At 43.1% G+C, this 72,089-nt stretch overlaps 2 protein-coding genes across 4 annotated transcripts; one reads left to right on the forward strand and one right to left on the reverse strand.

Annotated features, from left to right (window-relative positions):
- Positions 1-26,209: 26,209 nt before the first annotated feature.
- Positions 26,210-47,571, reverse strand: LOC121544921 (RAS guanyl-releasing protein 1). Of its 2 annotated transcripts, none has more exons than XM_041855172.2 (17): positions 47,343-47,571; positions 46,012-46,178; positions 41,360-41,465; positions 39,679-39,741; positions 38,196-38,327; positions 37,874-38,027; positions 37,526-37,699; positions 31,535-31,651; positions 31,123-31,398; positions 30,950-31,030; positions 30,524-30,628; positions 30,163-30,272; positions 29,562-29,706; positions 29,253-29,289; positions 28,586-28,708; positions 27,355-27,734; positions 26,210-27,207 (listed from the first exon to the last, which is right to left on the reverse strand). In XM_041855172.2, exons 1-17 carry the CDS (start codon positions 47,483-47,485, stop codon positions 27,067-27,069), a joined length of 2,454 nt encoding a protein of 817 aa, XP_041711106.2. In that variant the 5' UTR covers positions 47,486-47,571; the 3' UTR covers positions 26,210-27,066. The 2 variants fall into 2 exon arrangements, with proteins under 2 accessions (XP_041711106.2, XP_041711105.2); XM_041855171.2 differs by having other exon boundaries at positions 28,574-28,708.
- Positions 47,572-64,902: 17,331 nt separating this feature from the next.
- On the forward strand, positions 64,903-71,387 carry exd1 (exonuclease 3'-5' domain containing 1). 2 transcript variants are annotated; one of them, XM_041855174.2, is made up of 11 exons: positions 64,903-65,223; positions 68,073-68,141; positions 68,271-68,301; positions 68,485-68,564; positions 68,699-68,766; positions 68,983-69,069; positions 69,189-69,293; positions 69,387-69,437; positions 69,603-69,746; positions 69,915-70,106; positions 70,364-71,387. In XM_041855174.2, the coding sequence occupies exons 1-11, from the start codon at positions 65,094-65,096 to the stop codon at positions 71,054-71,056; spliced, it is 1,650 nt and encodes a 549-aa protein (XP_041711108.1). In that variant the 5' UTR covers positions 64,903-65,093; the 3' UTR covers positions 71,057-71,387. The 2 variants fall into 2 exon arrangements, with proteins under 2 accessions (XP_041711108.1, XP_041711107.1); XM_041855173.2 differs by having other exon boundaries at positions 64,904-65,223; positions 69,387-69,467.
- Positions 71,388-72,089: the final 702 nt, after the last annotated feature.

Consider the following 72,089-nt stretch of genomic DNA (forward strand, 5'->3'; position numbering starts at 1 on the left):
GGCACAAAAGTAATACTGCAAAAAAACACGGCAAAGGAATACACTTTTTGGCCTCAATGCAAAGCCTTAACTTTGGGGCAAATCCAATACACCACATCTCTGAGTAACTGCCTTCATATTTTCAAGCATGGTGGTGGCTGCATCATGGTATGGGTGTGCTTGACATCGGCAAAGACAGGAGTTTTTCAGGATGAAAAGAAACAGGATGGAGCAAGGCACAGGCAAAATCCTAGAGCAAAACTTGCTTCAGTCTGCTTTACACCAGACACTGGGAGAAGAATTCACCTTTCAGCTGGACAATAACCTACAACACAAAGCCAAATCTACACTGGAGTTGCTTACCAAGAAGATAGTGGCCAAGTTGCAGTTTTGACTTAAATCTGCATGAAAATCTATGGCAATACTTTAAATTGCTGTCTAGCCATGATGCCCAACACCTTGACAGAGATTGAAGAATTTTAAAAAGAATAATAGGCAAATATTGCACAATACAGGTGTGCAAAGCGATTATGAGACTTACCCAAGAAGACTGACAGCTGTAATCACTGCCAAATGTGTTTTTAACATGTATTGACTCAGGGGAGTGAATGCTTATCTAATCAAGGTATATTAGTGTTTTATTTTTCATTCATCTTTAGAAAATGTTAGAATTTTTGTTCAACTTTGACATTACAGAGTACTTCGTGTAAATCGTTGACAACAAATTTCAATTGAATCAATTTTAGTCCCACTTTGTAAGACAATACAATGTGAAGAGATCCAAGGGGGGTGTAGACTTTCTATAGGCACTGTATATCTAAACATCTAAAGGGATATTATGTAGGAACTAAAGTTCCACCAATGGAGATATAATTTAAGATAATATGCAACATTTCACCTACTGTATTCAATTACATCCCATTTCCTTTCTTTAAACTCCAGAATTCATTTTGGTGCACGTACTACAGTTACAACAGATGATTCATTTTGGTGCACGTACTACAGTTACACAGATGATTCATTTTGGTGCACGTACTACAGTTACACAGATGATTCATTTTGGTGCACGTACTACAGTTACAAAAGATGATTCATTTTGGTGCACGTACTACAGTTACAACAGATGATTCATTTTGGTGCACGTACTACAGTTACAACAGATGATTCATTTTGGTGCACGTACTACAGTTACAACAGATGATTCATTTTGGTGGACGTACTACAGTTACAACAGATTATTCATTTTGGTGCACGTACTACAGTTACAACAGATTATTCATTTTGGTGCACGTACTACAGTTACAACAGATGATTCATTTTGGTGGACGTACTACAGTTACAACAGATTATTCATTTTGGTGCACGTACTACAGTTACAACAGATTATTCATTTTGTGTGGAAGCACATTCAAATAATGTATCCATATAAACACAGTCAGGTATTTAATGAGTCTCATGATCTACAACATTCGGAGAGTACGACCCTGCCTTACACAGGAAGCGGCACAGGTCCTAATCCAGGCACTTGTCATCTCCCGTCTGGATTACTGCAACTCGCTGTTGGCTGGGCTCCCTGCCTGTGCCATTAAACCCCTACAACTCATCCAGAATGCCGCAGCCCGTCTGGTGTTCAACCTTCCCAAGTTCTCTCACGTCACCCCGCTCCTCCGCACACTCCACTGGCTTCCAGTTGAAGCTCGCATCTGTTACAAGACCATGGTGCTTGCCTATGGAGCTGTGAGGGGATCGGCACAAGATATTGTAAAATCCCACTGGCTATAGGGTGAATGCACCTATTTGTAAGTCGCTCTGGATAAGAGCGTCTGCTAAATGACGTAAATGTAAATGTAAATGTCTTTTGAGTTTATGGAGCAGTGAGGGGAACGGCACCTCCGTACCTTCGGGCTCTGATCAGTCCCTACACCCAAACGAGGGCATTGCGTTCATCCACCTCTGGCCTGCTGGCTCCCCTTCCTCTGCGGAAGCATAGTTCCCGCTCAGCCCAGTCAAAACTGTTCGCTGCTCTGGCACCCCAATGGTGGAACAAGCTCCCTCACGACGCCAGGACAGCGGAGTCACTCACCACCTTCCGGAGACATTTGAAACCCCACCTCTTTAAGGAATACCTGGGATAGGATAAAGTAATCCTTCTACCCCCCCCCACCAAAAAAAAAATTAAGAAAAAAAAAAGTGTAAAGTGGTTTTCCCACTGGCTATAGGGTGAATGCACCAATTTGTAAGTCGCTCTGGATAAGAGCGTCTGCTAAATGACGTAAATGTGCCCTTGAGCAAGGCACTTAACCCTTATTGCTCCTGTAAGTCGCTCTGGATAAGAGCGTCTGCTAAATGACTAAAATGTAAATGTAAATGAGTTCTACTTTTTATTCACTTCTAAGGGACAAGGAGGCAATAAGAGTGTGAGGGGGCTCTCTTGCTATGGGAAACATGCTGATTTGGCCAAATTACAGTCACTGAGATACACCATATTCATATTTGAAATGTATGCTATGTATGTCAATTTGGTTCAGCTACTCAAGCACAATTGGTCGTAAGCAGCTGAACAAACCATGTACAGTAAATGTGCTGACATGATATATCCATGCAGAATACCCATTTGAAGCCCACAGTCTCTGTTTTTATAAGACATTTGGACAGCAAGCCCCGTTTCAAGCATGGAATGTTACGGAATTACCTCTGTTTTGATAAACTGATCCAAATATGACCAAGAAGCCACCAAGCCAAGACTAACACAGACCAATAACAATGCTCCTGGAGAGGTGATTGCTGGCAGAACCCTTTCATCGATCACTGGGATCATAGTATATTCAGCCACATACTTCTGACAGATACACTGATTGTGTGGCTTTACAACCTCTGACACTCTGGGGCCAGAGCTCAGAGTGCAACAATCCAGTGATTTCACATGGATTTATTGAGCCTCAATCCCTTTCAATCCTCCACTATCCATTTTGCTCTCTTATTACATAATTTCTGGTGTTATTAATGGTAACGCCCCTGAGTCCAGTAAGAATTTGTTTGTTATTTATGCCTCAGACAGGGACAATCTCCAATTGCAACTGGAATCAAGGCAGTGGTAAAAGGGATGGCTTCAGGATCAGATTAACATCTGTTCCCATTGGCCCCAGCTCTCATGTGAACTGGGTGAGCTGAGTTTACAGACTCAAGCACAGGCCTGTGCTGTAGAGCTCTGCTATTTGTAGAGTTGCTCTGCTGTCAGAACACCAGCTCCTAGCAAAGCCCTCTGTGTATGGAGTCACTCTCAGGGACTGTCTGTATGCGAGGGAATGTATGAAAGACAGGAAGAGATATCCAGCGCTGACACCCCACTGAAACATCTGATCTTTGGTTTTTATACAAGTAAAATATCTGGTTGTTACCGTAGTCACACATAAATGTTGATATTCTATCTAACAGCAGTACGAACACAAACATATACACATGATTTACCTCCCATTCCATTTGGGAGCATTCTGATGTGTCTAGTGGAGGCATGAGAGTGTGAAATAGAAAATTGACAGAAATAATCAAATCAAATCAAATTTGCGCCGAATACAACAGGTGTAGACCTTACAGTGAAATGCTTACTTACAAGCCCTTAACTAACAATGTAGTTTTAAGAGAAATAAGTGTTAAGTAAAAATAAAAAAATAGAAAAATAACAAATAATTAAAGAGCAGCAGTAAAATAACAGTAGAGTGGATATCTACATTTTACATTTTAGTCGTTTAGCAGACGCTCTTATCCAGAGCGACTTACAGTTAGTGAGTGCATACATTCTTTTGACATTTTTTTTTTCATACTGGCCCCCCGTGGGAAACGAACCCACAACCCTGGCATTGCAAACGCCATGCTCTACCCTGCTGGCCATTCCTTCCCCTACCCTGGGCCAATTGTGCGCCGCCCCATGGGTCTCCCGGTCGCGGCCGGCTACGACAGAGCCTGGATTCGAACCAGGATCTCTAGTGGCACAGCTAGCACTGCGATGCAGTGCCTTAGACCACTGCGCCACTCGGTAGATACAGGGGGTACCAGTACAGAGTCAATGTGCGGGGGCACAGGTTAGTCGAGGTAATTGAGGTAATATGTACATGTGGGTAGAGGTAAAGTGACTATGATAATAAATAGAGAGTAGCAGCAGCGTAAAAAGAGGGGGTAGCCATTTGATTAGCTGTTCAGGAGTGTTATGGCTTGGGGGTAGAAGCTGTTAAGAAGCCTTTTGGACCTAGATTTGACGCTCCGGTACCGCTTGCCATGCAGTAGCAGAGAGAATAGTCTAAGACTAGGGTGGCTGGAGTCTTTGGCAATTTTTAGGGCCTTCCTCTGACACCGCCTGGTATAGAGGTCCTGGATGGCAAGAAGCTTGGACCCAGTGATGTACTGGGCCGTCCGCACTACCCTCTGTAGTGCCTTGCGGTCGGAGGCCGAGCAGTTGCAGGATGCTCTCGATGGAGCAGCTGTAGAACTTTTTGAGGATCTGAGGACCCATGGCAAATCTTTTCAGTCTCCTGAAGGGGAATAGGCTTCGTCGTGGACCATGATAGTTTGTTGGTGGTGTGGACACCAAGGAACTTGAAGCTCTCAACCTGCTCCACTACAGCCCTGTCGATGAGAATGGAGGGGTGCTCGGTCCTCCTTTTCCTGGAGTCCACAATCATCTCCTTTGAATTGATCGTTGAGGGAGAGGTTGTTATCCTGGCACCCCACTGCCAGGTCTCTGACTTCCTCCCTATAGGCTGTCTCATTGTTGTCGGTGATCAGGCCTGCCACTGTTGTGTCGTCGGCAACTTTATGATGGTGTTGGAGTCGTGCTTGGCCATGCAGTCATGGGTGAACAGGGAGTACAGCAGGGACTGAGCACGCACCCCTGAGGGGCCCCCGTGTTGAGGATCAGTGTGGCAGATGTGTTGTTACCTACCCTTACCACCTGGGGGCGGCCCATCAGGAAGTCCAGGATCCAGTTGCAGAGGGAGGTGTTTAGTCCCAGGGTCCTTAGCTTAGTAATGAGCTTTGAGGGCACTATGGTGTTGAACGCTGAGCTGTAGTCAATGAATATCAATCTCACGTAGGTGTTCCTTTTGTCCAGGTGGGAAAGGGCAGTGTGGAGTGCAATAGAGATTGCATCATCTTTGGATCTGTTGGGGCGGTATGCAAATTGGAGTGGGTCTAGGGTTTCTGGGATAATGGTGTTGATGTGAGCCATGACCAGCCTTTCAAAGCACTTCATGGCTACAGACGTGAGTGCTACGGGTCGGTAGTCATTTAGGTAGGTTACCTTAGTGTTCTTGGGCACAGGGACTATGGTGGTCTGCTTGAAACATGTTGGTATTACAGACTCAGTCAGGGACAGGTTGAAAATGTCAGTGAAGACACTTGCCAGTTGGTCAGCGCATGCTCGGAGTACACGTCCTGGTAATCCGCCTTGTGAATGTTGACCTGTTTAAAGGTCTTACTCACATCGGCTACGGAGAGCGTGATCACACAGTCGTCCGGAACAGCTGGTGCTCTCATGCATGCTTCAGTGTTGCTTGCCTCGAAGCGTGTGTAGAAGTAATTTAGCTCCTTTGGTAGGCTCGTGTCACTGGGCAGCTCGCGGCTGTGCTTCCCTTTGTAGTCCGTAATAGTTTGCAAACCCTGCCACATCCGACAAGCGTCGGAGCCGGTGTAGTACGATTTAATCTTAGTCCTGTATTGACGTTTTGCCTGTTTGATGGTTCATTGGAGGGCATAGTGGAATTTCTTATAAGCGTCCGGGTTAGAGTCCCGCTCCTTGAAAGCGGCAGCTCTACCCTTTAGCTCAGTGCGGATGTTGACTGTAATCCATGGCTTCTGGTTGAGGTATGTACGTACGGTCACCGTGGGGACGACGTCATCAATGCACTTATTGATGAAGCCAATGACTGATGTGATGTACTCCTTAATGCCATCGGAAGAATCCCGGAACATATTACAGTCTGTTCTAGCAAAAGTCCTGTAGCTTAGCATCTGCATCATCTGACCACTTCTGTATTGAGCGAGTCATTGGTTCTTCCTGCTTGAGTTTTTGCTTGTAAGCAATGTGTGTAGCAGTGAGGAGAATGTCAAACTGATGTTTATAGCATGGTCTGGGGCAGGACTCTCCAACCCTGTTCCTGGAGAGCTACCGTCCTGTAGGTTTCCACTCCAACCCTAATTTAGCACACTTGATTCTAATAATTAGCTGGTTGATAAGCTGAATTAGGTAAGTTACAACTGGGGTTGGATCGAAAACCTACAGGACGGTAACTCTCCAGGAACAGGGTTGGAGAGCCCTGGTCTGGGGGGATACATCCAATCTCCATGGCTTCATGCAGGCAAATACAGTACCACAGAGCCACGCTATCAATCTAGTGAACCAGTTGGTCTTTAGGTAGTGCTTGAATCTTATCAACTTTCTTACACCTTGACTTTAGATCTGGACTGTCACGATCGTCGGTAAGAGATGAGGACCAAGGCGCAGCGTTGCAGACGAACATACTCTTTATTTAGCGAACACGACCAAAACGATAACGTGACAGTCTACGGTCAAACACAAACCAACTTGAACAAGATCCCACAAACACGAATGGAAAACAGACTGTTTAAATATGGCTCCCAATCAGAGACAACCAGCAACAACTGACACTCGTTGCCTCTGATTGGGAGCCACTCTGGCCAACATAGAAATAGCACCCATAGAATTTACACCATAGAAACAAAACACATAGATCTACACACCCTGGCTCAACATAACAGTGTCCCCAGAGCCAGGGCGTGACATGGACATCATGGATATTATGGACATTTGACAATCCTTTTCTGTTCAATGCAGATACACTTACAATGCATTACTGGCCTGGTTAACAACAACTGAGGAAAAAAGAGGCTAAGGGCTCTATTCAATCCGTAACGCTGAAGATCCGCTTTATAGCGCTATAGACAATTAAAGGCAAAGTTCCCGCGGTTGCGGAGACTGCATTCACAGTAAACGCTGCATATGTCGGCTCAATCGGAAATTACCTTTTTAAAGCAGATCTTCCTCGATACTTCGGCGATATGGATTGAATCCAGCCCTAAATTCAAGTAGATTGTGTAAAAGGGCTTGGTACTGACATTAGGACATGAGAGGGAAAGGTCAGAAAGAACAGGGGAATGATGAGGTTTCTGCTCACTAACACCCACACATCCCAATCTTCCCTTAAACTTCTTCAAGATTAATTAGAAAGACCTAGGGGGCTGAGATTACTTCTCAGACCACTCCAGAAAAATGAAAAATGTATTTCCACATGCTTCAACTCTCTGCTACTGCACAGAGTTCCTTGGCCATCATTATAACTTAATGAACTCATTTGAATAATTTAGGGAATGTACTTCCCTAAATCAGAGCAATTTGAGTAAGGTATATCCTAAGGACATTGCGGCATCCATCATGAAACACCATTGGTGACACCAAGGAAATAATAATCAAGAACTGTCAGAAAAGCAAATAAACCTTTTTGCCTGTCAAGACCTGAACCCAGACAGCTGTCAGTACAGGGTCTGCTAGGATCATTTCATCACTGGTAAGTCAAGTCTGATCGATTTTGAGTTTAGTTTAGCTGTTATGCTAACCAGGTGTTAACAACAACACTTAGCCAAAATTAGCTAGCTAGCTACATAGCTTGTAGTCTAGCTATTAGCATGTATCACATGAGTTTCAAGTTTTGGGGAAGCTATTTTTTCACCATAAAAATTCACCTTTATAACAAAGGATGACATGCATCTATCATCTCATTTGTAGACTAATGTAATCCTACTATTCCTAATGTGATGAGTAGATTGGATAGTTATAATTTAGGCTATTAATGAGCACATAGTGGCATCGGCCTATAGGCTATATGAGAGATGTTTACTTCCTTTGCACAGGAAAAATGTGGTCTTTGATAAACATTTTATACACTTCTACTACACTTTATATGAGTGGAGACATTAGCAGAATCTTTTTTAATACGATGTTAGCCTAGGCCTATTCTGCTGAAACTGACAACAGATCAATAAAAACGACATTGTCTTGAATGTAACCATGTAATCTAGGCCTATGAAAAGGGTCATGGCTAGAAATACACCCGTTTATGTCAAATTAACTTCAAAAGTTAATATTTGGGTATTTTAGCTAACCCTAACTATTTTCCTTACCTTAACCTAATTATCCTAACCTGCTATGTTAATTCTCCTAGCCTGCAGAGTAAATTCTTCTAATCTACTACAAAAAGGCAAATGACAAAAACTGGATCCCTTCTAGCCATGATTATGAAAAGGGGAGACATAAATTGTACAATAGGTTCATATAGCCTGGAGGAGGACATTGTCCAAAAATTCTCCAGTGGCACTGACCCAATGATCATTTGTTGAGAACTTTAATCATAAGAGGGAAAATGTATTGACATTACAGCATAGGACAAATGCCTCAATGGGATAGGACAACCTGATGTGTTGACTATTGGTTGTTCCATCCCAACAATAGATGTAATATTTATATGACACTAAAACACCTGAATGAATAAACACAACCAAACACTAAAGAGCCCTGGTGGTTTAGGTGACCTAAAGAAGTGATATTCTAACATCAGGCGTGCTTTTTATTTGTTTATGTACTGTAAGTTCACCAGCTGACCTCTATGAAGACCCCCATGTCGACTGGATTCCCCCTATTCTAGATCGTCCTTTTCCAGGTATGAAAGGAGACATCCCTCAGTTATACAAGATGGTTGTGAAATGCTGTGCTTTGGTCAATCTGAATGATTCTGTTGTGCCATTTGAGTAGAGAGCACCTTCACCTTGTTGTCATGACAAAAGAAACCGTATGAATATATGAAATGTAATTTGGACAACATGTAAAAGACTGTTTATGATATTGTAAACATACAATACTTTAATAATAGGCTATATTGTTGTATGGTTGAAATGAAAAGTATTTTGTGTAATTATGTGTCAACTCTGCTTTGACTTGCCCCATTGAATAACATGTATTTCTTATAGCCTAACTATGTATTTTACAATTTAAACATATTTAGTATAGACTATGTAATTGTTGTGGTAGTCTTAGTCAAACCATCTTCATTATCACATTGGCACCTCCAAGTGCCACTCAGACCTTCTGGGAGAAAAAGTATCTGGCATTGAACATAGTGATAGTGGTAGTAGTAGTAGTAGTAGTAGTAGTAGTCTGTAGTAGTTGTGTGCATGTTTTAACCTAAGGATCCCATCATCACCTGCTTCCAGACATTTCACCACCTGGAATACAAGGGTTGGATTTGCACTAAACAATGTCATGTCAGCACAAGGCATGTACAACATCTAGTATAATGATTAGCCTCATATACTTTGTCTACTGGTATCGTTTTTAAATTGAGAACCTATACACTACATGACCAAAAGTATGTGGACACCTGCTTGTCGAACATCTCATTCCAAAATCACGGGCATTAATATGGAGTTGGTCCCCCCTTTGCTGCTATAACAGCCTCCACACTTCAGGGAAGGCTTTCCACTAGATGTTGGAACATTTCTGCGAGGACTTGCTTCTATTCATCTACAAGAGCATTAGTGAGGTCAGGCACTGATGTTGGGCGATTAGGCCTGGCTCGCAGTCGGCGTTCCAATTCATCCCAAAGGTGTTCGATGGGGTTGAGGTCAGGGCTCTGTGCAGGGCAGTCAAGTTCTTCCACACTGATCTCGACAAGCCATTTCTGTATGGACCTTGCTTTGTGCAAGTGGGCTTTGTCATGTTGAAACTTCCCCAAACTGTTGCCACAAAGTTGGAAGCACAGAATAGTCTAGAAAGTCATTGTATGTTGTAGCGTTAAGATTTCACTTCACTGGAACAAGGGGCCTAGCCCAAACCATGAAAAACAGCCCCAGACCATTATTCCTCCTGCACCAAACTTTACAGTTGGAACTATGCATTGGGGCAGGTAGCGTTCTCCTGGCATCCGCCAACCCAGATTTGTCCGTCGGACTGCCAGATGGTGAAGCATGGTTAATCACTCCAGAGAATGCGTTTCCACTGCTCCATAGTCCAATGGTGGCGAGCTTTACACCGCTCCAGCCAACGCTTGGCATTGCGCATGGTGATCTTAGGTTTGTTTGCGGCTGCTTAGCCATGGAAACCAATTTCTTGAAGCTCCCGACGAACAGTTCTTGTGCTGATGTTGCTTCCAGAGGCAGTTTGGAACTCGGTAGTGCAACCGAGGACAGACGATTTTTAAACGCTACGCGCTTCAGCACTCGGCGATCCGGTTCTGTGAGGTTCTGTAGCCTACCACTTCGCGGCTGAGCCGTTGTTGCTCCTAGACGTTTCCACTTCATAATAACAGCATTTACAGTTGACCGGGACAGCTCTAGCAGGGAAGAAATTTGACGAACTGACTTGTTGGAAAGGTGGCATCCTATGACAGAGCCACGTTGAAAGTCACTGAGCTCTTCAGTGAGGCCATTCTACTGCAATTGTTTGTCTATGGAGATTGCATGGCTGTGTGCTCGATTTTATACACCTGTCAGCAACAGGTGTGGCTGAAATAGTCTAATCCACTAATTTGAAGGGGTGTCCACATACTTTTGTATATATAGTGTAGCTCAACAATATGTAAACAACGTGTGAGTTAAGCTATTCTCTGCTTCAGATGTACAATGTCAAGGGGTGCATTGCAAATGCCCATAAGGCTAATGCCTTCATACTGTAGGTACTGTAGGCCTATGGCTGCATTGGCGTTGCATGCCATTATCAGCTGCAAAATGGGTTCACATGGCTGATATCCTGAAAAAATTGTGACAATTAAATAAAACGAATTGGATAGCTTACACCTGAACAAAAAGTAGGTAATGTAATGTTCATTTTAGAATACAATACAGAAAAATGATATATTCCCTTACCCTCTTTATTGCAGGATTGTGAGCTGTGATTAATCAACAATGACACTAGTTCATCTTGAATAATAGTTTTATGTTATTAAAACAAGTTTAAACACTTTACTTAAAAGAATCAACACTTTATTTAATATAATTTCAAAGTGTGCAAGTAAGATAACTCATATGTACAGGTTAGACATATTAGTAACAAGTAGGCTATCATTACTAAAGCATAATTTCAGATGAACAAAAAAAAGCCAATACCAGAGGTGGCCAACCTCGCTCCACTGATCCCTGATCTACTGGGTGAGCAGACTTCTGTTCCAGCCCAGCAATAGCACACCTGATTATCAACTAATTAGGTTTGATAAATTGAATCAGGTGTGTTAGTGCTGGGCTGGAACAGAAGCCGGCACACCCAGCAGGGTTGGCCTGCTCTAGTTGTAATAGGTTTATGCATTGTGTGTGACTTTTAAAATGTATTTTTGTTTAGAAAATTTGCTAACAAAGGTACACATATAATCCATGGTATACATGGATTTACCCTTATTCTCTTGGGACATTCATTCGGACCTCTTCATCTGCAGACAGGGTTTCCGAGGACAGAAAACATCTCAAAGAAACAGGCTGCATTATTAGACAGCACTGAATATTATATTGCTATATCTCTCTGTCCTCATACAATAGTTCTTCTCGCTAAGGACTGGAACTGGATAATATTTTCAAAATGTCCTCCCACAAAGGTACCTGCCCTATCCAGAGTAGCTTACTCTCCCTTCTCTGACAGCTGGAACTGCTAGATAATCATTTCTCCCTCTTCCATGGCTGTTAGCTAGCTAGCTACAAATGCATTTCGTGTTACAACAATGAATACAGTTGAAGTCGTAAGTTTACATACACCTTAGCCAAATACATTTAAACTCAGTTTTTCACAATTCCTGACATTTAATCCTAGTAAAAGTTCCCTGACTTAGGTCAGTTAGGATCACCACTTTATTTTAAGAATGTGAAATGTCAGAATTATAGTAGAGAGAATTATTTATTTCAGCTATTATTTCTTTCATCACATTCCCAGTGGGTCAGAAGTTTACATACACTCAATTAGTATTTGGAAACATTGCCTTTAAATTGTTTAACTTGGGTCAAATGTTTCGGGTAGCCTTCCACAAGCTTCCCACAATAAGTTGGGTGAATTTAGGTCCATTCCTCCTGACAGAGCTGGTGTAACTGAGTCAGGTTTGTTGGCCTCCTTGCTCGTACATGCTTTTTCAGTTCTGGCCACAAATTTTCTATAGGATTGAGGTCAGGGCTTTGTGATGGCCACTCCAATACCTTGACTTTGTTGTCCTTAAGCCATTTTGCAACAACTTTTGGAAGTATGCTTGGGGTCATTGTCCATTTGGAAGACCCATTTGCGACCAAGCTTTAACTTCCTGACTGATGTCTTGAGATGTTGCTTCAATATATCCACATAATTTTCCTTCCTCATGATGCCATCTATTTTGTGAAGTGCACCAATCCCTCCTGCAGCAAAGCACCCCCACAGCATGATGCTGCCACCCCCGTGCTTCACGTTTGGGATGGTGTTCTTCGGCTTGCAAGCGACCCCCTTTTTCCTCCAAACATAACGATGGTCATTATGGCCAAACAGTTCTATTTTTGTTTCGTCAGACAAGAGGACATTTCTCCAACAAGTACGATCTTTGTCCCCATGTGCAGTTGCAAACCGTAGTCTGGCTATTTTATGGCAGTTTTGGATCAGTGGCTTCTTCCTTGCTGAGTGGCCTTTCAGGTTATGTCAATATAGGACTCGTTTTACTGTGGATATAGATACTTTTGTATCTGTTTCCTCCAGCATCTTCACAAGGTCCTTTGCTGTTGTTCTGGGATTGATTTGCACTTTTCACACAAAAGTACGTTAATCTCTAGGAGACAGAACGCGTCTCCTTCCTGAGCAGTATGACGGCTGCGTGGTCCCATGGTGTTTATACTTGCGTACTATTGTTTGTACAGATGAATGTGGTACCTTCAGGCATTTGGAAATTACTCCCAAGGATGAACCAGACTTGTGGAGGTCTACCATTTTTATTCTGAGGTCTTGGCTCATTTCTTTTGATTTTCCCATGATGTCAAGCAAAGAGGCACTGAGTTTGAAGGTAGGCCTTGAAATACATCCACAGGTACACCTCCAATTGACTCAAATGATGTCAAATAGCCTATCAGAAGCTTCTAAAGCCATGACATCATTTTCTGGAATTTCCCAAGCTGTTTAAAGGCACAGTCAACTTAGTGTATGTAAACTTCTGACCCACTGGAATTGTGATACAGTGAATTATAAGTGAAATAATCTGTTTGTAAACAATTGTTGGAAAAATGACTTGTGTCATGCACAAAGTAGATGTCCTAACCGACTTGCCAAAACTATAGTTTGTTAACAAGAAATTTGTGGAGTGGTTGAAAAACGAGTTTTAATGACTCCAACCTAAGTGTATGTAAACTTCCGACTTCAACTGTAAAGATAGGTAGCTAACTAGCTAATATGAAGTTAGCTAGCTGGTGATTTTTAATCCACTTGGCTAGTTATATAGTATGTAAATGAAAATTTGAGTTAGCCTGCACACAAAGTTCCTGTAGCTATCATTTTCAAAATGTATTTACTTCATTGAATAGGTTCTCCCACTGCCTCAGTTTACTGGGACCTTAGAAAAACGAAATAATGGGCAATCTTTCCGAAGTTTCCTGTGATAGCAAAATGCAGCCAGCCATGTGGATGATTGAAGGACTTCCACCAGACTGACTGATCTTCCACCAGACTGAACATGGCACCTGGTGTGGTTGCTAGGTGATTTGTGATGCAACTGCAAGCCCTCTATAGGGACCATAATGGGATATTCCCACATCTTGTCCTAATTAATTTGAGCGTCTGTTCATTAAACTGAGCTGATCCAGTTAACTTGAGATCTCCCATGGATCAATCCTCTGTAGTACACTGATGCCGGGGCCATAAATGATCTCTGTCTCCTCGCCTGCCTGCCATGCCTCAACATATATAGCCTACCTCCTCTGTAGTTCAACTCTCATGCTTCTCTGCTTTTTGACTATACCATCTCATGGATGGATGGATCTTAATGTGTGTGAATGATGATTTATAATTCATTTTCAGTCTGAAGGAGGTGGACGACACCAGAATAATCAACTACCCATTTTCCTTTTTTTGCAGATTCTGTTGTTATGGCCATCTTTGGGTTCCAACATTTCAATGTAATCATAGATTCCTTAGAAGGTTACTTAAGGGAAAAACTAAAGTAGTGTGGTTGGTTGGGGTGAATGGGTAGGCGTATAACGCAAATGTCTAGCAACCAAAAGGTTGCGTGTTTAGCTAATTAGCAACTTTTCAACTACTTACTACTTTTTAGCTACATTGCAACTTCTTAGCATGTTATCTAACCCTTTAACCTAACTCCTAACCCTAACCCCTAACCTAGCTAACGTTAGCCATCTAACTAACGTTAGCGTTAGCCACAACAAATTTGAATTCCTAACATGTCATACGTTTTGCAAATTCATAACATATTGTACGAATAATAATTTGTAACATATCAAATAAATCACAATTTCATACATACCATACAAAATGTAACATATCATACTAATCGGAGTGTCCCAGGTTTACGTTTACTATGTCTACCCCGGAGTCCAGGTTGCATTACATTAAAAATATCCAATTTCCAGACACGCTGTCACCTGGGTTTAATGAACTGTTCGTTCACTCTGTCCTTCTTTGTCTCACTCAGCCATGTTATTGGAAATGATCCTGTGAGAAGGCTGGCTGGGAGACTGGCTGTGACTTTCCCTGAGCTAGGTGTCACATTAAAATAGAAGTAAATCAACTGTCAGCAATGTTAAGCCTGCAGGCTACACCGTCTCAGAGTGCTCTGCTCAGAGCAGCTGTAGTCATGATTGGAACTCCTCTGCATGGGCTATGTTAGGCTTCCACTGGGGCACAGTGAAACTGAGACTGGGGGGATAGAATACATCCCCTTTTATATGGAGTGAATGAAGATGTCCAAAGTCATCTCAGAGAAATAGACCTCCTATTTGCTATGAACTGATTGGAGATACAGTACCAGTCAAAGGTTTGGACACACCTACTCATTCAAGGGTTTTTCTTCATTTGTACTATTATTCTACATTGTAGAATAATAATGAAGACATCAAAACTATGAAATAACACATATGGAATCATGTAGTAACCAAAAAAGTGTTAAACAAATCAAAATATATTTTATATTTGAGATTCTTCAAAGTAGCCACCCTTTGCCTTGATGACAGCTTTGCACACTCTTGGCATTCTCTCAACCAGCTTCATGAGGTAGTCACCTGGAATGCATTTCAATTAACAGGCGTGCCTTGTTAAAAGTTACTTTGTGGAATTTCTTTCCTTCTTAATGCGTTTGAGCCAATCAGTTGTGTTGTGAGGGTAGGGGTGGCATACAGAAGATAGCCCTATTTGGTAAAAGACCAAGTCCATATTATGGCAAGAACAGCTAAAATAAGCAAAGAAAAACGACAGTCCATTACTTTAAGACATGAAGGTCAGTCAATCCGGAAAATTTCAAGAACTTGTAAAGTTTCTTCAAGTGCAGTCGCAAAAATTCTCAGTTCTAAGTTCTACCGGAAGTTGATGCTGTTGCTATGCAACCTCTTGCTAGCTTGTTAGCATAACAAATTACTAGCTAGACATTTTACAACTTCGGGTGTGTTCTTAAATTCAATCTGGAGTGCCAGAGTGCACTCAGAGTGCACTCTGGGCGTTCGTAAATTCAGAGCGTTGTCAGATTGTCCGTTTGTAAATTCAGAGTGTTTCGCTCTGGGAGTGTTCAGAGCGCACACTGGACACTCTGGCCGAGGAGTAGGGTTGGTTTGAGCGTTCTGACCTTACAACGGCAGTCAAGTAGTCAAGCTAACTGGCTAACTTGCTAGCTACTTCCAGAAAACAAATGAGAGGACACCTTACTCTGACAATTTTACTCACCCTAAAACGTTGGGTAGTTATTTAGATAGCATATAGTTAATATACTGGTAAGTTTGATGTATTAGTAGCCAACTAACGTTAGGTAGCTAGCTAACATACCGGTACATATTGCTGTAATGATATGCTATGTGGTTCGTAAGGATAGCGTAGCTAACAAATTGTCAGCCAACATAACGTGTAAGGTAACTTATTTGAAAACTCATTACTTTATTACATTGCTCAACATTTGTCATAATTAGTTAAAGCAATTAATTTGAATCCGCTCTCGTTGGACTTTGGCTACATATTTTCCGCCATTTTCTTCAAATCTGACAACGATGTGAAGCCACGGCCATTTTCTGAAGAATTGCATTATGGGCCCTAAAAGCACGGAAATTGTGTCCACTGATTGTATAGTAGTACGGCGAATGTAATACGGCATCCAGGAACTTTTGGCATACTAACTATATCCATACTATGACCAATAAGCATATTATATACTCAATTTACGTCACAAATAGTGTGGTTAGTATGAGTATTCGAACACAACTCAAGTGTAATGTTTAATTTTACACGAGAATGAAATATCAGGAGGATCAGGTAAGTGTGCAAATCAGACACATTTCAGCATGAAATATAACGTCAAGGTAGGTATTCAGATAAGAATCATGTAAGTAATAAATCATCAAACAGTGCAGATATCTGCTACTACTTGCTGTTTATTATCTAGGCATAGTCACTTTATCCCTACCTACCTACAGAACATATACATATTACCTCAATTACCTCGACTAACCTGTACCCCCTCACATTGACTTGGTACCGGTACCCCCTGTATACAGCCTCGTTATTGTTATTTTATTGTGTTCCTTTTTTTTACTTTAGTTTATTTAGTAAATATTTTCTTAACTCTTATTTTCTTAAAACTGCATTGTTGGTTAAGGGCTTGTAATTAAGCATTTCATGTATTCGGCGCATGATATACAGTGGGGAAAAAAAGTATTTAGTCAGCCACCAATTGTGCAAGTTCTCCCACTTAAAAAGATGAGAGAGACCTGTAATTTTCATCATAGGTACACGTCAACTATGACAGACAAAATGAGGAAAAAAAATCCAGAAAATCACATTGTAGGATTTTTATTGAATTTATTTGCAAATTATGGTGGAAAATAAGTATTTGGTCAATAACAAAAGTTTCTCAATACTTTGTTATATACCTGTCACGAGTTACAAAGCCAGAACCCAGAAGCAGACCAGGACAAGGTAAGTTGAAACGAAGGTGAGTGTTTATTTACAAATTCAAGAGTGATGCTGAATAATCCAGGGAACAGAGCGGGCGGCGTTGATTAGTTGTTGGGGGTGCAGTGGTTGATCCCATCATGGCTCGGCAGCCGCCGACCACCAGGCAGAGGTTGGATGAAGGTTCCGGACGAGTGACTGCAGATGGAACAAAACGGAGGTAAGTAAACAACAAACCAACAAGGTGCAAAAACAACAAAACTAACGCTAGAAGCTCTAAGACTGATACTCTGGTAAACCTACTGTTCATGGCTAACGATCCGGCAGGGAATGGATGTTAGGCCAGAGCCTAAGAAGGGTGATGATCAGGACCAGGTGTGCAGATTGCTGATGGGATGCAGGTGCGGAAATCAAGAGAGCTCCCCGGAGCGTTCCAGAACCCTCGGGAAACTGGAGATCACGAGCCGAAAAACTAGTCCACAGACAGGACCCGACTCAGACTGCCGGGATCGTTACAATACCCTTTGTTGGCAATGACACAGGTCAAACGTTTTCTGTAAGTCTTCACAAGGTTTTCACACACTGTTGCTGGTATTTTGGCCCATTCCTCCATGCAGATCTCCTCTAGAGCAGTGATGTTTTGGGGCTGTCGCTGGGCAACACGGACTTTCAACTCCCTCCAAAGATTTTCTATGGGGTTGAGATCTGGAGACTGGCTAGGCCACTCCAGGACCATGAAATGCTTCTTACGAAGCCACTCCTCCGTTGCCCGGGCGGTGTGTTTGGGATCATTGTCATGCTGAAAGACCCAGCCACGTTTAATCTTCAATGCCCTTGCTGATGGAAGGAGGTTTTCACTCAAAATCTCACGATACATGGCCCCATTCATTCTTTCCTTTACACGGATCAGTCGTCCTGGTCCCTTTGCAGAAAAACAGCCCCAAAGCATGATGTTTCCACCCCCATGCTTCACAGTAGGTATGGTGTTCTTTGGATGCAACTCAGCATTCTTTGTCCTAACACGACGAGTTGAGTTTTTACCAAAAAGTTATATTTTGGTTTCATCTGACCATATGACATTCTCCCAATCCTCTTCTGGATCATCCAAATGCACTCTAGCAAACTTCAGACGAGCCTGGACATGTACTGGCTTAAGCAGGGGGACACGTCTGGCACTGCAGGATTTGAGTCCCTGGCGGCGTAGTGTGTTACTGATGGTAGGCTTTGTTACTTTGGTCCCAGCTCTCTGCAGGTCATTCACTAGGTCCCCCCGTGTGGTTCTGGGATTTTTGCTCACCGTTCTTGTGATCATTTTGACCCCACGGGGTGAGATCTTGCGTGGAGCCCCAGATCGAGGGAGATTATCAGTGGTCTTGTATGTCTTCCATTTCCTAATAATTGTTCCCATAGTTGATTTCTTCAAACCAAGCTGCTTACCTATTGCAGATTCAGTCTTCCCAGCCTGGTGCAGGTCTACAATTTTGTTTCTGGTCTTGGCCATAGTGGAGTTTGGAGTGTGACTGTTTGAGGTTGTGGACAGGTGTCTTTTATACTGATAACAAGTTCAAACAGGTGCCATTAATACAGGTAACGAGTGGAGGACAGAGGAGCCTCTTAAAGAAGAAGTTACAGGTCTGTGAGAGCCAGTAATCTTGCTTGTTTGTAGGTGACCAAATACTTATTTTCCACCATAATTTGCAAATAAATTCATTAAAAATCCTACAATGTGATTTTCTGGATTATTTTTTCTCAATTTGTCTGTCATAGTTGACGTGTACCTATGATGAAAATTTCAGGCCTCTCTCATCTTTTTAAGTGGAAGAACTTGCACAATTGGTGGCTGACTAAATACTTTTTTTCCCCACTGTACATTTCCATAGTCAACTCAATCATCTTTTTCCTACTAAGGTAGGATTTACCCTCCATCCGCCTTCTCTTCCGAACCTCTCCTTTCCACTTTGAAGGGTATTTTCTTTTTTTGTCTGGCCCATTCTCCTCCCCCTCCGTTGTGTCGCTACAAGCTGTTAATTTTAAAAAAGACACACACACACACACATCATTTTTATTTTTAGTACATGGCACAAAAAGCTTACTGAGATGATACACTGTATGACATGTGCTTATAGGCCTTGTCATAAAAACAGAATGACATTTACACACACACACACACACACACACACACACACAGAGAGAGAGAGAGTGAGAGGATGCTGGAGTGGAAGGATGCTGCACTGGACTGACCAGTTGATCATCTAGCTAATGTTAGCTAACAGTAGCTACATGGTTGACACTGCAGCTAGCTAGCTAGCTTAACCAGCTTATCTAGTGGCAACCTAACGTGATAGCTAGTTAGCTATTGCCACACATATCTGATTAATCTGTTCACTCTTTAAGCCAATGACAAGGTGACTAGTTAGCCAACAAGCAGAGATCATATGTGGAGCTAAAAATAGGAGATTAAACTTTGTCTGTCAGATTCAGGGTTAGTCAAAGCTAGTTAGCTACCTAGCCATTTGATTTGCACTCTCCCTAAAAGCAGAATTATATCTGAGAAATACTTATCTTACTCCAGAAATATAAAATAATACAAAGGCAGAAGGTAATTAAAATGCAATTTACCTCTGATCGTATCTGGCTAAGAATCCAGAAACAGTAGTAGGTGAGTAGTTGACGCAAAGAGAGAAAGACAATAATTTCTTCCAAAATGAATGAGAAGCAAAAGAGAGAGAATGAGATGTGTTGCGCATTGAAAGCCACAAGTGAGAGGAGGAGAGTGCATAGATGCGAGAATGAATACAATGTGGCTGATATGAAAGTGAACTGTGTTTATGCGTGATCAGGGGTGTATTAATTCAGCCGATTCTGTTGAAAAACATTTCTTAAATGGAAACAAAAGGAACAAAACGGGGATAAACATACCTGAATTTGTCCAATAGAAACGCTCGTTGGCAACTGTTGGCGGGAGGTAAGCTTGGCTTATATGGCTTATATGGTGTCGAGTAAAGCTTAAACCATGTATTTAGATTGTAGTTAGATATTGTAGGTAGTTATCGTAGGTTATTGTAGTTATCGTAGGTTATTGTATGTAATTATTGTAGGTAAGTATTGTATTCGACTGATCCCGGTGAAGCACGAGGCTAGCTAACCCACTACCTGGACTAGCTAGCGGGTAGCTACTGGTAACTATTAGCAACTGTGGATAGTTTATTTCATTCCGATCTCCTTTGCATTATTGTAGCCATTTTCTGTAGCCTGTCAACTATGCATCTGTCTATCCCTGTTCTATCCTCTCCTCTCCGCACAGGCTATACAAACGCCTCACACCGCGTGGCTGCTGCCACTCTAACCTGGTAGTCCCTGCACGCACGACCCACGTGGAGTTCCAGGTCTCCGGCAGCCTCTGGAACTGCCGTTCTGCGGCCAACAAGGCAGAGTTCATCTCAGCCTATGCTACCCTCCAGTCCCTCGACTTCTTGGCGCTGACGGAAACATGGATTACCACTGAAAACACTGCTACTCCTACTGCTCTCTCCTCGTCTGACCATGTGTTCTCGCATACCCTGAGAGCATCTGGTCAGCGGGGTGGTGGCACAGGAATCCTCATCTCTCCCAAGTGGACATTCGCTCTTTCTCCCCTGACCCATCTGTCTATCTCCTCATTTGAATTCCATGCTGTCACAGTCACTAGCCCATTCAAGCTTAACATCATTTATCGCCCTCCAGGTTCCCTTTGGAGAGTTCATCAATGAGCTTGACAAGTTCCTTTCCTGAGGATGGTTCACCCCTCACAGTTCTGGGTGACTTTAACCTCCCTACGTCTACCTTTGACTCATTTCTCTCTGCCTCCTTCTTTCCACTCCTCTCCTCTTTTGACCTCACCCTCTCACCATCCCCCCCCTACTCACAAGGCAGGCAATACGCTTGACCTCATCTTTACTAGATGCTGTTCTTCTACTAATCTCACTGCAACTCCCCTCCAAGTCTCCGACCACTACTTTGTATCCTTTTCTCTCTCGCTCTCCTCCAACACTACTCACTCTGCCCCTACTCAGATGGTAATGCGCTGTAGCAACCTTCGCTCTCTCTCTCCCGCTACTCTCTCCTCTTCCATCCTATCATCTCTTCCCTCTGCTCAATCCTTCTCCCTCCAATCTCCTGATTCTGCCTCCTCAACCCTCCTCTCCTCCCTTTCTGCATCCTTTGACTCTCTATGTCCCCTATCCTCCCGGCCGGCTCGGTCCTCCCTTCCTGCTCCGTGGCTTGACGACTCATTGCGAGCTCACAGAACAGGGCTCCGGGCAGCCGAGCGGAAATGGAGGAATACTAGACTCCCTGCGGACCTGGCATCTTTTCACTCCCTCCTCTCTACATTTTCTTCCTCTGTTTCTGCTGCTAAAGCCACTTTCTACCACTCTAAATTCCAAGCATCTGCCTCTAACCCTAGGAAGCTCTTTGCCACCTTCTCCTCCCTGCTGAATCCCTCCCCCCCTCCCTCCCTCTCTCTCTGTGGATGACTTCGTCAACCATTTTGAAAAGAAGGTTGACGACATCCGATCCTCGTTTGTTAAGTCAAATGACACCGCTGGTCCTGCTCACACTGCCCTACCCTATGCTTTGACTTCTTTCTCCCCTCTCTCTCCAGATGAAATCTTGCGACTTGTGACGGCCGGCCACCCAACAACCTGCCCGCTTGACCCTATCCCCTCCTCTCTTCTCCAGACCATTTCCGGAGACCTTCTCCCTCACCTCACCTCGCTCATCAACTCATCCTTGACCATTGGCTATGTCCCTTCTGTCTTCAAGAGAGCAAGAGTTGCACCCCTTCTCAAAAAACCTACACTCGATCCCTCCGATGTCAACAACTACAGACCAGTATCCCTTCTTTATTTTCTCTCCAAAACTCTTGAGCGTGGCGTCTTTAGCCAACTCTCTTGCTATCTCTCTCAGAATGACCTTCTTGATCCAAACCAGTCAGGTTTCAAGACTGGTCATTCAACTGAGACTGCTCTTCTCTGTGTCACGGAGGCTCTCCGCACTGCTAAAGCTAACTCTCTCTCCTCTGCTCTCGTCCTTCTAGACCTATCTGCTGCCTTTGATACTGTGAACCATCAGATCCTCCTCTCCACCCTCTCCGAGTTGGGCATCTCCGGCGCGGCTCACTCTTGGATTGCGTCCTACCTGACAGTTCGCTCCTACCAGGTGGCGTGGCGAGAATCTGTCTCCGCACCACGTGCTCTCACCACTGGTGTCCCCCAGGGCTCAGTTCTAGGTCCTCTCCTATTCTCGCTATACACCAAGTCACTTGGCTCTGTCATATCCTCACATGGCCTCTCCTATCATTGCTACGCAGACGACACACAACTAATCTTCTCCTTTCACCCTTCTGATAACCAGGTGGCGAATCGCATCTCTGCATGTCTGGCAGACATATCAGTGTGGATGACGGATCACCACCTCAAGCTGAACCTCGGCAAGACGGAGCTGCTCTTCCTCCCGGGGAAGGACTGCCCGTTCCATGATCTCGCCATCACGGTTGACAACTCCGTTGTTAGTTGGTTATACCTGGAGTACTTCTCCTGTCTTATCCAGTGTCCTGTGTGAATTTAAGTATGCTCTCTCTAATTCTCTCGTTCTCTCTTTCTCTCTGAGAACCTGAGCCCTAGGACCATACGTCAGGACTACCGGGCATGATGACACCTTGCTGTCCCCAGTCCGCCTGGCCTTGCTGCTATTCCAGTTTCAACTGTTCTGCCTGCGGCTACGAAACCCCCTACCTGTCCCAGACCTGCTGTTTTCAACTCTAAATGATCGGCTATGAAAAGCCAACTGAGAGACCTGAGCCCTAGGACCATACGTCGGGACTACCGGCCGTGGTGACTCCTTGCTGTCCCCAGTCCGCCTGGCCTTGCTGCTATTCCAGTTTAAACTGTTCTGCCTGCGGTTATGGAACCCCTACCTGTCCCAGACCTGCTGTTTTAAACTCTAATGATCGGCTATGAAAAGCCAACTGAGATTTATTCCTGATTATTATTTGACCATGCTTGTCACTAATGAACATTTTTGAACATCTTGGCATGGTTCTGTTATAACCTCCACCCGGCACAGCCAGAAGAGGACTGGCCACCCCTCATAGCCTGGTTCCTCTCTAGGTTTCTTCCCTAGGTTTTGCCTTTCTAGGGAGTTTTTCCTAGCCACCGTGCTTCTACACCTGCATTACTAGCTGTTTGGGGTTTTAGGCTGGGTTTCTGTACAGCACTTCGAGATATTAGCTGATGTAAGAAGGGCTATATAAAATAAAATTGATTGATTGATTGATTGATTGATCGTTGTGTCCTCCTCACAGAGTGCAAAGAGCCTTGGCGTGACCCTGGACAACACCCTGTCGTTCTCCGCTAACATCAAGGCGGTGACCCGATCCTGTAGGTTCATGCTCTACAACATTCGGAGAGTACGACCCTGCCTTACACAGGAAGCGGCACAGGTCCTAATCCAGGCACTTGTCATCTCCCGTCTGGATTACTGCAACTCGCTGTTGGCTGGGCTCCCTGCCTGTGCCATTAAACTCCTACAACTCATCCAGAATGCTGCAGCCCGTCTGGTGTTCAACCTTCCCAAGTTCTCTCACGTCACCCCGCTCCTCCGCACACTCCACTGGCTTCCAGTTGAAGCTCGCATCTGCTACAAGACCATGGTGCTTGCCTATGGAGCTGTGAGGGGAACGGCACCTCCGTACCTTCAGGCTCTGATCCGACCCTACACCCAAACGAGGGCATTGCGTTCATCCACCTCTGGCCTGCTGGCCCCCATACCTCAGCGGAAGCACAGTTCCCGCTCAGCCCAGTCAAAACTGTTTGCTGCTCTGGCACCCCAATGGTGGAACAAACTCCCTCACGACGCCAGGACAGCGGAGTCACTCACCACCTTCCGGAGACACTTGAAACCCCACCTCTTTAAGGAATACCTGGGATAGGATAAAGTAATCCTTCTACCCCCCCTTACCCCACCCCCCCCCCCAAAAAAAAGGTGAATGCACCAATTTATAAGTCGCTCTGGATAAGAGCGTCTGCTAAATGACGTAAATGTAATGTAAATGTATGATTACACCCTAGATCAGCTAGATACAGGCAAGAGTGTGCAAGGCGGTATTGAATGTGTCACTATCTGTCCATGTGTCACTGTCTGTCGTCTCATTTTTCTCTCGACCTGTTTGCACCTATGTTGTAAACTTTAATTCAAAGGCTAGGTTGTAGCAAACTCATGATGGGTCTAGGGAAAATGTGACTATCATGTAGTAGCCTAAACCTATCGCTGTTACATTGAACTGGGTGAATGGAATATGAATGACTGTCATCCAATATGCTGTAATAGAAATAAGGCCATGCTCATGAAAAAAAAAATTGTCCACCCTCATCTTAAACACCACCAATCGCCACTGATATCTACGTATCTAATATCTATGTAACTGAAGTGATTTGGTAAAATGTAAAGCAGTGGAAAGTAAGTTACTTCCTTCAGAAATTACTCGAGTAGGAGTACAAATACAGCCCACACAGAGTAAGTAGAAAAGTACTAGTTCCTCCAAAAATTCAAATGGCAGTAGGCTGGGTTCAAACCCTTGACAACTCTGGTATATGTGTGACGGGGTCAGCAGCTGTAACCACTGGACTACACAGGCACTGAGGTAGCTGCTAATTTATTCAGCCTATTGGTTGCCTTGAACATATAATAAAACAATTGATAAAAAAACGTACAGCCCTAACGACAAATATGTAACTGTATTAACAATTTATAAGAATTCACGAGATGCGCCATAGCCTGCACGTAGCCTACATGGAGCCCCTCAGTGGAGGTGTCATAATACCCATAAAACCTAGCAGTCAAACAGGAAAATGGTTCCAATAGTTTTTACACCATTCATTTTAGAAACAATTAAAATAAGGGCTGTGTTTCATGTAGGCTTACCCTGGCGTGACGTTATGATAACCACATAAATCTATCTTGGACAAGGTGACTTTTATCAATATATTCGTCTCTATTTACTCTCGGGTTCGAAAATGCTAATTAGCATCAAAGACTACATCATGCATGACTACATGCAAGCCCTGTGTAGCTCAGTTGGTCGAGCATGGCGCTTGCAACGCCAGGCTTGTGGGTACGTTTCCCACGGGGGGCCAGTATGAAAATGTATGCACTCACTAACTGCAAGTCGCTCTGGATAAGAGTGTCTGATAAATGACTAAAATGTAAAAAATCTACAAATCCCTGCAAGCTCCTGCACTCCATCTCTAGCTGACAACTTTGCTAACAGGTATTGTGTCAATTTAAAACTTGCACAAGACAGTTCACAGAATTGTTCATTAAAGAAATGTTGCCAATTTATTCTTTCCTTTGCCTCGATTCGGCAGTCTTGTCCAGATCATGGCATTTGTAGTTCATTATGATAGCCACATTAGCAGCTAATTAGCATTTCATTTTCTGGGGGTAAATACAGGCGGTCACAATCTCACCTGTTGACTGTGGAGGCGGAGCTTAATTGTTCCATTTACCTCATTTACATTTTAGTCATTTAGCAGACGCTCTTATCCAGAGCGACTTACAGTCGTGAGTGCATATCCCTTTAAGAGTCTATCCCTTTAAGAACAGAACCCCCTGTCCAGGCTGATTGCTGCTCCTATCAACTACCCTGCTCATGTTCTCTAACATTATGGAAGGACTTTCTTATTTTCCTATTAGACTTCCCATTAACCGCCAACTGACGAGGTAATGGCACTGTTTCCACTGGTTCACAGCTATTCTGATGAGGTTGAATAGAGAAAAGTTGAATACATTGGCATTTATACAGCAAATAGCATAGTCACTATGAGTGGTACTTTCTATTATTTTAGCAAAGTTGATGAAAACAAAATAAAACTTAGCAAAAACCATCAAATCATTATGAAAGCAGGCAGAGTGGTAGGCTATGCCGATCTTCTAGAGGGTTTAGTGACCCCTAGTGGAACTTATTTCACAGCTACTGTCAGTTCCATACTGTGAATGTTTTGACACCCACCAAGTTACAAATCTCACCGAACATGATTTATAGAGAATATTTCTTTATTATAACATTCATTATGACAGCAATACTGAGAGAGGACATCTTGAGAGAAACTACTGGTATGATGGCACCACAATATATCATATGCTTAGGGTATTTACATGGTATGTCATTGGTGAAACATCTAATAGTTTGCTAATTTCTACTATGGACCACACTGAGTTGATGAAATATACATGAGAACACTGTGGTTGAATGTAGTCTTTTTATAAAATGTTTTCTTGCACCTACATACATAAAGGCTAAAACAATGATTTGTCTATATCTACCTGTATTGTAGTGTTTTAACAATCAATATTGACAGTGACATTGAAATCACATGGATTTACATGTTGCATACAATATGCAACCTTGTTATTACTTAAAACAGGACAATAACTACATAGCACACCTGAATGAACTTGGCCAGTGTTCTGGCCTTTCTGCCATACTGTGTGGTATTCTAATTGTCAGAGTCCCAAACCCAATGGCACACTGATTGGCTTTGTTTTGGCTATGTTCCATAATGGCTGGTACTGTGCTTTGACTGGCTGTGTCCTATTCAGGACGGTACTTTCATTGGCTATGCTTCATAACCCCATATTGGCTGTGATTGGCTGCAACTGGTAATTAGAGTGGCTGTGTGTACCGTACTGTGAGGTACTCATGGCATAACACAATATGAGTAACAGTGTCTCCTCACAGGGAGTTTTAGGTCCCTCTGTGTATCTTCTTTACTGTGTGGCGCTGTGGTCCTTTAAGACATACAGTACTGCCAGTGGCTCTGGAGAAAGAGGGCTGAGCATCACCTGTGATGTCATAGAGTGGGTGTGTCTGACCTGGTGTGGGGCATTCCTGGCTAGGAGGAGGAGGAGGAGTCCTCCACCACAGGGTGCAGGGCGTGCCTCTTCAGGAGTGTCTGCAGTATCTCTACCTCGCGCTGCGTCTCCCTCAGCTTCTTACGCAGCATCTCGTTGTTCTTCTGAAGCTTCTGGTTCTCCTGAGAACAACATCATTCACCATTGTTGTTTATGTTTTGGAATGGTTAACCTAGCGTTCAAAACTCTAGAAATTAGAATGTAGTACATACAATGTACACAATTGAACACATATCAGTAACCCAGAGGTAGTTGTGTCTGAATCTCACAGTTTCCAGAGCATCATAGTTGGGTTTGATGTATTCGTCTGGCTCCCTGGGCTTTAGCACTGTAGAGGTTCTATTCTCCCACTTGGCGTAGGCCCGTTGTTTGCGTTGGGGCACCGGACTGGGGCATGGGGTGAGGGAGGGGGGTACGGGGGCCAAGAGAGAGGAGGGTACAGGGGCCAGGAGAGAGGGCTGTACTGGCTGTAGCCGACTGGGCTCTGGAGGGGGGGCAGGGGCGGGGGGCCCCTCTGTCTGGGTGCTGCAGTGGACCCCCACAGACATGGTCAGCCCAGGGGGGAGCCTCAGATGGGAGGGGGCCGGAGAGTCAGGGCTCCAGTCCCTACATTCCTCTGAGGGGTATGGGAAAGGCCCCTCTTCTGAGCCTAGCACAAACAACACCATAAAGATAGTCAGTCAACTCTGATCTGTTCAACCCATTTCAATCAGTTCTCTGGTTTTGAAGTGATATGTTTGCGAACAGTCTGAATCTCATAAGGTTAAGAAAAAGTCAACTGAGTGTTTGTCTGACCACAGAAAGCACATCCATTGTTACAGAAAGTGAGGCAGGTCCTTGACTTTAGAGAGCAGTATGACAGTCCACCTACATAGGGAAACTACCCAGGATGCTGTGCTACTTTTCCATAAACTAGATTAAACCTGTGCTCTCACCTGCAAAGACATACCTTTCAAATAATGATTTGGGACTTTATATTTCCTGTGTATTTGCAATATATGTGACTCCTGTCAATAATGGTTACCACATGGAATGGTACAGTTTAGGACTATCCAAGACAGGTTTTACTTTGCATACCTGTAGTAAGCACAAGTAGAGTGATATATTACTTTTAGACCAGCAGATGGCAACCTTCTGCTGCCTTAGATTTCTAGCACTAGATTTCTAGCACAACCACAAGTCACAACTCTGGTTGGTTACTGCTACACTACATGTGGTTATCACTATTTTGGTAAATAGTTTATTGAGGATGCGTGTATGTACGTGTGTATGTGTGATAAAAAATATATTTTGCTTATATTTGTGCTATTTCACACATTAATTCGGTGTGAATTGGAAATGTGTTTTTTGCATATCCCAACTCAACCTGAGACACCCTCGGAGAGTGAGATCACGGTCCACGCATATTTACTATGTGTGTATGTATGTATGTATGTATGTATGTATGTATGTATGTATGTATGTATGTATGTGTGTGTCCCTCCTCACCTTCCGGCTCACCTGTAGTGCCAGGTGTGGAGCCTGGTGTTAGTGGACCTTCAGAGGTGCTGCTGCCTTTGGCATTCTTCTTACACTCAAACGCCACCTGATCCTTACACAGCCTATGGCAGTTCATCCCACAGTCTGTGAGCAGGCCAAGAGAATGCAGACAACATGTTAGAGCAGGCAGAAGTGGAAAGGAGGTTGTTTAAAATGGATTATTGTATGGTCATGTTGGGTTGCACAGAGATTGCATGTTTTTGTTTTGTTGTCAAAAGTACCCTACTAGATAATGTAACTTCCATTCCCCTCAGTAGCCTAATGGTGCAGCTCAGCCTGTGGAACAGAACAGTTCTCAGACCTTTGCGTGCATGTTGCCATGACTATTTCAAGGGGAAGAGAGTAAAAAGCTGTTTTGTGGTTGCGACTGCAGACTCTACAGTCTTTCATGTGCTGCAGGGTTCAGCTAGCAGTCTGCATGATAGAAACCACACAATGCACCTTCTTTTCAAGATAGCTACACATTACCTGCTCCTCGCAGTCTCTCCATTATCAACAACCTCTGCTAACATTGTATTCTATCAACAATACAAAGTACTGAACTGTAAGCTACATGCAGAATGACATTTATGCAAACATTATGGAATATTCCAGTCTAGACCCAGCGACAATAAAAATAAATAATCACCTCTGCATCTGTAGCCTTGTTTTATGACGCCCCACAACTGTTATGGAGAAGAGGAATTTGATAAGGTTGTTTAGAGATAACACGTGCATATTACAATGCATATTTAAGAATGAGGAATGTGCATGTTTAAATAGTCATTTAAAGCCGTAACAGCATTGCTATTGTTGATGAGTACGCTATAACTAAGGCCCAGAGTTGTTCCTGATCAGGCCACAAGTTCAGGAAAAACTCCTGGCCAGACTAATGAGACCTACAGCTAAGCTAAGGACAGATCAGGACATAGTGCTGTAATGTACTGTTGTGACTTACGAATCCGGAGCAGTTGTCACAGAAGGTGGGCTTCATGTAGGTGGTCTCCTGAAAGTTGTGGACAAAGCCAAGACCCAGCTTGGAGCAGATGACACTAGCACGCATGAAATAGGCTGTGATCTCCTCTCTGCTGATGAGGCCTTCCCTGGAGCAGGACAACACAAAGCATATCTCATGTAAACACAAAGCATATATCATGTAAACAAACTGTCTCATAAGAAATGTTATGTTTGCAATGTACTGTATGGACATTGGGCATCATTTCAGACTTCTATATGTCACATTGAAACAAGAGGCACCAAAACTAGCAGGTTTTGGTTTCATAATTTCACTTCAACAGTTTCACTCCACTAGATAACTGGTTAAGAAGTTTGTGATTTAACCTCAGTTGACCACAGTGAGAGTTGACTATGAGGAGACATGGCTGAGACTAGCTAGCTATCTGATAGTTATGTTGCTATTTCTGTTTCCTGTAGCTACAGGCCCATATTACACTTTAGTTTCCTTTCTCTGCAGTCAAAAATAAACCAATGCAGTTAGTGTGAACTGTCAAATGTGCCAAACGAGAGCCCATGCAGCCTAAACGGAACCATACACTTACTTCTCTTTGTCCATGACGCAGAAGGAGAATGGAAAGCTAGCAGCGATTTTCTCAAAGTCTCCTTGAGAGATGAAGCCATTCTCATCATGGTCATAATTTTTAAACACGGACTGTTGAGGACAAGAGACACAAGACATCGTAATGAGATACATTAAGCATAATAGATGAACTGGAATGAGTTCTGTTCAGTTTGATCTGGTGGAATTAAAACTACAACTTCCAGATAAATAATGTATGTAGTATACAATAATATAAATAACATAAGTCATGACATAACAATATTTAAAAAATGATTACTGCTTTTATTAAACATAATACAATGCTTATGACAATACATAGGGATGGAACACGGACAACTCACATCCACCATTCTTTGCACATGTTTGCTGATGGTTTTGGGGTCAGGTTTTGGGGCCACTCCTGATGCCCACTCCACAACCACTGGAGGTCTAGAGGGGGTGGCTGGCTGATGTAAAACAAAACAGATGATCAGAACATTGTCAGCAGATGTAATTTAGAATAGGCCGTGCTGATGTTAAATGGGCCAATTAAAAAAGAGCTCCAGTCCTCATTCTCTTTCAATAGGTTTGTTAATGAGATCTGCAACATCAGACATGATTCACTGGAGCTAACTGGGTTTTTGTTAGTTTTATTAAACATGTTTGAAATTGAATATACCCCTAGCCATAACACAGTGAACTTGCTATGGCTAGGGGTATTTTCTATTTCAATCACTATGCCAACAGATTCATTTCCACAGTGTTTTTCATCTCCCCTTTTTACTCACGGGTGCTTTGCTGTTCTTGGCTTCCCTGGTGTAAGAGAGCTCATATATCTCATCATCTGTGTAGTAGAGGTCTAGGGACAGCTGAGCAGTAGAGGACAACAGGGTCAGAGACCAGGGTCATTTACCAACAGACACAGTAGTGTGAATTATTGTGTACTCAGGTGTGTACTAACCGTGAGAAGGTGGACCAGGTCTTTGTTGGCGTCGAGCTGTGGGGTAATCTGCTGTAGCTGGATCAGCTCGTTGATGTGGTTATACAGAGCCTGGAGCTTCTGAACATTCACCTTGTTGTCCTCTACGTAGTCCGACATGGCCTCGTTGACTGAGATCAGGTCCTTGAGGTGGACCCCCAGGATGGGGATCTTAAAGCCTGCACACCTGCTGTATGTCTGACGGTAGTTGTCATAGTTCCTACAGGAGGACAGGAGGTCTGTCATCTCATTCAGCACCTGTGGAGAGAAGAGATAGTGGAAAATATATTGTAGATTATTACCTTGTACAGTATCCATATCCGTATTTTAGACATACTGTTTGTCAACATACTGATCAATAGATCATGTTATGATAATGTTATAGATAATGTACCTTGGTGACCTCGTGGGACACATGCGAACTGGTCTCTTTAAGTCTGGAGATGGAGCTGTGGCACAGGCCCCCCACCACAGCCATTAGTGTGTTAAAGTTGTGCATAAGATGGAGGCTCTGGGAAACACAAACACAGACAAACATAAACAATCTAATTGAACCTTAATCAGAGTCAACCCAAAGCATTCTCCACAAGTAGCACTCCAATGTTGGTTGCATAAGGAACTCATAATACTGTCACAATACTGTTGCTTACACTCTTAGAGAATACAATTGTGCTAATCTGGCTAAATGTTTCACCAATTTTCTCAGTTCCCTTACTGATGCGATGGCCCTGCTGTGGGACACTGGAACCCATTGGTGTGGAATGCATTGAGTTAGAGTTAGAGGAGCAGCAGCTGACTATTGCATTAATTTAAGCCAGAGAGATTCTCCAGAGTTCTGCCTCTCCATCCAACTCTCTCAGCTCCTCATCACTCTTCAGGACACAGCTTTGCATGTGAATGAAGTGATGAAGAGGCATAGTAAACCAGACTTGATCAAGTAGAGTCACTAGTTATTTTTTTCCATGGTGTACACACACACATATATATATATATTTATTTATTTATTTTTACATTGTAATATAATAGTGAAGCCATCAAAACTATGAAATAACATCTAATGAATCATGTAGTAACCAAAAAAGTGTTAAACAAATCAAAATATAATTTATATTGGAGATTTTTCAAATAGCCACCCTTTGCCTTGATGACAGCTTTGCACACTCTTGGCAAATAGGCCTTACACAGCCTGGAGGTGTGTTTTGGGTCATTGTCCTGTTGAAAAACAAATGATAGTCCCACTAAGCGCAAACCAGATGGGATGGCGTATCGCTGCAGAATGCTGTGGTAGCTATGCTGGTTAATTGTGCCTTGAATTCTAAATAAATCACAGACAGTGTCATCAGCAAAGCACCCCCACACCATCACACCTCCGTGCTTCACGGTGGGAACCACACATGTGGAGATAATCCATTCACCTACTCTGCGTCTCACAAAGACACGGCAGTTAGAACCAAAAATCTCACATTTGGACTCATCAGACCAAAGAACAGATTTCTACCGGTCTAATCTCCATTGCTCGTGTTTCTTGGCCCAAGCAAGTCTCTTCTTCTTATTGGTGTCCTTTAGTAGTGGTTTCTTTGCAGCAATTCGACCATGAAGGCCTGATTCATGCAGTCTCCTCTGAACAGTTGATGTTGAGATGTGTCTTTTACTTGAAGTCTGTGAAGCATGTATTTGGACTGCAATCTCAGGTGCAGTTAACTCTAATGAACTTGTCCTCTGCAGCAGAGGTAACTCTGGGTGGCGGTCCTCATGAGAGCCAATTTCATCATAGCGCTTGATGTTTTTTTTGACTGCACTTGAAGAAACTTTCAAAGTTCTTGAAATTTTCCGTATTGACTGACCTTCAGGTCTTAAAGTAATGATGGACTGTCGTTTCTCTTTGCTTATTTGAGCTGTTCTTGCCATAATATGGACTTTTACCAAATAGGGCTGTTTTCTGTATACCACCCCTACCTTGTCACAACACAACTGATTGGCACAAACGCATTAAGAAGGAAAGAAATTCCACAAATTAAGTTAACAAGGCACACCTGTTAATTGAAAAGCATTCCAGGTGACTACCTCATGAAGCTGGTTGAGAGAATTCCAAGAGTGTGCAAAGGTGTCATCAAGGCAAAGGGTGGCTACTTTGAAGAATCTCAAATATAATATATATTTTGATTTGTTTAACACTTTTTTGGTTACTACATGATTCCATATGTGTTATTTAATAGTTTTGATGTCTTCACTATTATTTTACAATGTAAAAAATATCAAAAATAAAGAAAAACCCTTGAATGAGTAGGTGTGTCCAAACTTTCGACTGGTAGTGAATATATATTAGCATGTGTAAGTACAATTTCATCACAATACATAATACAATTAATTAAATAATACACATTTTTCATTCCCCCCCTCCCCATGTGTTGCATACACACATGTACTTGCATATCCAGTACCAAAAAAGGTACAGCAACGCATACAATCAGACAAACAAAAAACAAAACCATCAACAACAACAACAAATTAATTATAATAATAAACATGTCACTCAGTATTTATTAGCTCATATTGCCATGAATTGGATGTGGGAATGCCAGATGTTTTGTAAATGATGTGGTCTGCCTTTGAATTTATAGAAAATATTGTCCAAAGAGATGTAGCTAGATATCTCATTTAGCCAGTGTGTTAAAGTAGGGGGACTATCTGATTTCTAGCGTAATGTTATTTTTAAAAAATTGCTGTGAGCACTTACAGATCAATCAACTGCTCAAAAAAATAAATGGAACACTTAAACACCACATCCTAGATCTGAATGAATGAAATAATCTTATTAAATACTTTTTTCTTTACATAGTTGAATGTGCTGACAACAAAATCACACAAAAATTATCAATGGAAATCAAATTTATCAACCCATGGAGGTCTGGATTTGGAGTCACCCTCAAAATTAAAGTGGAAAACCACACTACAGGCTGATCCAACTTTGATGTAATGTCCTTAAAACAAGTCAAAATGAGGCTCAGTAGTGTGTGTGGCCTCCACATGCCTGTATGACCTCCCTACAACGCCTGGGCATGCTCCTGATGAGGTGGCGGATGGTCTCCTGAGGGATCTCCTCCCAGACCTGGACTAAAGCATCCGCCAACTCCTGGACAGTCTGTGGTGCAACGTGGCGTTGGTGGATGGAGCGAGACATGATGTCCCAGATGTGCTCAATTGGATTCAGGTCTGGGGAACGGGCGGGCCAGTCCATAGCATCAATGCCTTCCTCTTGCAGGAACTGCTGACACTCCAGCCACATGAGGTCTAGCATTGTCTTGCATTAGGAGGAACCCAGGGCCAACCGCACCAGCATATGGTCTCACAAGGGGTCTGAGGATCTCATCTCGGTACCTAATGGCAGTCAGGCTACCTCTGGCGAGCACATGGAGGGCTGTGCGGCCCCCCAAAGAAATGCCACCCCACACCATGGCTGACCCACCGCCAAACCGGTCATGCTGGAGGATGTTGCAGGCAGCAGAACGTTCTCCACGGCGTCTCCAGACTCTCACGTCTGTCACATGTGCTCAGTGTGAACCTGCTTTCATCTGTGAAGAGCACAGGGCGCCAGTGGCGAATTTGCCAATCTTGGTGTTCTCTGGCAAATGCCAAACGTCCTGCACGGTGTTGGGCTGTAAGCAAAACCCCCACCTGTGGACGTCGGGCCCTCATACCACCCTCATGGAGTCTGTTTCTGACCATTTGAGCAGACACATGCACATTTGTGGCCTGCTGGAGGTCATTTTGCAGGGCTCTGGCAGTGCTCCTCCTGCTCCTCCTTGCACAAAGGCGGAGGTAGCGGTCCTGCTGCTGGGTTGTTGCCCTCCTACGGCCTCCTCCACATCTCCTGATGTACTGGCCTGTCTCCTGGTAGCGCCTCCATGCTCTGGACACTACGCTGACAGACACAGCAAACCTTCTTGCCACAGCTCGCATTGATGTGCCATCCTGGATGAGCTGCACTACCTGAGCCACTTGTGTGGGTTGTAGACTCCGTCTCATGCTACCACTAGAGTGAAAGCACCGCCAGCATTCAAAAGTGACCAAAACATCAGCCAGGAAGCATAGGAACTGAGAAGTGGTCTGTGGTCACCACCTGCAGAACCACTTGTTTATTGGGGGTGTCTTGCTAATTGCCTATAATTTCCACCTGTTGTCTATTCCATTTGCACAACAGCATGTGACATTTATTGTCAATCAGTGTTGCTTCCTAAGTGGACAGTTTGATTTCACAGAAGTGTGATTGACTTGGAGTTACATTGTGTTGTTTAAGTGTTCCCTTTATTTTTTTGAGCAGTGTATATTTTTATGATTATTTTTCCATGGATCTAGTTCACTAGTCCCAAACAGACACAAGCTAGGTGTGAGAGGGACTGACATCTATAAACATTCTGAAATTGTGTTTACTGATTCCCAAAACATTCAAATAAGATTGCATGTCCAAAACATGTGATAAAAAGTACCCTTTTGCCTATTACAGTGCACGTTTTTCTGGTGTATAGTAAATTAGGTGAACGGTTGTAAACTGAGAGTGTTTGTGTCTGAGGTTGTAGGAAAATGTGTGTGCTTTCAAACATAAGATCATTCTTCTCTGCTTATTTCAACCTGTAAATATTGTTCCCATTTCAGTCTAGTAAGATCTGTGCGTACTAGCATATGATCTAACAACAATTTATAACCCTTAAGTAAATTCAGACCACCCGCCTTATATGGAAGACCTGCAGACGAATTCTGGGTGATTCGTTATTCCAAATAAAATGAGGAAAAGAGGCTCTGCATGTTTTGTTTTTTAAATGCAGAGGGGGTGAAATTGGAAGATTCTGAAACAAATAAAGACATTTTGGAAATATTGACATTTTGATGACATTAACGCTGCCCATAAGATAAATAGGAAGGAAGTCCATTCTTTTGAAGTTATTGGTAACCTTTTCAATAACTGGAATGTAGTTCAAAATTCCTAAGTACTTAATATTCGTCAAGGACCATTTCCATTGGAATTGGTCTTGTAAAAGTTTGGGTTTGAAGGTAGATATAATAATCTCTGTCTTGGCTCAATTGACTTTGCAACTAGATAGTTTACCAAACTCTTCAAGCAATGACAGGAGGACCGGAATTGAGTATGAGTGGTCTTAGAGATAGAGCAAGACATCATCCGCATACAATGATATAACATGGTATTATTTTCCAATTGTAGTTCCTTCAATTTGGTCATGTGCTCTAATCATGGTGTCAATGGGTTATATGACCAAAGCAAAAAAATCATGCACTGGCTGGACAGCCTTGCCTTGTCCCTCGAGACAACAGGAAGGGGGTTGAGTATTGGGTTTTGGTTTTAACTACTGCCATTGGTGAATTATAAAGAATTTGAATCCAAGAGATAAATATTGGACCAAAATTAAACCTTGATAATACAGACATAAGGTCCTTCCATTCCACTCTGTCAAATGCTTTTTCAGCACCAAGGGACACTACAACATTTGGGGTCTTAAGATCATTAGTATGAAAAAGAATGTCAAAATATCTACGTAAATTATCAGAGGAGAGACAACCCTGCACAAAACCAGTTTGGTCTGTGTGGATGAGATTGGGCACAGACTCTAGGCGTAGAGTTAATATTTAGCAATCAACTGATAATCAACATTTAAAAGTGACACTGGTCTATGGGAGGAGCACAGCGTGGGATCTTTATCTTTATTTTTCAGTAAAGTAATAGCTGCAAGACGTAAAGTATGAGGAAGCTGTTTTTTCTCCAGACAGGCCTTGATCATACGGAGAAAAAGAGGCATCAACCGCTCAAATAATAGCCTGTAAAATTCTATAGGAAACCCATCTAATCCCGGTACCTTTCCATTTTGGAGGGAACCAATAGCATCTGATAGCTCCTCAGTAGTAGCACTTCAGTGTCAGTGTTCCATCTGATAAATCCATTAGTGCTGATGGCCTGTACTTTGTTAATATTCAGAGCACACGTTCACTGTTAGCCAGCATCTTTGATGCACTAAAAGCCCATCATGGAGCTCTTGAGAGTCATTAGCAGCCCTCTTTTAATATGCATTATGTAACTACAAATGATGGTGCTTCTGCTGTACGGTAGTAGGTAGGTCTCACTGTACTGTACGATATGGTAGACGATATGGTAGACGATATGGTAGACGATATGGTAGACGATATGGTAGACATGCATTTGCTTAATATGAGGAAAAGGTACCAGATATAGACAATGAACAAACACAATTTAAGAGGGTACAAAACATGGGGGCTAAACACCTTGTATGTGAACATTTTGTTATTTTCTACACATATACTGTAGTGTTAGTCTACGGGGGTTCTGGAGGAGAAGGAGGAATAGTTAGGGCCATACCTGAGCCACATGGATGAACTTGGTGAAGACCTCTGCTCTCAGCTGAGCTGTAGGCCGACTCAGAACCATGAGCTGCACCCACTGGGAGATACCATTACACAACGTAATGGAACGTTCCATCATGGGGTTGTCCTTCATGCAGCAGCTGCGGATGTAGTTCTGGTAGTCTGCAAACTGGAAAAAATAATAAAGCATATGCTGACTCATTTTGCTAAAAGGACAGAGGTTTCGCAGAACACATTTGGAATGCATTGAAATACCTACAGTAGAGCGCATGTGCTATGACATTCTTCAGAATGTCATAGTGTTTATAGCGATCACATACAGGCGGATTGGGGCTCTACTCACTGATATTCTACAGAAGGACTTGAACTCCAGGTAGGTGAGGTGCTCAGCCAGCTCAATGGGCTCCAGGTGATCAAACAGCAGAGACACTTTCCTCTTCTTACTGCTGTTAGCCTTGATCCTCTGACTGGGCTTCTGAGACCAGTGCCTGTCATTTCTGGGACACAACATGGTGAACAACACAGACCGGAAATACACAGGTATTACACAGGCATAATTTGAAACCATTACTTCAGCATACCTGTAAAGCCATTTTCAGGTAAGTCTAGATGCTTTCCTCAAGAAATACATTAATTCTGTTCAATAATATACCGGGAATACTTACATCCATTTAGTCTGCAAGAGAGGGCACAGCCTCTCCTGGCCCTGATCCCTGATCAGATCCTGGAACTGCTCCATGGAGTCTGACAGGCTGCTGTGTAACCGGAACATCGTCCAGAACTCCTGGATCCAATACCTGAAAGATAAGGACAATAAGACTGTGTTTACCACAATTAAATACTATACCCCTCGATATTCAAGTCATAAGAAGGAATTCCACTCGACCACGCCCACAGATTGTGGAAAACAAACATTCTTTCTCAATGACCCCCATTGTAAAAGAGCCAACTTCGTTGTCAATTTTGTGTCATACATAAATAACAAAATATACCGAAATGCTGCTGTGTTGTTCAATGTAACCAGGTCAAAAATCCTGACCTACGATTTGCAATGCTCCCACGTAGGGAAATAGAGCATGCAAGAAGAGCCCTGTGGCTTCAGGCTATTCGGTGTGGGAGAGTGGGAAATTGTGGGGACCGGTTTCTAAGTAGGGTACACATAGCTAAGTGTGTGGAAAACATTTCATCAACAGGTAAGACTTTTAACTTTTTTTGTATAGTCCGTTAGTAATTCCTCCCACTACTTGTAGCTACATAGTCTGTTTGTTGTGTTGTTGGTCTTGGCTAGCTTAATGTTCCGGGCAGTAGCAAGCTAGCACTCACTCACTCACGTGGCTGCTAGCATCGTCATGAAAAGGGGCATGAGGGAAGCCCTACAATATTACGTTTGTCTAAGTAGTGAGAACACCTCCCGAGTGGCGCAGTGGTCTAAGGCACTGCATCGTAGCCGGCTGCGACCGGGAGACCCATGGGGCGGCGCACAATTCGTCCAGGGTAGGGGAGGGAATGGCCAGCAGGGATGTAGCTCAGTTTGCAACGCCAAGGTTGTGGGTTCGATTCCCATGAAGAAAAAAATAATAATGTATGCACTCACTAACTGTAAGTCGCTCTGGATAAGAGCGTCTGCTAAATGACTAAAATGTAAAATAAAATGTAGAACGCTAGGGAGAAGGCAATGTTGAAAAGTAATCTTTAGACATGTTTTACTTTTCTTAAATGTAGTTTTGTAATTGATTAAACAAGCAGATGACAAGGAAATTGCATTTTGAAAAAGGTCAAGTTTTTGCTGGGAGCCAATGGGGTAACCTAGGTAACTGCAGGTTGTTTTCCCCCCAAGGCGGGCGGGGCCGCAACATTCTATCTAATACCGACTGGGAGTATACTTCAAACTCTAAACCCTAGTTGTTTATTGTCTAATAAGAAATCAACGCTATAGGCTGTTGCAAATGCACTAATAGCATGGCCTAAACCATCTACCCAGTTATAGAATATTGTATTATTAGGTGTTATGTGGATTTCATAAGCCCTTTAATGTCCTTTCATAAGAATGATTGAACAGTGAGTTATTGTGTGGAGGCCTTAGTGGACCCCAGCAGGCCCAGTGGTAGTGGCAGGATTAGGATGACTGCATGGGGAACACACACTTACCTGATGAAGTAACAGATCCTCTCACACTCTGTGGACTGCTTATTCTCCAGAGCTCTTTTAAATGTAACACCTCAAGTTAAGGATACATTATGATTCACTGGTATAGTAAAACATGTCCACACTGTTTAGAGTCAGGGAAGAGACCAGGAACTGTATGTGGGATTTATCAGTGAATAAACGATCTGGATCACTGTGCAGGACAAAGTGTCTATTCAAATGTCTATTCATCTAAGTAAACAATTACAAGCTGGTGTTTAATGTATTTAGTGCAGGAAACTCATCAATAGGGAAACTAAAAGGCGAACAGATGTGACATTTGGTGGTGTGGGAGGAGGCAACCACAAAAAAGAAAACTGGTTAGGAGCATCAGCAAGTGAATCATTCTGGTGTTGTGTGGTTCCAATGGTTCAGTTGGTTGAAGCATGTTGTTTACAGGGCTATGGGTTAGATTCCTTTGTTGCTTTGGATAAAAGTGTCTGTTAAACGTGCACAACAGACAATCACTATTCCTGTAGAAGATGTGCTGGCAGAGGACCCTTTTAGTGAGTAAAAACATGTTCTCACAACCAGGTAAAAACAAAGCTGACATAATGTTACTTTTACATCTCAATGGCTGTGAGTGTGAGGACAGTTTATTACCTAAGCTGCTGTGCCATATGCTCGGTAGGTACAGAGTGACCAGAATCCCAGAGGGACTGTATTAATCCAAACTCAAAAACATCTCCATTCTCCTTATTATATAAAACAGGGGTAAAAATAGACTGACACTGTGAGCCTCTCCGCACTCTGTTGGCAGAAATCAGTTTGAAGTGATGCACATAAAAAGGCTAATTGCGTCATGGGAGCTGAAGAGCCACCCACACTACCGCAAAGCCAGATTGTTTTTACGATAAATGGCCTTAATGGCTCCAGTGCTTTCACTTGTTCCTAAGCCACTCTTAGCCATATTTTATGCTTCTGGGTCTTCGGCTCAGAATGAGCTCAGGGGTTAAAAATAGAGGGCAGGACGCACAGTGAATCTTGAGGTGTGATGTGGGTTTTGGGGAGCGAGCCTCCTTGGGCAGCTGAGAGGCTGTGTTTAAATAGAACTGAAGAGGGCTTCAGTCTGGGAAGAGGTCATTAACACCTGAAGCCCCTAGCCTTAGTGTCCTCCTCATTGTGCCAGTACTGCCTCTCCTCTGGGCTCTGTGACGTCAGAGCTCTTTATTGAATGGAGGCCTAGATTACAGACCGCTCATTCAAAACAGAAAATAGGCAACTACAGTGGCCTTTTTAAACCAGACCTGAAGTGGGGGAATTAAATTGGGATGAATCGTGCTTTTTGTGTAGCTAAGATGGTAATAGAAAAAGACTGTAAGGTACTTGGAAGACACTGGATTGGAAACAGAACATGGTGATCTGTACTAGAGCTAACAAAGACATTTAGAGTACAGTAATACGGAATTGTGGTGCACACGTATTGATATTCACATTGCTGGTAGGAGTGAGGAGTCGAAGGCATGGCACCTTGTCAGCCAAGTTGGATCTTAATTGGCCGTTGCTACTGACAACCAGATCACAAAACAGTGCTGCACAGCCATGTTTGGCACAACAGATTGGTCAGGTCTTGGTGCCAACTCGATAATAGTTTTGGCTGTAGTGGAGCAGCCGCAGATCATTGGGTCTGCTTGGTAAAGGATATAGGGAGATAAGTTTCTCCAGGAGGTCACTAGAGGACATGAGGAGTCGGTGCATGGTCAGGGTGATGTTCATCAGGTGGCTGCTCCCACACACACAACCCTCCGCGTCTGGAAGAGAGCACACAACACATGGAGCACATTAACAGACATGCTGTTGCCTATCACAATGCCAATAATGTACTATAGATGGTTGAGATTTCATATGGACAAGAAAATAATTTCTGCATATCAATGTCCAATGCTACTGTAGCTCTCTGATAACCAAATCTAGCAGTAATGTCCTGCTACAGAATAAATGTCAACAACACAAGGGGATTTAGCCATTCAAACTTCCTGATTCCATTCAGTCACAAGTCTGCAGTCATGCAATAACAGAAACAAATGATAGAAATCAACCTCAAAAGAGCATACAAAACAGTTTCTAAATGTGTGCTAGGCAACCATGAACACAATAATGTGCCAGGTATGTGTCAACTGCAAATCTCTAAGTGTATACACCACCTCTGAATGTCTCTGCTTTTCCTGTGGTGGTATTGTGACTTTTCTGTGGTCTACTTTTCTCTGTCGTATCTCACTTCCTGTCTTTGTGACCGCCTCCCTATATCTCTGCCAACACTTATGACATCACAGGAACCTTCAGCCACGATCTCTGTCATCTACTCAAACAGCTTTGTCCCTAGAGGCACTGGAGATAAAAAGGATATGACGTTGTGGAAAAGATCTCAAGGAATACATTGTTAGCTGTATCCACACAGTAGCAATTGTAGATTCCATTTCTAACTACATTAGCCTTTCTTTTACAAATTATCTGACTTGAGAAAAGCAGATCTTTTGTTGGTCCTCTGTAACATGTTGTTTATGAGTAAGTGGTTCACTATCATGTTTGTCTATTGGGTAGCAATGAGCAACCTCTTTGCTAGGCTTCTGATCTCTTCCATTCCAGGTAAACAACCTGCCAGTGATTTTCTGGAAATCGTGGCTAAGAGAGCACCTTGACGAATCCATGAAAATGGTGTTTAACTTTTGAACCTAAGCAGCTGGCATTGTCTTGATGCCACATAAGAACGGCAGTTTCCATGGGTCCCCACATATCCCATATCTCCTTGAAATACCTCAGACACCATGGCAACATTGTTATCTATCTCACTGGGCCACTTCAGCAGGCAGCTAATCCTGCCCTCGTATCCTGCACCACTGGTACAGGAGTGTTCTATTTACCCATCCCAACCAGGGCTACAACCCCCCAGCAATGACACACAGACATAACCTTACTGTATGAAAAACTGTCATGCATGAAAATAATATACATATACATGATTAGACTGTGATCTGAGGGAGACTGTTGTAATAGGTTTTAAGCTTTATACTGTTACTGTATGTTAAAGGACTGTGATGCAAAACAATTCAACTCTATCCTTCCTCTACTTCAACAAACTGAATGGTGTTTTTATTGCTGCAATCATGTAAGCAAGTCATGCTCTAAAATAACAAGGAAGCTCTTTTGATTCACTACCAGGTAAACAATTACTTCATCATTTTACAACACCTCCCTACCAACCCAGGCGGGGCTAATTGCTGAGGAAATCCCCTCCGTCTTACTCACTGTGGAAAGTTAGGAAAGCAGCAGCAGGTTGCACTGGGATAGGACAAGGGATGTGATGACAAACACAGCAAAAGGCAGGGAGTGTTGCCCTACTTTGAGGGGTTTTATTATCGTAGGCATTCATCAGCAAAGCCAAGGTGTAAGGAGTCTTTCCTTGTTTTGACAGAGAGGTAAAGTAACTGGGCTAACGGGGATGGATGATCCTTTTGTTTTGCCTCAGTCAGCCCAATGCTCATCTCTACTGTACACATGAAAGAATCGGTAAGGAACAGTCTAAGAGGCCCCAGCGATTTATATTTAATTATTAGTTGCACACTCTCCACTACATGTGCCTTATAATGTTGGCTCAACATGCTGTAGGCCTACAGTACATGTAGAACAATAGAGTACAGGAAATTGATTTAATATCCACAAACAGCCATGATGCTCTGTAAGTGTTTGAACATATGTTGACCGCCATAGGCACATAAAGGTTTTTCACATTAGTGTCTACAGTACATCCGAGCCTGCAGTGGATACTCTGACTCTGCAGTGGATATCTCTTTGTGATATTCACAGGTTGTGTGCCTGCATCATATATGGTTTACATGGGAAATGCATTTAATTCCAAAATGGCTTCCACGATTGAAGCCTTCAAATCTCTGCACTGCTTTTTGCTGTCCATTAACATTATGATTGTGTAGAGACTTCAGGCACTGTGGGTGTGTGGAACTGTGGAGCATGGACTTGGGGGTGAATGATGATGTCAAACATTATTGATCCACACCCCTTGGTGCTCTGCATTTCAAAGAGTGGTCAGCATCTGAGAAGGGCCTTTTGGGTAGCTGACCTTTGGGCTAGCAGCAGCCAGGCAATCCTTCAAATAGCGCTTACGTGTGCTCTCACATTTGAAAAGGTGCCGAAGCCCCAGGAGCCCCAGGAGCTGGGGAGTCAGCCTCTGATGTGAGACAGCAGCCGCTGGGAGTGCTTAGCCCTGTTAGACCTCTCTGTACTAAGTATCTCCATTTTGTTCCCTCATATTAACCTGGATTCAAAACACCTGCCTGTTTATCTCCATACTGTAGATTACATTTCCTTGAAAGGATCTGAATTTCTCTCAATGACCTGTGAAGTCTGATTTGGAAATTAAATTACAATTTCAGTCATTCAACAAATATTTTTAGTAAACCTAAAAAGACATTTTAAATGGAACTCTAGAAGAGAGCTAAGTCTTGCACCCACTTGATTAACTTGGCTGATATTTTTTTTATAAATCCTAAATGAACAGCCAGCCATTATTCTGCTATTCTTTTCCTTGACAGATAACTGTAAGTAAGGGCTGTCACTCTCTGTATTCAGTCCACTGTACCACCTCCTCATCACTCTCTCTTCACTCCATTTGTGTCTCCAAGCAACGGCAATCAGAATGCTTGCCTCTTCAAATACATAATCACGATAACTTTGAGAGCACTCCAGACAACTTAGTAGGGCACATTATTCTCATTTAACAGGGTTCTTGACAGGGTTTTTGACAGCTTCCATATTGCAGCCAATATACAGAATATATAAATACATGTAATTGGACAAAGTCAATGTATTACTAATGTGATATGCTTAAATCACATTCCACGTCTACTGAATCAATACTTCACAGTTGGTGAATGATTTTGTTATACTGTATCATATTCAGTGCAGGCATAGTTGCAGTAGATCCACATACAATTATATAGTCTTAGAGATATGGAATAGTCTATTGCCCTGGGCAAGTGACCTGAGCAGTCATGCAAGTGACCTGAGCAGTTGTGCAAGTGACCTGAGCAGTCGCGCAAGTTGAGCCTGCTCTGAGGTTGCCCCATTGGGCAGGTGATTTGTTTTTACTGATAACAACCAAATTGCAAAGAATTCCAGTAGTCTTGTCTTTCTGGTTCCTCCCCATGTGTGTAGGTGAAAATAGATACTTAACATTTTTGGGAAAGTGATCATAATCTTCAGGCAACCAAAAAATACTCCTGATGGACAAGTGTCTTTCAGACCTTAATGTCAGATGAACACTACAGATGGAAAGCAGCTATTAGCTAAATCTGGTGCCACGTATCATATCTCAGTGCTCTGAGACTTATGTTTTGTGGTGCATTGTACCTGCCAAATAATCTTGATAAATAAAAATAAATCCCTGTCTCATCATCTGAAATGCAAAGACTGACAACCATAGAGGTTAGACAACAAAGAGGCTAGTTCATATAAAGGGAAAGGTCTTAAAAAAAAAAAAAAAATCAGTTATTTAGCCTTTGTTCTTATCCAGAGCGACTTACAGTTAGTGAGTGCATAAATTATTATTATTATTATTATTTATTTTTTCATACTGGCCCCCCGTGGGAATCGAACACACAACCCTGGCGTTGAAAACGCCATGCTCTACCAACTGAGCTACATCCCTGTCAGCCATTCCCTCCCTTACCCTGGACAACGCTGGGCCAATTGTGCGCTGCCCCATGGGTCTCCCGGTCGCGGGCGGCAAAGACAGAGCCTAGATTCGAACCAGGATCTCTAGTGGCACAGCTAGCACTGCGATGCAGTGGCTTAGAGCACTGCGCCACTCGGTCTGTTTGTGTCAACCTAGCCCTATAGGCTAATTAGAGATACCTTGTAAATGGTAACAGTTTCATGGAGACAGGGTCTTTAAACATCAAACAGCTAGAGGCCGAGAAAAACAGGTGCTTCCAGGAAACATTCACAGTACTGATTTCAAATAAACTGAGGTTCAGCGTTCAGCACCACTTAAAAAGGAAAATAAAGTGGATGCTCTAACCTGACAAGCAGAACTAATGACAATGATCCTGACCTGCACAACCATTTTGTACTGCTCAACAACAGACTCAAATATTATATGCTGCTCATTTTCATGCAACAAAAAAACGATACTTTTTTCAAACAAAAAAGGGAAATATGTGGTTGTAACACTCAATTCAAGTCCTTCAGTATTATGAAGTCATATGGAGTCAGTCTTATCATTCAGTTACCAATAGTATTACTGGCAGAAACACAAGAGCAGCCCAGAGCACAGCGACTCACCGAAGGACTGGATACAGGCCTGGATCAGCTCTTCCCAGCTGGCCCCCTTGGCATAGTGTCCCAGAGACATCATGACCTTGCCCTGGGTCATCTGGGCCAGATTGGGCCTGTTGAACCGTTGAGGGCGAGCAGGCACAGGCGGACAGACCTTAGAGAGAGAGAGCCGTCTGGAGGGGCAGTGGAGGAGAGAGGGCATGAGGTGGAGGGAGGTGTAGAGAGCACAGCTGTGTGTGTGTGTGTGTGTGTGTGTGTGTGTGTGTGTGTGTGTGTGTGTGTGTGTGTGTGTGTGTGTGTGTGTGTGTGTGTGTGTGTGTGTGGACGTGTTTACCTATTCTTGTGGGGACTTCTGGTAAACTAACAAAAAATTTACCAACTGGGGACATTTTGTTGGTCCCCACAAGGTCAAATGCTATTTGTAGGGGGTTAAGGTTAGAATTAGTGTTAGGGTTAGAATTAGAATTAGGTTTAGGGTTAGGAGCTTGGGTAAGTTTTAGGGTTAGGGTTAGAGCTAGGGTTATGTTTAGGGTTAGGGTTAAGATTAGGTTTTTGGGTTAAGGTTAGGGTTAGGGAAAATAAGACTTTGAATGTCCCCACAAGGTTAGCTGTACAAGACTGTGTGTGTGTGTGTGGTCATTTAAAGCATGCAGTGCATACAATATTGAAGTAGACAACACAATGAAAATGCTACATGTTAATCCTAAAGTAATCACACAGGCAAATATAATATAGGTGTAAGTGTATAAATTTTTTTGCAATTAACACAACACTTTTCAGATTACTACAATACTAAAAAGTGTTTCATACCTGGTATCTTAGAGTTAAGGTAGCTTTGCTATTTTTCATTGTTCTCATTTCCTTCCTTTTGGGGAAATCATTGTTGATTGCCGACTTCTATTATAGGAATCACTAAATAAACAGTTGGCTGATAAACAGAGAGGATGCCATGCATGCCATTTGTTCTATACACTTCCCAAACTATAGGCTAACTATGGAATGAAATTCGAAAGAGAGAAGACATAGGCTATAGAGAAGCTATTTTGAGAGTGAAAAAGTTGTGCGTCCTGGTCGATGCTTTTATAAATCGCAGGGCACGGAATTGTTGCACTCATAAAGTTATTGTATGACTAAGAACCACCAAAAGTTTCTGATTTACATTCTAAATCAACAAGATCATAATGTTTATTCGGTGTCAATAAAGGTTTTATAATTGCGTATGTTTAAAATTGACAAGACGATATTTGCTGTAGGCTATTTCAACTGTCTGCGTAACGCGCTTCATAAACATCTTCAGTTCATTCACAAATACAGGAGTTCGTTATAAAATAACTTACGGATGTTCTTTTTCCTTTCCATTCGATCCCACATTTTCATTTTGTCCATTTTCTTTTGATTGGCACCCCATAGCGAGATACTGGGCAACAAGTGGTTGAACGAGACTATCCATCTGTGTCCGTTTCGATGAGAGCATTTTCATTGCGTGCTTGGTTCAGTGTGCGGCAGTGCGCCGGTGGGGAGCTCACCATTGTTTTGACTTGTCAATGAGGATGGCACAAATTAAGATGCATCGTGCTGTGTCTGTGTGGGCGTAAACGCACTTGAACAAAAGTTGTTTTGGTGATGGGCCCAATGCCACTCACTGCTCAGTAATTTATGCGCAAGAGCTCAAATGAGTAGAATGAGCAGGCCGCCTAACCCATTTCTTTATGAACCTATTGCCATTGTTTAGTGATTTGTCGTCATTAAAGCATGAGTCACGATTAAATTGCTTTTACAGTAAGTGTATGTCCAATTAGATATGAGATAACTGTTCTTACATTGATTATTTAGAATGTTAAATATATTTTATCACAATTAAGTTAAGTGTGCAACTAAATGGATTCCAGCAATAGGTTTGTGTCAGTTTGTTAATCAGAGTTGGCAGGTTTATTCACAGTATCCCTATCCTTTATGCCCATCACCCCATGACTAGTAGTTTCAGGCTCCCTGGAATTAGCCACCACAGCTTCATATATTGCCTGCAGGACAGGAAAGGTGGGGCCTTCCTTTTAGTCATAGCTTTGTACTAGACATTGGACCCCTATGAGGATGTTTCTGTAAGCCTGTTGAAATACCCTAAGCGCTGTGTTGGGACAAATCACACATGTCCAGACAGGGAGATAGATAAACGGTATGATAGAAATGTTTCCATGGAGTAGACAACATGTCACTCACTCTCTGATTTAAAGGGATAGTTTACCCAAATTACACATTGGTTTCCTTACCCTGTAAGCAGTCTATGGACAAGGTATCCCACTGGGCACAGACATAATTTCAATGTCTAGTTTTGATTTACATTTGGTTGAGATGTCAACTAACGTGAATTCAACATGAAATCAACAGAAAATGTCACCATGTCATTGGATTTTACTTAAAAGTTGGGTTAAAAAAATACAAAATTCCCTTACATTGATGACTTTTTGCTAATCCAATCAGGTTTCCACATTGAATAAACATCATCACATTGATTGTTTTTGTTGAAATGACGTGGAAACAACGTTGATTTAACCTGTCCATAGACTGCTTACAGGGTAAGGAACCAAAGTGTCATTTTGTAATTTAGGTGAACTACACGTTTAAATACATACAGTCAGGTCCATTCATAATTATCGGCACCCTTAATAAAGATAAGCCAAAAAAATGTTTCAAATCAATTACACAAATACTGAGCTATATTGTATGAAAAAAAAAGTGACATTACATTATTTTATACTAATACAATTGCTCAGAGAAAGAGATTTTGTTTAACAAGTAAAACATTTTGGCACCACTGTTTTCAATACTCTAGCACCCTCCCCTTGCGAGTATACAGTGGGGGAAAAAAAGTATTTAGTCAGCCACCAATTGTGCAAGTTCTCCCACTTAAAAAGATGAGAGAGGCCTGTCATTTTCATCATAGGTACACGTAATTTTCTATGGGGTTGAGATCTGGAGACTGGCTAGGCCACTCCAGGACCTTGAAATGCTTCTTACGAAGCCACTCCTTCGTTGCCCGGGCGGTGTGTTTGGGATCATTGTCATGCTGAAAGACCCAGCCACGTTTCATCTTCAATGCCCTTGCTGATGGAAAGAGGTTTTCACTCAAAATCTCACGATACATGGCCCCATTCATTCTTTCCTTTACACGGATCAGTCGTCCTGGTCCCTTTGCAGAAAAACAGCCCCAAAGCATGATGTTTCCACCCCCATGCTTCACAGTAGGTATGGTGTTCTTTGGATGCAACTCAGCATTCTTTGTCCTCCAAACACGACGAGTTGAGTTTTTACCAAAAAGTTCTATTTTGGTTTCATCTGACCATATGACATTCTCCCAATCCTCTTCTGGATCATCCATCATGCATAGCAAACTTCAGACGGGCCTGGACATGTACTGGCTTAAGCAGGGGGACACGTCTGGCACTGCAGGATTTGAGTCCCTGGCGGCATAGTGTGTTACTGATGGTAGGCTTTGTTACTTTGGTCCCAGCTCTCTGCAGGTCATTCACTAGGTCCCCCCGTGTGGTTCTGGGATTTTTGCTCACCGTTCTTGTGATCCTTTTTGACCCCACGGGGTGAGATCTTGCGTGGAGCCCCAGATCGAGGGAGATTATCAGTGGTCTTGTATGTCTTCCATTTCCTAATAATTGCTCCCACAGTTGATTTCTTCAAACCAAGCTGCTTACCTATTGCAGATTCAGTCTTCCCAGCCTGTTGCAGGTCTACAATTTTGTTTCTGGTGTCCTTTGACAGCTCTTTGGTCTTGGCCATAGTGGAGTTTGGAGTGTGACTGTTTGAGGTTGTGGACAGGTGTCTTTTATACTGATAACAAGTTCAAACAGGTGCCATTAATACAGGTAACGAGTGGAGGACAGATGAGCCTCTTAAAGAAGAAGTTACAGGTCTGTGAGAGCCAGAAATCTTGCTTGTTTGTAGGTGACCAAATACTTATTTTCCACCATAATTTGCAAATAAATTCATAAAAAATCCTACAATGTGATTTTCTGGAGAAAAAAAATCTCAATTTGTCTGTCATAGTTGACGTGTACCTATGATGAAAATTACAGGCCTCTCTCATCTTTTTAAGTGGGAGAACTTGCACAATTGGTGGCTGACTAAATACTAATAAAGCCATTTTCTAAAATGCTTTATGAGATTGGAGAACACTTTGGGAGGGATCTTAGACCATTCCTCCATACAGAATAAAAGATCCACCACCATATTTTACAGTAGGTATGAGGTACTTTTCTGCATATGTTTCTGTTTTTCAAAGCCAAACCCACCACTGGTGTGCGTGGCCAGAGAGCTCGATTGAAAATGTGTGGCTTGAATTGAAAAGGGCAGTCCATAAAAGCAAACCAAGGATATCAAGGATCTTGAAAGATTCAGTGTGGAGGAATGGTCTAAGATCCCTCCTAACGTGTTATCCAATCTCATAAAACATTTTAGAAAAAGGCTCAGTGTCGTTATCCTTGCAAGGGGAGGGAGCTAGAGTATTTTTCAGATTTGTTTTTATTACTTGTTAAACAAAATCTCTTTCTCTGAGCAATTGTTTTAGTATAAAATAAAATAATTTCCCAATTTCTTTTAGCATACAATATAGGTCAGTATTTCTATTTTATTCAGTCTTCTGCTCATCTTTATCAAGGGTGCCAAAAATTATGGACCTGACTGTATATTACACAGTTCTGTGCCTATTGCAGTTACAGCTGCTCAGACCTGGGTTCAAATACTATTTAGGGTATTTCAATTACTTTCAAAGACATTGGGAAGTAAGTGGATATCTTTTTTTCTTAAGCACAATTAGTTAGAAATACACTTAGAAACCATTGGCATGTTTTGGAAAATACTCAATCCTCCCATGCATTTGAACCCAGGTCTATTTGGTATTTGAAATAATGTATTAAATACTTTCAAATACTTCCAATAGAAGTAGTTGATTCAGGCCACATTATTAGAAAATACTCAAATACACAGAAAACAAATATTTAAATAACAAATAATCAAATACACATGTATTTGAACCCAGGTCTGCAGCTACTATAGAACTAACTGCTAAGAGGTTAGTTAGGATCTATGCTTGTGTTATATAGTTATCCAATAAGTTGTTTATTTTTATCTTCATGGAGACATTGATTGAGCAGGTTCTGGAGAAGCTGTCAAACATGACACAACCCAGTCCTGATGTTGACACAAGCACTAGTCATAGTATTGTGTGGTTATAGACATAAAAAAAACAGAAACTCCTGAAACTCAGAAACTCTTGTTATCTGACTGCACTCCCCTGTCCTACTCCCCTCACTCAGATACTTATTTTCCCCTTCTACCCTTAACTGAGTGATAAGGGTTCTACCTGATATGGATGGAAATACTATACTTCCCTTTCTGCCTAAGGCAAGATGGACTAACGGTTGATATCTAGCATAATTGCTAACACTGCTGCTTGCAGTTCCTTGAAATCACTTATTTTTAATGACAGAACATCATTCAACCATATGCTCTCTGACTTTTGTCAACGGATTTGATTAACTGTTTACTGGTCCTCTGTAGCTCAGCTGGTAGAGCACGGCGCTTGTAACGCCAAGGTAGTGGGTTCGATCCCCGGGACCACCCATACACAAAAATGTATGCACGCATGACTGTAAGTCGCTTTGGATAAAAGCGTCTGCTAAATGGCATATTATTATTATTATTATTACTTTTCTCACAGGGCTAGTCTCTAATTGAGTGATTGAACTAAGGCCCCAAATGCCTCAATACTGCCCCCATGTGGTTGAAGTCAACATTCACTTAATTATTTACCAGGTCAGACAAACATTACATAGCAGAAACTTCCTAGGAAAATTTATGAAAGTTCAATAACCTACTATTATTTTTGCTTTGAGGTAGCATGCTTGTCATACATTCTAAATAGTACTGAGTATATTCCATCTATAAAATTAATATTTAACATATCAGCACTCAGCAGATAGCTTAATCAAACCTAAGTGCATGTTCTCAACATCTGCTGTCTTCTCCAGATCATCAAGATTCAAGAAACACACAAAACACCCATAAGTATGTGATACTTTCCTATCTTCTGAGTTAACTGTTCTATTTTATGTACTCTCCAAATGTGAGGTGGTCTTCACACTGCATGGTTATGAAAGTGAATATCTCCTTACAGCTACAATAGTTTCCACTGTGCAGTCTGTAACACCACACCCCATAATGCTTTTGTGATGTTTGAAGTAGATTCGATTTGACTGTGCTTTAAAGAGATTCTTTGGTACTTTTGTATACTTTTTAACCAGTAGTTCTGAAAGTAGCGCTCATGAGCCAAAAGTGGTACCCACGTGGTACCCTACGTCACATACAGTGGGGGAAAAAGTATTTAGTCAGCCACCAATTGTGCAAGTTCTCCCACTTAAAAAGATGAGAGAGGCCTGTAATTTTCATAATAGGTACACGTCAACTATGACAGACAAATTGGAGAAAACAAATGCAGAAAATCACATTGTAGGATTTTTTATGAATTTATTTGCAAATTATGGTGGAAAATAAGTATTTGGTCACCTACAAACAAGCAAGATTTCTGGCTCTCACAGACCTGTAACTTCTTCTTTAAGAGGCTCCTCTGTCCTTCACTCGTTACCTGTATTAATGGCACCTGTTTGAACTTGTTATCAGTATAAAAGACACCTGTCCACAACCTCAAACGGTCACACTCCAAACAACACTATGGCCAAGACCAAAGAGCTGTCAAAGGACACCAGAAACAAAATTGTAGACCTGCACCAGGCTGGGAAGACTGAATCTGCAATAGGTAAGCAGCTTGGTTTGAAGAAATCAACTGTGGGAGCAATTATTAGGAAATGGAAGACATACAAGACCACTGATAATCTCCCTCGATCTGGGGCTCCACGCAAGATCTCACCCCGTGGGGTCAAAATGATCACAAGAATGGTGAGCAAAAATCCCAGAACCACACGGGGGGACCTAGTGAATGACCTGCAGAGAGCTGGGACCAAAGTAACAAAGCCTACCATCAGTAAGACACTACGCCGCCAGGGACTCAAATCCTGCAGTGCCAGACGTGTCCCCCTGCTTAAGCCAGTACATGTCCAGGCCCGTCTGAAGTTTGCTAGAGTGCATTTGGATGATCCAGAAGAGGATTGGGAGAATGTCATATGGTCAGATGAAACCAAAATAGAACTTTTTGGTAAAAACTCAACTCGTCGTGTTTGGAGGACAAAGAATGCTGAGTTGCATCCAAAGAACACCATACCTACTGTGAAGCATGGGGGTGGAAACATCATGCTTTGGGGCTGTTTTTCTGCAAAGGGACCAGGACGACTGATCCGTGTAAAGGAAAGAATGAATGGGGCCATGTATCGTGAGATTTTGAGTGAAAACCTCCTTCCATCAGCAAGGGCATTGAAGATGAAACGTGGCTGGGTCTTTCAGCATGACAATGATCCCAAACACACCGCCCGGGCAACGAAGGAGTGGCTTCGTAAGAAGCATTTCAAGGTCCTGGAGTGGCCTAGCCAGTCTCCAGATCTCAACCCCATAGAAAATCTTTGGAGGGAGTTGAAAGTCCGTGTTGCCCAGCGACAGCCCCAAAACATCACTGCTCTAGAGGAGATCTGCATGGAGGAATGGGCCAAAATACCAGCAACAGTGTGTGAAAACCTTGTGAAGACTTACAGAAAACGTTTGACCTGTGTCATTGCCAACAAAGGGTATATAACAAAGTATTGAGAAACTTTTGTTATTGACCAAATACTTATTTTCCACCATAATTTGCAAATAAATTCATAAAAAATCCTACAATGTGATTTTCTGGATTTTTTTTCTCATTTTGTCTGTCATAGTTGACGTGTACCTATGATGAAAATTACAGGCCTCTCTCATCATTTTAAGTGGGAGAACTTGCACAATTGGTGGCTGACTAAATACTTTTTTTCCCCACTGTATGTGTCGATTGTAATGAATACTCGGACAGAGTGGTAAGATCCAATCGCAGAATTGCGATGTTTTATAAAGTACAGACAAGGGAATTGCTTAATCGTGGTTGGGCGAGCTGTGGTCAAAACCGGGCAAGGCAGAGACAGGCAGAGGTACCAAGGGAGCGGGCGTAGTTGTAGTCGAGGGCACGGGCACAGGATCAGAGTACGATAATCACTGGGAGAAACAAGCAGAGGATTAAGCAATTCGGGGAGTCAAACAACGAAGCACAGGTCTGATACACTGGTAATCAAAATAACAAACTCTCTCTCTCTCTGAACAAAACGCTTAGCAAGTCACAATGGAACAATACCTCGCACCGACTGAACTTCTGAGCACACCTTATATCCTAACACTAATTACTGACAGGTGTGCTCAGAACTCAGGTGAAACAGATCGAGTCTGATGACTCCCCCTCTCTGTAGATCGGGGGAGTGTCAGACTCTGTCTAGACCCAGCCAAACCCCGATCCCTTATAGTATCCCCCTCCCCAGGGCCGGCTCCTGACGGCCTTCTTCCTCTACCGGGTGGTCTTCCTCTGGGTCGGGGTCCTGGATGATCTGGGTGTTCAGCGTGGAAAGTGGCCTTGAGAGCGGAATCCAGTATGTCTTTAGCAGGGATCCAGGACCGTTCCTCAGGTCCATATCCCTCCTAGTCCACGAGATATTCGATGCCCCCTCGTCTCCGTCTTGAATCCAGTATCTCGTGGACTGTATAGGTGGTGTCCTGTTCATCCTCCAAAGGTGGTGTAGTAGGTTGTTGAGCGATTGGGGGGTAGCATCGGGCTATAGTGGACAGGTTTCAACAGAGAGACGTGGAACGTAGGGGTTATCCTGTAGTGTCGAGGAGTAACAGACGGTAGGTGACAGGGTTAATACGTCTCAGTACCTTGAAAGGCCCGATGTACCTGGGTTGGAGCTTCTTGCAGCTCCGTCGGAGACGCAGGTCCCGGGTAGACAGCCACACTCGTTGCCCGGGGTTGATAAGTGGGAGTAGGTCTCCGGCGTCGGTCGGCGTAGGTCTTTTGCTGTTGTGAGGCCTGACTGAGATGTTGATGGGCCGTCTCCCAGACCTGCGCACTCCGACGGAACCACTCGTCTACAGCCGGTACCATCCCTGGTTCGGTATCCCACGGGAACAGGGGTGGTTGATACCCTAGAACACACTGGAAGGGCGTTAGACGTAGGGAGGTGTGAATGAGGGAGTTCTGAGCATACTCTACCCAAGGAAGGAATCGGCTCCACTCTTGCGGCTGCCGCGAACATTGTTGCCGTAGATATTTCCCAATTTCTTGGTTGAGCCGTTCTGTCTGCCCATTGGCCTGGGGATGATATCCGGAGGTTAAGCTCACCGAGATGCCCAAGCGTTCGCAGAAGGCTTTCCATACCCGGGATACAAACTGGGGTCCTCGGTCTGACACAATATCCTCCGGGAACTCCAAACTGCCGGAACACCTGGTTAAACACAGTCTCAGCCATCTGAGTGGCGTTAGGCAAACGGGTCATGGGTACTAACCGGCACATCTTGGAGAATCGGTCGATGACCACGAGAATTACAGTATGGCCCTCTGATTCTGGTAGATCTGTAACAAGTCCATTGCAATGTGCGACCAGGGTCGTTGAGGAGTTGGCAATGGCATCAGCTTACCCTCCGGTAGTGCACGAGGCGCCTTGGATTGAGCACATACTGGACAGGATAAGACATAGTCTCTGACGTCATCTGTTAGGGAATCCCACCAGTATTTTCGGCTGATGTGTCGTGTAGTTCGAGTGATTCCGGGATGACCAGATCCCAGCGACGTGTGGCACCATTCCAACAGTTGAGGTCGAAGCAGAGCTGGTACAAACACCTTTGACACCGGGGTTTCTGGAGGGGCTGGTTCCGCTTGTAGGCTCTCCTGAATAGTGTCATCGATAGCCCACCTCACAGGACCAGCACGGCAACTCATGGGGAGGATAGGTTCTGGTTCCACGGGTCTTTCTGCGCGCTCGAACCGTCGGAAAAGCGCGTCCGCCTTGCCATTCTTGGACCCGGGGATATAAGAGACCGTGAATCGGAAACGGTTGAAGAATAGAGACCACCTTGCCTGTCGGGAGTTCAGTCATTTAGCACTGTGAAGATACTCCAGGTTGCGGTGGTCCGTGAGCACTTGGAAAGGATGATCTGCTCCCTCCAGCCAATGTCTCCACTCCTCCAGTGCTAACTTCACCGCCAGTAATTCACGATTTCCCACGTCGTAGTTCTGCTCGGCCGAATTCAGTTTCTTAGAAAAGAAAGCACAGGGTCGTGATTTAGGCGGCTCACCTTGGCGCTGGGATAGCACGGCTCCAACTCCAACCTCCGAGGCGTCCACCTCCACGATAAACGGCAAGGTAGGATCCGGCTGACATAAAATGGGAACGGTCACTGGCTTCATCAATAAGTGCATCGATGATGTCGTCCCCACAGTGACCGTACGTACATACCCCAACCAGAAGCCATGGATTACAGGAAACATCCGCACTTAGCTAAAGGGTAGAGCTGCCGCTTTCAAGGAACGGGACTCTAACCCGGACGCTTATAAGAAATCCCGCTATGACCTCCGACGAACCATCAAACAGGCAAAGAGTCAATACAGGTCTAAGATTGAATCATACTACACTGGCTCTGACGCTCGTCGGATGTGGCAGGGCTTGAAAACTATTACAGACTACAAAGGGAAGCACAGCCGCGAGCTGCCCAGTGACACAAGCCTACCAGACGAGCTAAACCACTTCTATGCTCGCTTCGAGGCAAGCAACACTGAAGCATGCATGAGAGCACCAGCTGTTCCGGACGACTATGTGATCACGCTCTCCGTAGCCGATGTGAGTAAGACTTTTAAGCAGGTCAACATTCACAAGGCCGCAGGGCCAGACGGATTACCAGGACGTGTACTCCGAGCATGTGCTGACCAACTGGCAAGTGTCTTCGCTGACATTTTCAACATGTCCCTGACTGAGTCTGTAATACCAACATGTTTCAAGCAGACCACCATAGTCCCCGTGCCCAAGAACTCTAAGATAACCTGCCTAAATGACTACCGACCCGTAGCACTGACGTCTGTAGCCATGAAGTGCTTTGAAAGACTGGTCATGGCTCACATCAACAGCATAATCCCAGAAACCCTAGACCCACTCCAATTTGCATACCGCCCCAACAGATCCACAGATGATGCAATCTCTATCGCACTCCACACTGCCCTTTCCCACCTGGACAAGAGGAACACCTACGTGAGAATGCTATTCATTGACTACAGCTCAGCATTCAACACCATAGTGCCCTCTAAGCTCATCACTAAGCTAAGGATCCTGGGACTAAACACCTCCCTCTGCAACTGGATCCTGGACTTCCTGACGGGCCGCCCCCAGGTGGTAAGGGTAGGTAACAACACATCTGCCACACTGATCCTCAACACGGGGGCCCCTCAGGGTGCGTGCTCAGTCCCCTCCTGTACTCTCTGTTCACCCATGACTGCATGGCCAGGCACGACTCCAACACCATCATTAAGTTTGCCGATGACACAACAGTGGTAGGCCTGATCACCGACAACGATGAGACAGCCTATAGGGGAGGAGGTCAGAGATCTGGCCGTGTGGTGCCAGGACAACAACCTCTCCCTCAACGTGACCAAGACAAAGGAGATGATTGTGGACTACAGGAAAAAAAGAGGACTGAGCACGCCCCCATTCTCATCGACGGGGCTGTAGTGGAACAGGTTGAGAGCTTCAAGTTCCTTGGTGTCCACATCACCAACGAACTATCATGGTCCAAACACACCAAGACAGTCGTGAAGAGGGCACGACAAAGCCTATTCCCCCTCAGGAGACTAAAAAGATTTGGCATGGGTCCTCAGATCCTCAAAAAATTCTACAGCTGCACCATCGAGAGCATCCTGACTGGTTGCATCACCGCCTGGTATGGCAACTGCTTGGCCTCTGACCGCAAGGCACTACAGAGGGTAGTGCGTACGGCCCAGTACATCACTGGGGCAAAGCTCCCTGCCATCCAGGACCTCTATACCAGGCGGTGTCAGAGGAAGGCCCTCAAAATTGTCAAAGACTCCAGCCACCCTAGTCATAGACTGTTCTCTCTGCTACCGCACGGCAAGCGGTACCGGAGTGCCAAGTCTAGGTCCAAAATACTTCTCAACAGCTTCTACCCCAAGCCATAAGACTCCTGAACAGCTAATCATGGCTACCGGACTATTTGCACTGCCCCCCCACCCCATCCTTTTTACGCTGCTGCTACTCTGTTAAGTAAGTATTTATGCATAGTCACTTTAACTCTACCCACATGTACATATTACCTCAACTACCTCAACTAGCCGGTGCCCCCGCACATTGACTCTGCAACGGTACCCCCCTGTATATATAGCCTCCCTACTGTCACTTTATTTTACTGTATATATAGCCTCCCTACTGTCACTTTATTTTACTTCTGCTCTTTTTTTCTCAACACTTTTTTTGTTGTTGTTTTATTCTTACTTTTTTTGTTTAAAATAAATGCACTGTTGGTTAAGGGCTGTAAGTAAGCATTTCACTGTAATGTCTGCACCTGTTGTATTCGGCGCATGTGACCAATAAAATTTGATTTGATTTGATTTGAGGTCTGATACACTGGTAATCAAAATAACAATCTCTCTCTCTCTGAACAAAACGCTTAGCAAGTCACAATGGAACAATACCTCGCACCGACTGAACTTCTGAGCACACCTTATATCCTAACTCTAATTACTGACAGGTGTGCTCAGAACTCAGGTGAAACAGATCGAGTCTGATGACTCCCCCTCTCTGTAGATCGGGGGAGTGTCAGACTCTGTCTAGACCCAGCCAAACCCCGATCCCTTATATCGATATGTGCAATGCGTCATTGCTTTCTCTCTTTTGCTCTACTATATGTATGCATCTTGCTAGCTGTCACTCAAATGGCGAGGGAAAATGTAAGGAAAATGGCGCCGCTCAGCTTCCAGAAAACAGTGGCTTTCAAACTAGAGATTTCATGGCTAATTGAGGTAAAACAGTAATTCTGCTCATAGATTATGTGTGTATGAACTACACATCATCCCATCCAGACCTTTTTTTCAATTTTCGCCTAAAATGACATACCCAAATCTAACTGCCTGTAGCTCAGGATCTGAAGAAAGGATATGCATATTCTTGATATCATTTAAAAGGAAACACTTTGAAGTTTGTGGAAATGTGAAATTAATGTAGGAGAATATAACACATTAGATCTGGTCAAAGATAATACAAACAAAAAAACATGCGTTTTCTATTTGTTTTTTTGTTGAATCATCTTTGAAATGCAAAAGAAAGGCCAGACAGTGATGTAGGATTCTATGTGTAATTTAGATGATGTCCACAAGATAGCAACAGTTTGTGTGCCAAGTTCCGTATCACGTTTTTAATGTGTGATACATTATAAGGGAGTCTGCACTACTGTTGCAACACAGTAACTTCCTTCTGTGGACAAGGCTTTATGAAACATAAAACCATTATGAAACTAACCCAAATTAACTCTATGCAAACCACAATGCCCCAGTGCACTTCTTTCAGCTGTCCACTGTCTAAAACGTACAAAACCATTACTCTGAAAAAAGAATTAAATGGATCAATCATAATATACTATTGAAGACTCAATCCATTTAGGAAAATAGGAGGAGTACCTGACAATAATATCATTATATTTTATAAGGCTGTGAAAGCTTACTAGATAACTCTTAATTTGAGGAACTTGTCTGTCTGTCTGCCTGCAGCAATTTTGCATACACTGTACAGTGCAATCTCACTTCTAAATATACAGTCTTCTATATGTGCATGCCATGTTGTGACACCAGACGTGGCGCCACAGGTTCAAATGTGGTATAGCAAAATTTGTATGTGTCAATGTTCTCTACCTATACACTGAGTGTACAAAACAGTAGGAACACCTGCCCTTTCCATGACATAGACTGACCAGGTGAATCCAGGTGAAAGTTATGATCACTTATTGATGTCACTTGTTAAATCTACTTCAATCAGTGTAGATGAAGGTGACGACACAGGTTAAAGAAGGATTTTTAAGGCTTGAGAGAATTGAGACGTGTTGTGTATGTGTGCCATTCAGAGGGTGAATGTACAAGACAAAAGATATAAGTGCCTTTGAACGGGGAATGGTAGTAGGTGCCAGGTGCACCAGTTTGAGTGTATCAAGAACTCCAACGCTGCTGGATTTTTCACTCTCAACAGTTTCCCGTGTATATCAAGAATGATCCACCACCCAAAGGACATCCAGCCAACTTGACACAACTGTGGGAAGCATTGGAGTCAACATGGGCCAGCATCCCTGTGGAACGCTTTCGACACCTTGTAGAGTCCATGCCCTGTAGAATTGAGGCTGTTCTGAGGGCAAAAGGGGGTGCAACTCAATATTAGGAAGGTGTTCCTAATGTTTTGTACACTCAGTGTATAGTACTCTAAATACCCCAATTAATGTTGTTAAGTTCAAAAGAATACAAGATAAAATTGCTGACACCATCCAAACCAATGAGGGTTCAGAACTTTAAAGCCAATTATCTTTTTGCATATAATCATATTGCTCCTTATAGTCCCAAGCTCTCGAAGTATTAAAAAGCTGTTTAATGTAATTTAGCAATGCAAGTCATTACTCTATTCTTTAGAATTGCATTGTATTAATTGCAGTCATTTCTGTTTCAAATGTCATTTTGAGATATTTCTTTACATCTCAAAATAGGACACCGCCCCTCTAAGACAATTGCATTCCAAAAGAGATACTGACTTGGCTACACAGCCTGGTCTCATAGACTAGACCTAACATAGTAAAAGTAAATCCGGGACATTCAAATTAGTATGATATGTTACGTTTGGTACGGTTACATAAGACAAGGTTACTTAAGGCAAAAAACTAAAGGAGGGTGGTTGGTCAGGGTGGATCAGCCTGGTCTCATAGATTAGCCAAGACGAATGCTAAAGTGTATTTTTTTGTATCTTTCTTTTTGCAGACTATCAACAGTAGTCAGAAATTGATAATATGTTCACTATTGAAGGTTTCTTTTGTAAATCACTTTCCCTAAAATAAATAAACTCAGCGAGTAGATTGATGGGCGCTTCTTTTTGCTCAGGACAGCTCCTGTGTACAGTCGTGGTCAAAGGTTTTGAGAATGACACAAGTATTGGTCTTCACAAAGTTCGCTGCTTCAGTGTTATGATATATTTTTGTCAGATGTTACTATGGTATACTGAAGTATAATTACAAGCATTCCATAAGTGTCAAAGGCTTTTATTGACAATTACATTAAGTTTATGCAAAGAGTCAATATAATTTTCAAGACCTCTGCAATCCTGGCATGCTGTCAATTAACTTCTGGGCCACATCCTGACTGATGGCAGCCCATTCTTGCATAATCAATGCTTGGAATTTGTCCGAATTTGTGGGGTTTTGTTTGTCCACCCGCCTCTTGAGGATCGACCACAAGTTCTCAATGGGATTAAGGTCTGGGGAGTTTCCTGGCCATGGACACAAAATGTCGATGTTTTGTTCCCCGAGCCACTTAGTTATCACTTTTGCCTTATGGCAAGGTGCTCCATCATGCTGGAAAAGGCATTGGTCATCACCAAACTGTTATTGGATGGTTGGGAGAAGTTGCTCTCTGAGGATGTGTTGGTACCATTCTTATTCATGGCTGTGTTCTTAGGCAAAATTGTGAGTGAGCCCACTCCCTTGGCTGAGAAGCAACCGCACACATGAACGGTCTCAGGATGCTTTACTGTTGGCATGACACAGGACTGATGGTAGCGCTCACCTTGTCTTCTCCGGACAAGATGTTTTCCGGATGCCCCAAACAATCGGAAAGGGGATTCATCAGAGAAAATGACTACTCCAGTCCTCAGCTGTCCAATCCCTGTACCTTTTGCAGAATATCAGTCTGTCCCTGATGTTTTTCCTGGAGAGAAGTGGCTTCTTTGCTGCCCTTCTTGACACCAGGCCATCCTCCAAAAGTCTTCGCCTCACTGTGCGTGCAGATGCACTCACACCTGCTTGCTGCCATTCCTGAGCAAGCTCTGCACTGGTGGTGCACCGATCCCACAGCTGAATCAACTTTAGGAGACAGTCCTGGCGCTTGCTGGACTTTCTTGGGCGCCCTGACGCCTTCTTCACAACAATTGAACCTCTCTCCTTGAAGTTCTTGATGATCCGATAAATGGTTGGTTTAGGTGCAATCTTACTAGCAGCAATATCCTTGCCTGTGAAGCCCTTTTTGTCCAAAGCAAAGATGACAGCACGTGTTTCCTTGCAGGTAACCATGGTTAACAGAGGAAGAACAATGATTTCAAGCACCACCCTCCTTTTAAAGCTTCCAGTCTGTTATTCTAACTCAATCAGCATGACAGAGTGATCTCCAGCCTTGTCCTCGTCAACACTCTCACCTGTGTTAACGAGAGAATCACTGACATGATGGCAGCTGGTCCTTTTGTGGCAGGGCTGAAATGCAGTGGAAAAGTTTTTTGGGGATTAAGTTCATTTTCATGGCAAAGAGGGACTTTGCAATTAATTGCAATTCATCTGATCACTCTTCATGACATTCTGGAGTATATGCAAATTGCCATCATCAAAACTGAGGCAGCAGTCTTTGTGAAAATGTGTATTTGTGTCATTCTCAAAACTTTTGACCACGACTGTACTGTGTGAATGTAGCTACCCACTGGGCACACACTGGTTGAATCAACGTTGTTTCCACGTCATTTCAATGAAATTACATTGAACCAACATGGAATAGACATTGAATTGACGTCTAATAGACATTGAATTGACGTCTGTGCCCAGTGGGTATCAACTTCTGTACTGCTGGAGTGCTGGGGAAGTTGGGACTCTCAGGAGTGTAGGCGTGCTTGAATGAACTGCCAATCATATTGCTCAAATACAAATAGCACAACTTTTCTGTGTGTAGTCTTCAATTATGTAGTCTTCAACGGCATTCAATGATGCGCTGAGAAGGAACTGGCCTGGTCGGTGCTGCTGCTTTGAAAGTGGTGTGAAAAGTACTTCGAAAAGTACTGGTGAAAGTGCCACACGTTTTCCGGCGGCTCTGAGTGACACTAGCTAGGTTTCCATTCCATTGGCGACAGATTTTCATGCAAATATTCTAGAATCCGCATAAATAAATAAAAAATCGTATTTTCCCACCAGTTGTATGTTTCCACCAAATTAACTTGTTGCGGATAAGAATCTGTGTGTTATGACAGTGCACACAAAATGTACTTTTTCGCTTAAGTTTTCATGTACCGAATAAAAGTCCAAAATGCAATGTGTTTCCATCGCATTTTCAACTCCACCGATAGTTTTGTCACAAAAACTTTTGCATTAAATAGCAAATGTCCCTACTCTGGTCTTGGCACCTGCATAGATACAGTGCGGGTTGGCTGTGCTGGGTTGGCTAGTCTATATGATGAGATTGTTATGGATAATAGCGAGAATATTAGTATTTGTCAAACGGCAGTCAAGCGTCAATCATCATGTCACCAGAATAAGACCCTCGATATTTATTGGAAAGCGAATCAAGCTCATCACCGTGCATTTTCACCACCCTGTTAAGTTCATCATAACTAAACTAGTTATGCGGGAAATGTCGGTGGAAAGGCCTTTATGCGCAAATATTGATATAATCACCATCATATCGAAGTACATTTGGAGTCACGCGATGATATGGTGTGTGGCCCTCCCACTACGCCTCAGAAAACCATGCAGTTTATTAGACTACAGATTCAATAAATTGTATGAATGGTTTCCTGAGGCGTAGTGGGAGCACCACGTACCATATCATCGCGTGAATCCACATTTACTTCGATATGATGGTGGTGATTATATCAATATTTGCGCATAAAGGCGTTTCCGCCGACATTTCCCGCATAATTAATTGTACCTACACAAAGACCCCACCATGTCGAACGAACAAATTAGCTGCCGGCATTTATAAAATTACACCGAAACTTCCAGTTTCCATCACAGCAGTCGTGATTTTTTAAAAATACGATATGACTTTACTCGCAGGGAGGGAAACGTGGTTATTGACAACAATTAAGATTGAAGGGAGTATTTTTTCTCAAGCATCATGCAAGGTCGAGCTGACACAGTAGGTGGTGGCATGCACCTTAAACGTTTGTTCGTGGAACGCCATTATACCATAGAAGAAGAAGAAGGTCGCGCTGATGATGCCTGACCACAGTGATAGATAGAGGACTCTAGGGCCCAAAAGCCTGTTTTAGCATGGGCAGCTCCATTGAGGTCTTTCACCATTTTTAAGTATGCTGGGACTTCCTATGGGTTAAGGAAGGATCACATAATTCCATCCAGGTCATCAGGAGGGATCAGCCAATGATTTATATTCATGAGAAAACATTCCATATCTGTAAGTGGCAGTAAATCACCAACCTTGGCTTTATACCTGTTCAAACAACACACTATAGGTGGCTGTATGCAACCTTTCAGTTTGTTTACCAACTCATAGAAGTAGTAGAAGAAGACAATTGACTACTTCAAAATGGAGATTGTGCTGCATATGTGTTCACGGTTTCCACTTGTTTTCCACAGCCACAAAGTCAAAATTGGCTATATCCTAATGTGATATTATGGCTATATAATGTAAACAAACATTTGCTTTTTGTTCTTAATTTAAGGTTAGGCATAAGGTTAGCAGTGTGGTTAAGGTTAGGTTTAAAATCAGATTAAGAAGATAAATTGTAGAAAATTGGCGGGGTTTATGACTTTCTGGCTGTGGTAACTAGAACGGCTATCGCAGACGCCGTATAGGACATATACAATGTTGCGTTCTTTAGCTAACTATCTCTACATGACTATATAACCTGACCCCTCCAACCTCCCACGCTCCACCCCCTGGCGGTCAATCAATCATGTTCACGTAGTTGATTCCTCCCACCTGCTTTGGTCAAGGCACGTGTTGGTAAAAGTTTTTTTTTTTATCAACAGAGATTGATTCGCTGTCATTAGCTTTAACTTTGCTTGATACATTGCAACAACAAGCATAGCAAGTGTTGTTTAGCAAGATGACAATGGACGACTTTCAATTCATGGATAGCTTCAAGAGAAAGCGCATCAAATTGACCCTCAAGACTGCGACTTTCCTTGGCATTGTTCAGCGGATCAACGCCAACAAAACGGTGATTTTAGAGGACGGTAAGATAAAATGAATGCACTGACTTACATTATCTTGATTGAACTATTGTTCAGTTTCACATGCTCATATTTTTGCTCAAAATCTGCACGGTATCTGATCACAATCAGTTCAGCTAGTTTGCTATGGTAGCTAACGTTAGTTAGCCAGCAGAGGCAGGTTTTCAGGAAAGCTGTGCGCATGTGCCAGTTACTGACCTGGACCCGGTTTCCCAAAAGCATCTTCAATCAATCAAATGTATTTATAAAGCCATTTTTACAACAGCAGATGTCACAAAGTGCTTATACAGAACCCAGCCTAAAATCACAAAGATTTAGAAGCACGGTGACTAGGAAAAACTCCCTAAAAAGGCATGAACCTAGGAAGAAACCTAGAGGAACCAGGCTCTAAAGGGTGGCCTTTCTGAGTCAAAATGCAAGACAGATCCACTGCTAAGATTTTTTTTTTTTTACATGACTTAAAAAACTTAAGCCTATGCAACATTAAGCAATTAAAAACAGTTCTGTAGAAATTAGGTGTGTGCAGTAGGCTATAGGTCCAACACATTATCACTGCATATTGGCTATGCCTGAATTCTTTTCAGACCATTTTTAAATTATATTTCAAAATGTTAGGTATATGATCACACTGGTAATATATAATTTGTTGTATTACTTGTGAGGCATGGCTGAGTGAGCATAATATTTTATTTTTTACTGGACTGACTGCCTGTATCTGATGGCCAGTCTGAGGGGAGGGATGGAGCAGCGGTGAGGCTGCCTCTCACCTGACTCATAGTCCCTCCTCTCTCTCTCCCTCCGCTGAGAAAAGGGGACACAGTCTTCCAGCTGATGGCGAAACTTAAGTCGCACTGCATTATTTCTGCCTCATACACCAATTCATGTTACTCCTATGACCAGAGAAAGTGAAATATTCCTTGATGTAAAATACACAAGCCACAACTAATAACAATGCAAGCTTATCGAAACACTTTGCTATACTGATTCATTGCAACTGCAGTGCTGGTTATAGCATGAGTGGAAGTAGGGATAATGTGCATTTTATGGCTTATAAAACTGTTGAACAAAGTGTTGACAGTGTTGAATAACAACATGAACTTATTAAAACAGCAGCTCTTTGCTGTATTTGTTGAGTCTCTCTCTAGTCATGGTTTTAAAAGTGTTGAAATCTCACATGATCAACTTTGCTGTGCGTTCAAGGATTCTTTTTACAGTCTATTGCTCGAGGAAGGTGTGCAGACACGGTGATCTGAGCTATCTGATTGGCCAGCGGTAGGCCTATATGTGCACTTGATTTGCTCTCTGGGCCTGCCTGGTAGGCAGAGTTTTACCTTCAGATACATAGGTCCCGTGTAGCTCAGTTGGTATAGCATGGCACTTGCAACGCCAGGGTTGTGGGTTCGTTTCCCACGGGGGGGCCAGTATGAGAAAAAAAAAAAAATGTATGCACTCACTAACTGTAAGTCGCTCTGGATAAGAGCATCTGCTAAATGACTTAAATGTAATAAAATGGGAACACTTTGCCTACCCGGCGCTAGGGCTGCTGAATCAAGTGCACCTACCACCAACAGCGCGTAAACGTTTGGTGATCGACTAGGAATGTCTTGGAGACCAGTTGGTGACCGCTGTTATAGAGAATGCACCAGGTCAGCACCTCAGGAGTAAATGTCAGTGGGCTTTTCATAGCCGAGCATTCAGAGGTCGAGACAGCAGGTGCGGTAGAGGAAGAGAGAGGGTCGAAACATTAGGTCCGGGACAAGGTAGCACGTCTGGTGAACAGGTCAGGGTTCCATAGCCGCAGGCAGAACAGCAGAAACTGGATCAGCAGCACGATCAGGTGGAACGGGGACAGCCAGGAGTTATCAGGCCAGGTAGTCCTGAGGCATGGTCCTAGGGCTCAGATTCTCCGGGAGGGGAGAGAGGGATGGAAAATTAGAGGGAGCATACTTAAGATCACACAGAACACCAAGGCTAAATGAATTGTTAGAACCTTCATAGCATCATTAAATCTCTGAGTTGTTTCCCAAAACCATTGTTGTTAATGTTGCACTTGAAAACGCTCGTAATCTAATGCCTGCCTCAGACCACTTGTAGAACAGCTAAGGGAGTTGTCAGATGCTTTATACACATCTCCGCTAAACATAGAATCACATTGGTTAGCCGTCTCTCTGTGACTGCCAATAACTTCAGAACAAAGTTTACTACAAAGTTTCCAATGTCTTTGCAATTGACACAAACAAGAGACGTATAAAAAATATGATTCAAATGAAAACCGAGATGACTGTATTCAAATATAAACAGTAGGCTATAGGCTTATTTCAATAAAGCTAATTTTCAATCAAGTTTTATTTTGCTACTTGTCTGTAATTTGTCTCAATATAGTTAATGATGTGTAGCCTGATATGTGTGCAATGATGTGCCAAATCAGTGATTTAGAGCATTTTTATTGCATTAGCATAAGGTGCTGCAATATTTGCAGCCATAGGTGGTCAAATCTCTATAGGAGCTGATCCATCATCAGTATTGTGAAATAATTGTAATTTTAAGGAAAGATTTGAATGGAGAAAGCTGATCCGAGAGCAGCAATCCCTTTCTTTTGATCCTCTCAGTATCGACTCATGCTCCAACAATGCACTTAGCGACCATTCTCTCTGTGGTGTTTTGGGAAACGCATGTTACATCTTTGGCCGTTGTAGGAATGATGCATTGTAAACCCTCGTAATCCTAAATTCCATCGCTATCGGGAAACCGTCCCTGTGCTGCCAGTGTGTATTTATTCCATATAGCTAGCTAGGATTTGACTGTTGCATTAAAGTTAGTAATCTGCAATGTATGAGTTTAATCTTTTTCAGTTGTGGATGTCAAGAATGGAAGGAAATTCCCTGGAGTGAAACTATTCTTTGGACATGAAATTCTGAATGGTAGGCGGCCTGAATCATGGAAACATGCACTTTATTTCTGTCATTATCACTAGCTAGCTTTACAAGTTGAATATAATAATATCTGGTCATCTGCTATGTATAACTATTAGCTACCCTTCTATCTTTCAGTGGAATTTCCAAATGTAACAAAGACTGACCGGTATGTCCGATATTGACATAATTACAATTAGTGAATGGGTGAAAGATCATCTAACCATGGAATCATTCTTTGTATGCATCTATCATATTTTGCAATAGTTGACTTTGCTCACGGATGAATTAATGTCTCATTAGTATTGCATGCAATAATACAAAAAAACTGACACACTGCTCTTTGGCTCAGAGAGAACTCCAGTGACCACAGACCTGAAGGTCACCTGACTGTGGCAGAGTTCCAGCCTTACAGGAAGAGTCTCATACTGAGTGAGTTGACCTCAGTTTAAATACTATATTGTACAATTTTAGTTAATAGAAGCCATAGATTTGCATCATTAGCTTTTCGTTAGGTAGCTTAAATGATCTATGTAGCTCTACAAATAGATGTCTCCCAACCTCAGATGAAGATGACGAGAGCCATGTCAACTTTGTGGTCATTGATGAGTTCCATGAGAAGTTTGGTCCTGCTGTAAGTACCTAACCCTCACAATCACTGTTTCATATCACTTTGCCCCTGTGTGTAAGCTTCACATTACATAGCCTATTGGCATACAGATGTGGATAACATTTCTGAGGAAAATGAATCTGTAGTGTGAGCCTAAGGAGGTGTGTGCCCTGTGTTGTGTCCTGTGGGCGTATGGAATGAACTCTAGTACCTTGCTTGGTCATGACCTCTCCACAATAGGTGATGCTCATCCGGAAGCAGCAGGTGATTGGGATAGGAGCTGACGGGGTCGGGACGTTTCAGCACGAGAGACTCTGTTGGCTACAGGTGAGAAAAGAGACAGATCCTACCTAGGCTTTTAGATATGCATTTTCTATTTAACACAATCTATTACTTTTCATCTTTGGAAATTTGAACTACTGAACTATGTCCTATCTTCTTTGTAGATTGCCACTAAGAACACGGTGTACCTCTTTGACATCCTGTTGCTTGGAGCCCGGGCCTTCAAGAACGGCCTGTCCATGATCCTGGAAAATAGCCACATATTAAAGGTGAGTAATTTAGACAGGAGAGTTTGACATATTATCCCATTTCACTTCTACCTCATGCAATTTCACCTCTGTCTGTATATGTATGTTGTTCAGGTCACTCATGACTGCCGGAGCCTCGCTGGATCTCTGATGGCTCAGTTTGGAGTAAATCTCACCAACATCTTTGACACACAGGTTCCGTACTGTAGAGTGTGCAGACTAAACTTTGTTGTCGTTCTATGAATGAATTCTTACTGACCTGTAGGCTTCATACCAAGTGTTGTCCTGCCTGCCTTATCACTGCAACATATTCATGTTATTTCTCCATAGGTGGCAGATATCCTGTGCTTCTACACAGAGACCGGTGGCTTCCTGCCAGACAGGGTCAGTACCCTACAGGAGGTGGTGAGCCTACATCTGAAGATGTCCTCGTCACAACTCTCCTCTCTCAACATCAAGTCTCTGCTCACCAAGGTACAGAACCCTAAAGGAGGGAACATAGCACAACAGTATGAATGTGATGTTTGTGTGTATCTGTGTGTGTCTGTGTCTCAGTGGGACAGAGCGCTGTTGGAAGACTTGTATGTGTTGAAGGTGTGTCTGTACTAAACCTGTATCTGTGTATCTTTACTATACCTGTAGGAGGACAAAGCGGTGTGGTACGTGCGTCCCTGCCCTTTGTCCCTGCTGAAGGTCATGGCCCTGTCGGTGATCCACCTGCAGCCTCTGAGACTGGTGCTGCTGGATGCCCTCATGGCTGACTACACAGGCCTGGTGGACTCCTACCTCAGCGGTAGCCGGGAGGAACCTGTCCACATGCAGAACGTCGGCTCGGTGAGCCACTGAGCTTCACAAACATGACCCAACACACAACCACCCAGATAAACAAAGTACTTACATCCTCAAATGTCCAGAGTCACTTACTCATTACTGTACATTTGACAAATGGCAATGTTGAGAGAATATTTAGTGACATAAAACTGAATAGATCTCCATGGCAGTAATTATCTGAGATATAAATGTCCCAGTGTGTTGTGTTGAGATGATATAGAAGCTCATGGGCAGCTGTGTGTGTGTGTGTCTGTCTACAGAGCAGTGTTCTGGAGCTGCCCAGGGAGCTGCGGGCGTTGGAGCACATGCGTCAGGTGCGCCAGAAGTGGGCCATCGACCGTTACCCTATCACTGAGCAGGGCCTGCTGGAGCGCTCCAACCCCAGACCCCTTCCCCCTTCACAGAATGGCCAGAACACAGCCACCCAAAGACAACCAGACCCCCCTGTCCCCACAGCAGTGGAGCCTGTAGTCCTAGCACCAGTACCAGGGCAGGGCCCAGCAGAGACACCCCGTACCAGCAATACCCTGTGGGCCTCTGACCTCCATGCTATGACCAGTGCCCTGACCCAAGAGGCTGGAGTCCTCAGGCCAGTGGCTCCATCAGGAGCACCAGGACTCTTGGAGATAGTGATGGACACAATGGCAGGCAGAGGGAGGTCCCTGTTGAAAGACCCAACGCCACCCGCCCTCCCTGTGTTCCCCTCCCTGGGAAGAGGCCTGGCTCTCCCGATACCAGCAGCCCAGGTCCCCAAGGAGAGCCCCGGAGCCCTGAAGACCCAGGCCCCAGTGGGGAGGGTAGAGGTGCCTGTCCCCCCAGGCCCAAGACCCAGCCCAGTACAGCCATTTGAAAACATCCCTGGTGCAGGGAGAGGCCTCTTCATCCAGAAACCCCAAGGTCTCACCTCTCCTCTCAGTCTCTCATTCAGTTCATTTAGAAAGAGCCACCTGTGATTGTGAAGGGTTGGTTCAAAATTACTTTTGTAAATTTTTATTCTACAAAGACCACTAGATGGCGGTAAATTGTCAATTTTGTTTGCAATATAAATTGCACCAATGTTTGGGGGGGGGGGGTCTTTTTCGTTAAATGCTTTTCTATTTCAAATTAAAATAGTACAGTATCAAATTATAATTGGATGAGAGATATTTCGAAAATTGTGTGTCATGGTATCTGGTTAACCTGTTGTACATTTGTTTATTTAAGCTTCTATTTTTAAGTTTACTTAAATTGCTGTTCAGCACTTGTTCCTTTACAAAGTTAAATTAACACCAGTTCAATACTCTGCTTATTGTGATTCTGTCTTTTTCTCTTTCTGGCCTGATTTGCGTGAGTAATGGTACATTCTGAATCTGTGTTAAGTGCAGTCATTTCACTTGGTAATGAGGTCCTCGGCGTACAGGGAATATTCTGCCAGGCTACAGCCTGATATTGTCCAACTCATTCCTTTGATAACAATACAGAACATAGTGTATGAATCCATACCAGCCCACACCTGGACGATGATCTATGCAGCACCAGCAGAATTATAATTCAGCCAAATGAAGCACATGAAGTCCAAATATTCTGGACATGAAAAACATTTTATGATTAATTAATTTCACATTTTTTTCTTCTCAAAGTCCAATAGGCAGTTGTGTAGAACATACGCTACTACAGAATAAAGTACCCAATATAGCTAAATGCGTTTAGCTTAGGATGATTAATTTACTAAACTTGGCTTCTTGGTTGCTGTTAATTGATGGATATGCTGTTAATGAAAGAAAAACATTGTTTCTGGAAGGTTCCTTTGATTACAGATGACTGGAAAAGCATTAGAGCTGGCACAGAATGAATGCAGGATGTTGACATTATTAAATTGATATTGCCTGTCTGCAGCACTAATCACTCAAGAAGTTCAGACGCTGACGATCATAAGTACCCAACACCTGCCATGTTTTACACGGGAAAACAAAGCCTTGTCTAATCAATCTATCGGCTTCCTGAATT

This window comes from Coregonus clupeaformis, chromosome 29 (genome assembly GCF_020615455.1).
Source record: "Coregonus clupeaformis isolate EN_2021a chromosome 29, ASM2061545v1, whole genome shotgun sequence".
Classification (NCBI taxonomy): domain Eukaryota; kingdom Metazoa; phylum Chordata; class Actinopteri; order Salmoniformes; family Salmonidae; genus Coregonus; species Coregonus clupeaformis.

Coding starts and splice junctions, on each gene's coding strand:
- LOC121544921 (XM_041855171.2), bottom strand. CDS start 47,485: ATGAAAATGCTCTCATCGAAACGGACACAGATGGATAGTCTCGTTCAA. Junction 39,742..41,359: donor CTGGAGAAACTTATCTCCCT/ATATCCTTTACC, acceptor TTGAGGTGTTAC/ATTTAAAAGAGCTCTGGAGA. Junction 30,273..30,523: donor ATGTGCAAAGAATGGTGGAT/GTGAGTTGTCCG, acceptor TGTCCTCAACAG/TCCGTGTTTAAAAATTATGA.
- exd1 (XM_041855173.2), top strand. CDS start 65,094: ATGACAATGGACGACTTTCAATTCATGGATAGCTTCAAGAGAAAGCGC. Junction 68,142..68,270: donor TGGACATGAAATTCTGAATG/GTAGGCGGCCTG, acceptor TCTATCTTTCAG/TGGAATTTCCAAATGTAACA. Junction 68,767..68,982: donor ATGAGAAGTTTGGTCCTGCT/GTAAGTACCTAA, acceptor TCTCCACAATAG/GTGATGCTCATCCGGAAGCA.